The following is a 70,308-nucleotide window of genomic DNA, read 5'->3' on the forward strand; positions in this document are numbered from 1 at the left end:
TACTTCGATCTCGATCTATTTATAATAGCCCTGTGGGCCTGTGGCCACCTAACCCGACGTCAAATCATGCATATGCGTTTGCAATGAGTAGCATTAGCAAAATTTATTTGTCAAAAGCCAAAGCCAAAAGGTGCATGTAATTTTGTATTTTTGCAAAGAGTAGCATTATTAGCAAGTGACCGTACAATTAATGTAGTCGGCGGGCTTCTAGAATTTAGAAACCCATCAGCATCGATCTTTAACCATTCGCACAACAATCGGACTTACGGACAGATTGTAAAGCAGTAGACCTTTTTCTTTTTATTTTCCAATTAAGCACTTAATGTTAAAGTATTAATTATTAAATTAATATACTAAATTCATGCTGTCGATCTGCTATCAATCATACAAGCATATTTTCTAATTTACAAGGAAAATAAAATTCAAAAACTAAATTCGATCACGCTGACGTACATGACTTACGTACAATTAAGTGACAAAAAAAAATAATGAAGCGCACGTGTGGTTGGATATATAAAACCAAACCAAAGGATTGGGTCTTTGTCATCAACTCCAAAAAGTTGAACATGCACATCCATTACAAGTTACTAGTACTCCAACCATGATTGATGGCTTTTTGGTCGGTTCTTTAATTTGTGGGACTTGAGAGCATCTTTAATGATTTCTTTTAATTTTAGCTCAAAAATCTATTTTTTTTTATTTTATTTATTACTTTTAAAAAGGTTCTTACGTACGTTAAACTCTCTTTATATTTCTCTATTTCAGCTAAATATTAAAATTTTATTAATTTTAAACAACTCCTAACAAATGAGGAGAGATTCTGACAAGATCCAAAACTAAAGAATTTATAAAGAACTTCTTGGAGTGGAGCTTTTTGAATTTTTTATCAAATTTTAGTGAAAAATTTGAAATGAAAAGCTCACTAAAGATGTTGTGAGTTCATAAGATTACTTGGGTTTATTGACCGGCTCTATGAGACTATGACTTTCTTTTGAAACACCTGTGGACACCTTTGACTTTGGTGGTAGCAGAGTACCCGGCTATGGCTATGGCTACTACGGAACTCTACTGGATTCGGATGCTACTTCGAGACCTTCACCTCCCTCTCCTTGTCCCTCCCTCCACTCGGTGTGACAATCTTGGGGCCATGGCTCTTGCATCTAACCCCGTCTACCATGCTCGGACCATACATATAGAGGTCGATTACCACTTTATTCTGGAAAAAGTCTTGAACAAAGACATCACCCTCGACTTCATCTCAACCTGTGATCAACCGACTGATATCTTTATTAAGGGTCTTACTTCCTCCACGTTTCAACTCCTACGTGACAAGCTCATGGTATGTCCCCCTCCCATTCGCTTGAAGGGGGATGTTAACCATTGTACCACAAATCATGAGATACCATCTAAGGATACCGATAATCAAGCATGCACCAACACCATCACAAATCATGGAAAACCTTCCATGCATGGAGAGACATCGTCAATCAAGCACCAATCATGCAACCGAACCATATTGAGCAAGATCTCATGACTGACATACAAACACACAAGGAAAGAATATGCAGACATCAATCATGCAGTGTCAGCAGTGAAGGCAATTCATATTGAAGATATTTGTTCGATCATCTAGATTAGGAAACCTTTCAATTACTGATATTTTCCATGTAAACCTACTGTGTATATCAAGACTTGTATACGGCTATGTAAATCATCGAGTAATTCAATCACATTGTGAAACATTCTTTCAGTTTCTTCTTTTTGTTCTTATTTGCAGTTCTAATTTTTATATTATTTTTAATTTTTGTTCTAAAAGTAGTTTCTTTTATGTTATATATATACATATATACATATATATATATATATATATAAAACTCTATTTCAAAGGACTTCTTCCTATACCTATCAATTTCTTTGGAATAGGGAAAACTATATAGAAAAGATATTTATTTTATGTTATATTAATATTTTCCATTTTTCATTTTTATTTTTTGTGATTTTCTTCTTCCTTTCTTTTTATTTTCCCCCCCCCTTATTTTTTCCTTCTAATTTACATATTATTTTTCCTTTTGGAAATTTTACATTGAATTCAGTAAAATTATGGTGAGAGAGAAGATTCTAATCAGATTTTTTTGTATGAGGTATGACGATTTTTTAATTTACACTGTTATTTATTATTATTTTTTTAGAATGTAATACACAATGTTTACGTACTTAATTGATCGACGACATTGCTTTCAAGGTTTCATTGGAATAAGAAAAATTATACATAAAATACAATTATTTTCTCTTATATTAGTATGTTTTATTTTTTCATTTTTTGTCTTTATTTTCCATTGAAATAAATAATGCTCTTACTTTCTTCTTCTCTCATATAAGTGGTTTTCGTTTGCTTTCTTGGAATAGGGAAAATATATAGCAATTAGTTCATTTCCATTATTTGAGTAATTTCTCTCTTCTTTTCTTTTCTTTTTTTTCTTTTTTTTTTTTGTCTTTATTTTTTATGGTCAATTGGTCATGTTAGTCTGTTATCATTTTTTGTTCTTTTTTTTTTGTGTATAATTTATATATTATTTTTATTTCTATTCTAAAAGTTGTATATATATATATATATATTATTTTAACATTATATATGCAAAGAATGATCGTAAAAAAAATAAAAAAAAATAAAAAAATCTATTTGACATAACTTATTGCTATACCTAGAACCAAAGAAAGTATACCAAAAAAGTATATATATATTATTTTTCTATTATATGAGTATTTTTTTTGTTGGTCGTCCGTTTTCTTTTTCCTTAATTTTATTTCTTAATTTATATAAAAAAAAATATCATTCTTTTTTATTATAAGAGTATTTTCCAGTTTCTGTTTGTTGTCTGATTTCATATTTTGTCCTTATTTTATGTTCAAATTTATATATTATTTTTGTTCTAAAAGTAGGGTGTTTTTTTTTTTTTTTTAAACGTTATATAGGCAAAGGATGGTCGGGGAAACATTGAAGTCAGTTTTTGGCAAAGAACAAAATAACTGTTTGTAGACTTCCTTTTGTAATTTTGCATATGTATATTGAGAAATAACCTAAACACCAGCCACTCAAAAATTTTGTTTGACTCATAGCCGATGCCACCATTTTGGGGCGAAAGGAATCCCTCTCAAACTCCATTAAAAACTAAAGTATTGTATTATTATTAATACAATACCTAATTTTATTTCAATTTTAAGATGATGCATTGGATTCAAAAAAAAATAAAATAAAATTAAGATGATGCATGAAACAATGAATCGCCAATTGATCTGCAACTCTCATAAATATATAGTGGTTTTTGTTTGTGCCGAACAATAGCAAAAATTGTGGTACCCATACACTCATATGTGATGTTTTTTGTTTGCTTTCGTTCGCATTGCCTTGGATTATGTATCCAACAGGCAATGCCCACAATATAATCCTATCTCCAAAATCTTATGAATTTTATTGACATGGAGGAAAGTATACAAAAAGACAATTTTTTCTATTGTATTAGTATTTTTTTCATTTTCAATTTGTTTTTATTAACTGTGGTTCTGTTCCTCTGTTTCTGTTAACCACTGTACCACAGATCATGAGATACCATCTAAGGATACCGATAATCAAGCATGCACCAACACCATCGCAGATCATAGAAAACCTTCCATGCATGGAGAGACATCGTCAATCAAGCACCAATCATGCAACCGAACCATATTGAGCAAGATCTCATGACTGGCACACAAACACACAAGGAAAGAATATGCAGACATCAATCATGCAATGAAGGCAATTCATATTGAAAATATTTGGTCGATCATCTAGATTAGGAAACCTTTCAATTATTGATATTTTCCATGTAAACCTACTATGTATATAAAGACATGTATACGGCTATGTAAATCATCGAGTAATTTAATCACATTGTGCAACATTCTTTCATGGTATCAGAGCTCTAAACCAAGCTCACGCTTGTTTTCGATCCTTTAGCAACCTTTCTTTTTTCTTCTGCCCACTTCACATGGCCTCCTCCACCAATACCGATTCCACCAACTCTGCTACTCCCCCACCACCAAACCCTATTACACCACCACCCACCTTTACCTTTCCTAATGTTACCACCTTCGTCTATGTCAAGCTGGAAGGGCCTAACTACCACTTATGGCTCAGCCAGTTCCTCTCGGTTTCTGCGCCTCCATGATCTCATGGGCATTGTCGATGGCACCGAACCTTGCCCACCTCAGTTTCTCCTTGATGCTCAAGGCAATGTGACGCTCTCTGTTAGTCCTGATTTTTCCATTTGGACAAAGAAGGATCAGAGTATCTTGAGTTGGATAAATGTCACTCTCACCGAGAAGGTTCTCTCCATGGTTTATGGATTGAATGCCTCTCGCCAGGTCTGGGCCTACCTGGCTACCAAGTTTGCCTCGCAATCTCGCTCTCGGATTGCTCACCTGAAGCGCAATTCCAGCACCTTCACCAAGGATCCAAGTCGTGCTCCGACTACCTTCAATCCACGAAGCTGCTGGCCGACCAACTTGCCATTGTGGGCAAGCCCATTGATGAAGATGACCTGATCTCTTATGTGATCAGTGGTCTTAATGCGTCTTATGGACCATTTATTACCTCCATATCCGTTGCAACCCGCAACCTCTCCATGTCCTTTGAAGACTTTCAGGCCGAACTACTCTCTAATGAATTGTTTCTGGAAAATCATAACAACTCCATACCCCCGGGTAATACCTCATTTGCACTGTTCTCTAATAAGAAGCCTTCCTCTTCTCATTTTCATAGGAAATCTCGTGGCTACTTTTCTAATACCCAACGAAGAGATGCACGTCCTCCACACCAGCAGACCCGTCCCTTTGCTCCTCCTCGAGGTTCCTCTGTTGTACCTTCCCAATCAGGTCCCTCTGCTCCACGGGCTTCCTGCCAGATCTATGGTAAATCAAGCCACCAAGCATTGGACTGCTATCACCGCATGGACTACACCTTTCAGGGCCGCCATCCCCCACCACAGTTGGCTGCAATGATTGCTCAGAATAACACCCTCGTGGAAGATGAATGGTATGTCGACAGTGGGGCTAATGCCCATATCACTGCCGACTTGTACAAGCTTTCTCTCCAGTAGCCTTTCAATGGTCAAGACACAGTTGCAGTAGGTAATGGGTAAAGTCTCCAGATTCAGAACACAGGTTCTACTTTTCTTCAAACTCCTCACTCGTGTTCTTCACTGTCCTCATGTTGCTGCAAATTTACTGTCCATTAATCGTTTTTGCCTTGACAACGATTGTTTCTTTATACTAACCGGCACTTATTTCCTTATCAAGGAAAATTTGACGGGCGAAACCATCCTTGAAGGACCCAGCGTTCAGTGGCCTCTATTAAATAAATCTACAAAGCTGCTCCTTCAACAAAGCCAATTCACGCATTGCCCTGCTTGGTGTGTCTGCCTCATTTGATACATGGCATGCTCGGCTGGGCCGTGCCTCGTCTGCTGTTGTTTCCCGTGTTCTCTGGACAACTCATCTCCCAGTCTCTTCTCGTCCAAATAAAAATTCAGTGTGTGAATTCTGTCAATATGGAAAATCCAAGCAGCTGCCATTTGCTCAATCCTCTCGGGTTACAACCTCACCCTTGGAGCTAGTACATTCAGATGTTTGGATGTCTCCATCCGTGTCTCTTGGTGGCTGCCGATACTATGTTGTTTTTATAGACTATTTTAGTCGTTTTTGTTGGGTCTATCCTCTCGTTCAGAAATTTGATGTCTTTCTTTCTTTTGTTAAATTTAAGGCAATTGTTGAGAATCAGCTTTGTACTCGAATAAAACAGTTTCAATCTGATAATGGAGGTGAATTTGTTTCCAAAGCTTTCTCTGATTTCTTTGCACTCCATGGCATTTTGCACCGTCGATCTTGTCCCCATATTGCACAACAAAACGGCTTAGCCGAACGTAAACATAGACACTTAATGGGAATGGGACTGTCTCTCCTTGCTCAGTCCCATCTCCCTCATCAGTTCTGGGTTGATGCCTTCTTACACTCTGCATACATTATCAATCGGCTGCCTACACCATTGCTGTCCAATGACTCCCCCTACTCCAAACTATTTCAGCGTCCTCCCAATTATTCACTGTTTCGTATCTTTGGATGTGCTGCCTATCCTCTTATGCGGTCTTATCTTCCACATAAACTCTCCTTTCGCAGCAAACAATGTATCTTCCTTGGTTTCAGCCCTCATCACAAGGCTATCGGTGTCTTGACCCAGTTACTCATCGCGTGTACCTGTCCCGTAATGTCGTCTTTGATGAAACGCTATTTCCAGCCCAGCACCGATCACTTCTTCCTCCTTCCTCAGGGGTTCTAGCCCCTGCGGCCACTCCAGTTGTCATCCAGCTACCCGACGCCTTCTAGCAAGTTTCGGTCCCTACTTCTCCAGCCCCTTCCCACCCTTTTCCTGGCCCAGCTTCTCCTCATGTTTTCACCTCTGCACCTGGTGGTTCTGATCTTGGAGTTCCTAACACATTATCTTCTGTTACAGTTTCTTCCTTGCAGGTGGCTCCAGCACATACATCAGCACCACCGGCCTCCTCCCCGGAGGCTATTGCACCTGTCCCGGCCCCACAGGCCTCCACCTTGCCTGTTTCTCATCAGATGGTCACCAGTTCCAAGACAGGCTCCCTCAGGCCCAAGAGCTATACTGATTTCCAGCTCTTCTACTCAACTCGGCATCCTCTGTACGTGAGCCTTACATAGCCCTCTCATGCCTGAACCCACTTGCTTCTCTGAAGCCTCCAAGTCCCCAGCTTGGCGTGTTGCCATGAACCAAGAATTTGATGCTCTCCTTACTCAAAACGCATGGTCTTCATGCCCACTCCCTGCTGGTCACCATGTCGTTCGCAACAAATGGGTCTACAAGCTTAAACAAAATCCGGATGGATCCATTGAGCGATATAAAGCACGTTTGGTCGCCAAAGGTTTTGATCAGCGTTCTGGGCTTGACTATACTGAGACCTTCAGCCCTGTGATCAAGCCAGCTACGGTTTGGGTTGTTCTTGCCATTGCTGTCCACTTCAACTGGTCCATCCGCCAACTAGACATATCAAATGCATTTCTTCATGGCCAGCTGCAAGAGGACGTTTATATGACCCAGCCACAAGGCTTTGTCCACCCTGACTTTCCCCATCATCATGTGTGCAAGCTCCACAAAGCCATTTATGGCTTGAAGCAAGCACCCTGTGCGTGGTTCAACCGCTTGTCCGACTCCCTGTTGGATTTTGGATTCACTCAGTCACTAGTTGACACCTCTCTGTTTTTGTTTCATCAAGGTGCTGTTCAGTTGTTTCTCCTAATTTACGTTGATGACATTTTGATTACAGGAACACATAGCACAGTTATCCAATCTTTACTTGTGAAGCTACGGTCTGACTTTGCACTCAAAGACCTGGGTGAAATGAGCTATTTCTTAGGCATCCAAGTACACCGGACAACGACCTCTCTTCATCTCCGGCAGTCTAAATACATCTTAGACTTATTGAACAAAGCCCGGATGGTGGGTGCTAAAGCCTCTCGGTCCCCTTGTCCCACTGGCTCCAAACTCTCCTCCATGGATGGCACCCCTCTTGAGAATGCCACAAAATTCCGCCAACTTGTAAGGGGTCTGCAATACTGCACTCTAACTCACCCAGAGATCGCCTACTCGGTCAATCAACTCTGTCAACATCTCCACTCGCCTACCACAACTCATTGGACAGCCCTCAAACGTGTTCTCCGCTATCTCAAAGGCTCGGTTGATTTTGGCCTTTTCTATTCACAGGGTCCTCTCACTCTGCAAGCTTATTGTGACTCTGATTGGGCCGGTGATCTTGATGATCGCCGGTCCACAACAGGATATGGTATTTTCCTTGGTCCGTGTCTCATCTCCTGGTGTGCTAAAAAGCAGCCTGTGATGGCTCGTTCAAGTACGGAAGCAGAGTACCCGGCTATGGCTATGGCTACTACGGAACTCTACTGGATTCGGATGCTACTTCGAGACCTTCACCTCCCTCTCCCTGTCCCTCCCTCCATTCGGTGTGACAATCTTGGGGGCCATGGCTCTTGCATCTAACCCTGTCTACCATGCTTAGACCAAACATATAGAGGTCGATTACCACTTTATTCGGGAAAAAGTCTTGAGCAAAGACATCACCCTCGGCTTCATCTCAACCTGTGATCAACCGACTGATATCTTTATTAAGGGTCTTACTTCCTCCAGGTTTCAACTTCTACGTGACAAGCTCATGGTCTGTCCCCCTCCCATTCGCTTGAAGGGGGATGTTAACCATTGTACCACAAATCATGAGATACCATCTAAGGATACCGATAATCAAGCATGCACCAACACCATCACAGATCATGGAAAACCTTCCACACATGGAGAGACATCGTCAATCAAGCACCAATCATGCAACCGAACCATATTGAGCAAGATCTCATGACTGGCATACAAACACACAAGGAAAGAATATGCAGACATCAATCATGCAGTGAAGGCAATTCATAATGAAGATATTTGGTCGATCATCTAGATTAGTAAATCTTTCAATTACTGATATTTTCCATGTAAACCTACTGTGTATATCAAGACTTGTATACGGCTATGTAAATCATCGAGTAATTCAATCACATTGTGCAACATTCTTTCAGTTTCTTCTTTTTGTTCTTATTTGCAGTTCTAATTTATATATCATTTTTAATTTTTGTTCTAAAAGTAGTTTCTTTTATGTTATATATATATATATGCAATGATGCTAAAAAAAAAAAAAAAAAGTCTATTTCAAAGGACTTCTTCCTATACCTATCAATTTCTTTGGAATAGGGAAAACTATATAGAAAAGATATTTATTTTATGTTATATTAATATTTTCCATTTTTAATTTTTATTTTTTGTGATTTTCTTCATCCTTTCTTTTCATTTTTTTCCCCCCTTATTTTTTTCCTTCTAATTTACATATTATTTTTCCATTTGGAAATTTTACATTGAATTCAGTAAAATTATGGTGAGAGAGAAGATTCTAATTAGAGTTTTTTGTATGAGGTATGACGATTTTTTTAATTTACACTGTTATTTATTATTATTATTTTAGAATGTAATACACATTGTTTACGTACTTAATTGATCGACGACATTGCTTTCAAGGTTTCATTGGAACAAGAAAAATTATACATGAAATACATTTATTTTTTATTATATTAGTATGTTTCATTTTTCATTTTTTGTCTTTATTTTCTATTGAAATAAATAATGCTCTTACTTTCTTCTTCTCTCATATAAGTGGTTTTCGTTTGCTTTCTTGGAACAGGGAAAATATATAACAATTAGTTAATTTCCATTATTTGAGTAATTTCTCTCTCTTTTTTTTTTTTTTTTTTGTCTTTATTTTTTATAGTCAATTGGTCATGTTAGTTTGTTATCATCTTTTGTTCTTTTTTTTTTTTGGTATAATTTATATATTATTTTTATTTCTATTCTAAAATTAGTATATATATATATAATTTTAACATTATATATGCAAAGAATGATCGTAAAAAAAAAAAAAAAAAAAAAAAAAACTATTTGACATAACTTATTGCTATACCTAGAACCAAAGAAAGTATATATATATATATATATATATATATATATATATATATTCTTTTTCTATTATATGAGTATTTTTTTGTTGGTCGTCCGTTTTCTTTTTCCTTAATTTTATGTCTTAATTTATATAAAAAAAAATACAATTCTTTTTTATTATAAGAGTATTTTCCAGTTTCTGTTTGTTGTCTGATTTCATATTTTGTCCTTATTTTATGTTCAAATTTATATATTATTTTTGTTCTTAAAGTAGGGTTTTTTTTTTTTTTTTTTTTTTTTTTTTTTTTTTTTTTTAACGTTATATATGCAAAGGATGGTCGGGGAAAAAAAATCTCTGTTAAACATAACTTTTTCCTATACCTATGAGGTTATGAATTCATTGGAATCAGATAAAATATACAAAAAGAAGAAGACAATTATTTTTATACCATATGAGGATTTTTCTTTTATCGCTTGTCATTTGTTTTCACTTTTTGTCCTTATTTTACGTTCTAATTTATATATTATTGTTTCTTTTTGTGCTAAAAGTATTTTCTTTTATGATATATATGTGAAGGACGGTGAAAAAAAAAAAATCTCATTTTGACGGGACTTCTTCCTATACCTATCAATTTCATTGAAACCGAAAAAGTATATAAAAAATACAATTCTTACGTTAATTTGAAATGGCCCTCAATTTTAAAGGTGACATGTATATAATAATAAGAAAAAAAATATTTATAATATTGACAATATAATATTTCGCTTCATGTTTGGTGGTTTATAAATTGTTAATTATTCATTAGTTTGATTACAATGAGTGTGCGACGAACCACTGCCTATATGATTAAATAGATTGTAAATATGAAACTAGTTCTTCAGGAACTATGTATGATTCTTCTCTATAATTGTGTGTCTTTACATACAACTCAACACTCCCTTTTATAGATATGAAATCATAATGGAAGGTTAAGGAATATGAAAGGATAATACATGAATTAAAATGGTACATCAATGTATTACATGAATGTTATGGAATTCTAGAAGATGACATGAATGTGTAGAATTCCAAGAGATAAAACTAAATGGTCATCCACCAAATGCATGAATGCATTCATAACACTCCCCATTGGATGACCATACACTAAGAATATGCCTCGTTAAAAAACCTTGCCAAGGAAAACCCAGTGGGAAAAAACTTGTGGCGAAGGAAAAAGAGTACATTATTCTTGTGTGTTGTCATATGCTTTAAGATTGCCTCATCAAAACCTTGTAAAGGAAAACTCAGTGGGAAAAACCTTAGCGAAGGAAAAAGAGTACAATCAGCATAATCATTTTACTCCCCCTCATTAGGATAAAGAGCTTCAATTGTTTATGATGAAAGATCCTTAAGTCGGCGCATTCCGATGTTATTCACCAACTTCTTAAATGTTGCAGTCGGTAATGTTTTGGTAAATTGTCACTTGATCGTATCTGTTTCACATCAATATCACCACTCTTCTGGAGCTCATGTCTATAAAAGAATTTTGGTGAAATGTGTTTTGTTCTATCACCTTTAATTTATCATCCTCTGATTTGTGTGATACAAGCAACATTATCTTCATATAATATTGTCGGGCTATCTTTGACTGTGGATAAACCACACTTTTCTCGAATGTGTTGTATTAGTGATCTTAGCCATATGCATTCCCAACTTTCTTCATGAATTGCAATAATTTCTGAGTGATTTGAAGAAGTAGCAACAAGTGTTTGCCTGACGGATCTCCATGAAATAGCAGTACTTCCACATGTAAATAGATATCCTGTTTGAGATCTACCTTTATGCGGATCAGAAAGAAAACCCGCATCTGCATATCCAACTAACTGTGAATTTGAACCTCTTGGATAAAATAATCTCATGTCAGTTGTTCCACGAAGATAACGTAAAACATGTTTGACCCCATTCCAATGCCTTCGAGTTGGTGCAGAACTGTATCTTGATAGTAAATTAACTGAAAATGCTATATCAGGTCGTGTGCAATTTGCAAGATACATGAGTGCGCCAATTGCATTAAGATATGGTACTTCAGGACTAAGAATTTCTTCGTCATCTTCTCGAGGGTGAAAATAGTCTTTTCTCACATCAAGTGAACGAACAACCATTGGAGTGCTCAAACGATGAGCTTTCTCCATGTAAAAGTGCTTGAGGACTTTTTATGTGTATGTTGATTGATGAACAAGAATTCTATTTTGAAAATATTCAATCTGTAAGCCAAGACAAAATTTTGTCTATCCAAGATCTTTCATCTCAAACTCATTTTTTAGATAAGTGACAGTCTTTGTGAGCTCTTCTGGAGTCCTGACAAGATTTAAATCATCTACATAAACTGCAATGATAGCAAATACAAATTCTGATTTCTTAATGAAAACGCATGGATAAATTGGATTATTCTCAAATCCTTCTTTCAATAGATATTCAGTAAGACGATTGTACCACATGCGTCCGGATTGCTTTAACCCGTATAAAGTTCTTTCTAGCTTGATAGAATAAATACTTTCGGATTTGGAATTATATGCTTCAGGCATTTTGTATCCTTCAGGGATTTTCATGTATATATATCATTATCAAGTGATCCATTTAAATATGTTGTAACCACATCCATTAAACGCATATCCAAACTTTCTGTAACTACCAAGCTAATCAAAAATTTAAATGTAATTGCATCCACTACAGGGGAATGTAATCTAAACCTAGGACAGACCATGCAGATCACAATATTACTTGGTCATGCCTTCTTTAGCCTGTCAGTCCTCATTAAATGTTAGAGAGAGAAATATAGTTATAAGAGAAGGCTTACTGTTGCTGAGCAGCCAAGTCGATTTGCACTTCTGGGGGAGCCAGGGCAGGAGATTCAACAAAATGAAGATTAGGGGTCCCTATAACAACAAGCACATTGCACAGTAAATACTTGAAACTGCATTCTGCAGAATTATCGGGAGCACTGGAAGTAAAAGGGGGAAAAGCTTCTCTATCAGAAATTAATGGGTCTTTACCCTGCAAGCTTCCTAGCAAGGTATAAGAAAGGCTTCTCAAAGTTATAATTGCTCTTAGCCGATATCTCGTAGTACTGCAAATTCTTCTTTCGGTGGAAAGTAACCTGCTTTGCCTTCACCTGCCTGTTCTTCACATCAACCTTGTTTCCACAAAGAACAATTGGGATGTTTTCACAAACCTTGGAAAATGTGTATTATGTGCCGACAAAGTTAACTGATGTCAAGCCCAATAGTATCCAATTTTATTGGGACACCTACACGAAAAAAGTATAGGTCTTTTGTGAACCCAAATAAAAGTATAACTAAATGAAATGCTTATAAAAAATAATAATAATAATAATAATGAAGAATATGTATACGGCTAAATCGGAAGTAAGTTTGCTACCTTTTGTCGTGTCGATCTGTCTTTATCACAGTAGGTAATCATGTGTCGACAGCAGGTGTTGTTACATGTACAACTAATCATTAGATATTCAAATATATATAGCTTTAGGTCAATGATTAGAACACTCAATGCCTCAACGACGGAAATATTCCAAAAAAAAAAAAAAAACGCCTCAACAGAAATTCTGTTATTTTATTATAAAAGTTAAACTTGTTTGTGTAGTACTTGTTGCGTACTCCGAATACGGCCAGGGTTGGTGAAAAACATCAGACAAACCCCACCATGGTCGACTGGATAAGATCGATCACATGATGAACTAATTAACTAGTGTATACATATTTGTTCTAGAAGCTGGAGGGGTTTTCTTTTCGAACATCTAACTCATTTTTCTTTTATATCGATCTCACCAATCACTTCTTAATTATTACTATTTAAACAAAAAATCAACAAAACTCATTACTAAAAAAACCCTGTCTGGCTTTAATGAAGCAACAAGTAATTAGGTGGAGAACTTAGTAAGGGCTTGGATTAATTTAAGTAAAGCATTAACTAAAAAAGACACTTCTTTTTAAGTAAATCAATAACTCAGAAAGTAATAGACACTTCTTTTTAAGTTAATAACATTAACTAAAAAAGTAAAAACTTTTTCTTTATTGTTGAATAGACAATTCTTTTTAAGTAAAGCAAAAGTTAATTTTTTTTCTCAAAATTTTTCTACGACATAAAACATAAGAGCTTTATGAAAATATTTAAATTCTCATTCGTAACATGTATGTAGCATTTTTATTAGATAGCATTTTTTTACGTTGTTTTATTTTTAAAAAAAAATGCATAAATTCACATGATTTAAGAATTTATGATTTATTTAAAATTATAAAAATCCTTATCTGTAAATAATTATATGGGGACTGATTTGGCAACCCGTTCTATTTTTTCTTTTCTTTTCAATTTACATAAAATCATGGTTGGTGAAAAGAGGCAACGTACGTGGGGCGCGCGTGGAGCACAAAACATCAGACAAACCCACGTGGAGGGGTTTTCTGTTGGAAGATCTAACTGCATGCTGTCATGCAAGTGGACGTAGAAATTAAGCAGAGCATTTTTTTTTTTAACGTAATTATTGCGTCTTTCTTGGTCGTTTTAATATCATGCATCTTTAGCATGTAGCTAGAACGTATCCACGAAAGTGACAAAACAAAACTTTTTGACCTGATCAACATGACGCACACTTAAAATTTTGCGCTGAATTTGAAGTCCGAGCCGTGTGTAAACAACGATCGACGAGAGATTTTTTTTTAGATGAATGAAATCTTTTATAGATCGAACACCAAACCAGTACACACTCCAAAAAAATAGAATGTTGTTCCAAAGGAATTACACAAACTCAGAAACTCCTGAAGGCCAAACAAGCTAGTCAACTCAAACAAGACCAATTGCATCCACGCAGGGAGCATAACCCTAACTCCCAAACCAATTACATAGCTCGGTTGCTATGTAACCTTCTGCAATGCACCTCTCAGGAGACGCTTTGTTGCGCATATATATATATATATATATATATATATATACTGCGAAATTTTACCTCTCTGCCGGGTACATCCACCTATATTGAACGGGTCTGCCGAGTCTACAATCGCGCACAAGATGCACGACCAAGTGGACCATGCTAGTAAAAAACCCAGGAGGAAATACCTGTTCCAGCTTGCATAGTGTGATACAGACGTCACCCTGCAGTCGGTCCATCTCAGCTTGAGTTTGGTTGGTCAAGCATATGCCTCTAAAAAATGCTGACATCTCAACGATAGGTCTGACCACTTTGTCTGGCAGTGACTGACGCAATGCAATTGGTAGAAGCTGCTGGATCAGTATGTGGCTGTCATGACTTTTTAACCCTGAAATTGTACGGTCCTTCATCCGAACACACCGTGAAATGTTCGAGGCATATCCGTCTAGAACTCTCACATTTCGAAGAACCTTTAAAAAGCTTTCTTTATCCTCCCTGGACATCGTGTGACAAGTCGCGGGTATATATGTTTTACCATTTGCGGCGGTGAACGGATGCAATTTAGGTCTCAACCCCATCTCCTGCAAATCCAGCCGAGCTGCCAAGTTGTCCTTCGTTTTCCCTTTGATGTCCAAAATAGTGCCAAGTATATTGTCCATGACATTTTTCTCTATGTGCATGACATCAAGATTGTGCCGAAGCAAATTGTCCTTCCAATATGGTAATCTGAAGAAAATACTTTTCTTCTTCCACACAACATCATCAGCACCCCGTGCACTCGTCTTCCACTTCTTCCGTCTCGTCTTACCCGCGTTCTCATCCCCAAACGCAACTCCGTCCAACTGTTGGAGGATCTCATCCCCGCAAGGCACATCAAGAGCACATTCTAACTCCTCAGTCCCATCAAACGTTCTTCTGTTCAGCCGCCACAGATGTTCAGTTGGCAAGTACCTCCTGTGTCCCATGTAACAAAATTTACAACTGTTCTTCAAATGTTTAGAACGTGTCGAATACATGCAACAAGGACATGCCTTCACACCTTTGTTAGGCCAACCGGATAAATCTGCATACGCCGAAAAGTCATTTATTGTCCACATCAACTGAGCTCGCATATTGAAATTCTTCATCTTTGTAGCATCTAGTGTTCGTACCCCTACATCCCACAGCTCCAACAGCTCATCAATCAGTGGCTGAAGGTAGACATCGATATCCATACCAGGTGAGCTCGGTCCGGGGATAACCAGTGACAGGATGAACGATGTCTGTTTCATGCACATCCAAGGGGGCAAATTGTACGGTACAAGCAATACGGGCCATGTGCTGTGGGATGTACTCATGTTCCCAAATGGATTGAATCCATCTGCTGTCAGTCCAAGCCTCACGTTCCTACTGTCTGCCACAAAATTCGGATGTAGAGTGTCGAACGATCTCCATGCCTCACCGTCCGCGGGGTGCCTCAATACGCCGTCCCTAGTGCGGCCTTCTGCATGCCATCTCATATTGTGCGCAGTGTGCTCTGACATGAATAACCTCTGTAGCCGTGGGATGAGTGGAAACCATCTCAACACCTTCACTGGACGTTTTTTCCTCGACAATATTACCTCACCATCCTGATCTAAATGTATATCAGCCATCCACTTAGATTCTCCACATACGGTGCAGGTATCTAGGTCTTTATTGTCTTTCCAGAATAACATACAATCATTACGGCACGCCGGAATCTTCTCATACCCGAGACCTATAGAACTGAGGAATTTCTTCGCCTCGTACGTATTAACCGGCAAGGCCTCATCGCAAGGAGGCAATAACTGACTGACAAGCTCAAGAATATCAGAAAAAATCTTGTTACTAATACCTCCAATGCACTTCAAGTTGTAGAAATGTACAGTTGCACTCAATTTACTGTACTTTGTACCGGGTTGAAGTGGCTTGTCGGCAGTCTTCAACAACTCAATGTACTTCAATGTGTCCCTTGCAGAGGTTCCTTCATTTACTTCTCCGGGCTGGCCAACATGATCGGTTTCACCTACTTCGTGCACGCCGAAGGCGTCACGCAACATGGCGTGCATGTCACCACCTTGTTCCAGGTCTCTGCCTTGTTCTGTGACTTCTACATGTTCAATGCCACGGGCAGCCGTATTTGTGACACTGGGATGGTCGTGACCCCGAACAGGAGCAGTAGGGTTTCGGGTAGTCTCACCGTGCATATACCAGAAACCGTATCCCGTGGACATTCCCTTCCCCCCTGTCAGGTGGGCAAGAACGTAATCTGGGGGGTGTCGCTGGTTATTCCGGCAGTACTTACATGGGCAGTAAATTTTGCCATCAGCAGCCCTACAATTACGAACGGCGAATGCCACGAACGCTCTACACCCGTCGTTATACTGTGTCATACCCCTAGGTGCTGACATCCACGACTTGTCCATATTCCTCTGTACGTGAGTTAACAGTTTGAAACGAAATATGTTATTTGATTACAACAAATAAAGTACTTGTTTGTTTAATGTTTGTTTTAAACAGTTAACTCAAAGTATGGTTTAGGGTTTAGGGTTTAGGGTTTAGGGTTTAGGTTGTTAGGGTTTAGTTTTTAGGGTTAGGGTTTAGGTTTTGAAGGTTTAGTTTTTAGGGTTAGGGTTAAAAAGGTTAGGGTTTAGGTTTTTAGGGTTAGGGTTTTAAGGTTAGGGTTTAGGGTTTAGGGTTTAGTTTTTAGGGTTAGGGTTTTAAGGTTAGGGTTTAGTTTTTAAGGTTAGGGTTTAGGGTTTACCTCACCATAAAAAAGTTATAAAAAAAAAAAAAAAAAAGATCTGTCTTTTTTTTCTTTTATGTTTTTTAATATTCTTCTTTCTATTTTTAGGGTTTAGGTTTTTAGGGTTTAGTTTAGGTTTTAGGGTTTTAAGGTTAGGGTTTAGGTTTTAAGGGTTTAGTTTTTAGGGTTAGGGTTTAGGTTTTAAGGGTTTAGTTTTTAGGGTTTAGGTTGTTACGGTTTAGTTTTTAGGGTTAGGGTTTTAAGGTTAGGGTTTAGGTTGATAGGGTTTAGTTTTTAAGGTTAGGGTTTTAAGGTTGGGGTTTAGGTTGATAGGGTTTAGTTTTTAAGGTTAGGGTTTTAAGGTTAGGATTTAGGGTTTACCGCACCATAAAAAAGTTATAAAAAAAAAGAAAAAATATCTGTCTCTTTTTTCTTTTATGTTTTTTAATATTATTCTTTCTATTTTTAGGGTTTAGGGTTTTAAGGTTAGGGTTTAGGTTTTTAGGGTTTAGTTTTTAGGGTTAGGGTTTTAAGGTTAGGGTTTAGGTTGTTAGGGTTTAGTTTTTAGGGTTAGGGTTAAAAAGGTTAGGGTTTAGGTTTTGAAGGTTTAGTTTTTAGGGTTAGGGTTAAAAAGGTTAGGGTTTAGGTTTTTAGGGTTAGAGTTTTAAGGTTAGGGTTTAGGGTTTAGGGTTTAGGTTAGAGAGAGAGAGAGAGAGCATGCACTTATAGGTTGGTGCACGCGTGGTGCAGTGACGGCCGGAGAGGGAACTGGCCGGAGAATACAGCGGAGGGCGGTGGTCGGTGCGGACGTCCGTGATCGAAGGAGAGAGAGAGAGAGAGAGAGAGCTGAGTGAGAGAGATGAGTGGATCGAGAAGAGTAGCTTCCTCTGGAAGCTACCCTTTTTTTTATTATTAAATTTTTTTTATTTAAAAAATAGGCCAGGTGGCGCGCGGGAATTGTCCCGCGCAGGTCACCTGGCCAAAAATTGGCCGCGTGGCGTAATGCCACGCGGCCAATTAGAGACGTGTATACTAACACACGTCTCTATCTGTTTTTTTTTTTTTTTTGAAAAACGAAAAATTATATATATATATATATATATATATATATATATATATATATATATATATATATTTATATTTGTAAACACAAACACAAACACAAACCCTAATCCGACCCTAAGTGTATGTAATATATATAGTGTTAAGGTTTACGTAAACTCTAACCCATAAAACTAAACCCTAAACGATAACCTTAAAACTAATTCTTAAACCCTAAGTCTGTGTTAAGGTTCATATATATATGTATATATATAGGTCCTATATATATATATATAGGGTTAGGGTTTTATGAGATTAGTATTCCATTAACGCAAATCCTAATTAGAGTTAGGGTTTACTTATAAGTATACCATATATATGTAAAGTACTCAACACGTAAAACGTAAATATACTATAAACATATTGCACGTAGCCCATAACCCGTAACCCTATGTCTATATACTATATATAGCCATAAACCATAACCCTAAGTGTATGTACGTTGTTATGTTGCATTTTTTTTTTTTTGTTCCTCGCCGTATAATTATGCATATATATATATAGCACAAATTTGGTTTAATTATGCATTTAGTACTCTATATAAACATTAACCTTAACACTAAGTGTATATACCTATTATATATATCTATAAACCCTAACCCTAAGTGTATATACTATATATAGTTATACTGTATATAGCTATATATATAGCCATAAACCCCAATGTTAGGGTATATACAAGTAACTATAAATGTATATAGTTTCGGCACGCCGTTTACATGCATGCATGCATGCATATATTATATATATGTACATACAAATATGACAAGATAGTTTTGAAATACAAATACAAATACAAATACAAATACAAATACAAACACAAACACATGCAACCCTAAGTGTATGTACTATACAAATTGCTAAACCCTAAGCCATCAAACTAAATCGTAAACTATAAATTAAAACTAAATCATAACCCTAAGTATATATATATATATACTATACTAAACCCTGACCATAAAATTGAACCCTAAAACCCATAATCTTAACCCTAATCTTAAGTGTATGTACTATATGTAAGCCATAAACCCTAACCTTAACCCTAATCTTAAGTGTATGTACTATATATAGCTATAAACCCTAACCCTAAATATATATACTATATATATAGTTATAAACCCTAACTCTAGGATCAAATGATAGTTCGACCAAGTTTTGAACATTGAACTGGATCAATTGATAGAGGCATGCAATTTTATACTTGTGTAAGGTATGCTATAATGATCGGGACCACAAGGCCAACACATTCAAATGGATGTTCTACGAACCCTAACCCTGAGAGTATGTACTACACATACAATAAATTAAGTCCAAAAATATTTTTTCAAAAAACACTAGTTGGCCACGTGTATTTTTATACACGTGTCCAACAGAATGCCACGTGTATAAGTACACGCGGCCAATTGTTTCTACGCTGCATATGGCCACGTGGCCAGGAAAACACGCTGCCATCTGGCCGCGTGTCTACAGTAACCGGTACTGTAGACACGCGGCGATTTTCAATGTTTTTTGTAGTGTAAGGACTCGTCTGCTAAGATCTTTTTACAGGAAAAATAATATATAACATTTACAAACAACTCAACAGCCTAAATAAAACACTCACAAAACCACATTCACGTTTGTCACATCACAACCAAGCCTCTTAATAGTGTGAAGAAAATTTTTGTTTAATTACAATGGCAAGTTACGGGCCACCTTAAAAAAAAAAAAAAAACACTTTTTCTTTACCGTTGAATATTAGACCCTTCTTTTTAAGTAAAGTAAAAGGCAATTTTTTGCACAAAGTTTTTTTTTAATTTCGACATAAAATGTAAAAATTTGATAAAAATATTTTAAATTCTCATTCGTAACATATTACATTTTTATTAGGTAGTATTTTTTACACTGTTTTATTTATTAAAAAAAAAAAAAAGAAGCAAAAATTCACATGATTTAAGAATTTATAATTTATTTTTATAAAAATCCTTATCTGTAATTAATTATACGGGGACTGATTTGGCAGCCCATTCCATTTTTTCTGTTCTTTTAAATTTAAATAAAATCATGGTTGGTGAAAAGAGGCAGCGTGAGTGGAGTACAAAATATCGGACAAACCCACGTGGAGGGGTTTTCGATCTGTTGGAAGATCTACCACGTCCACATGGGCAGCGCACAGACTCGATCATCACGTGTCCGCCTGGGGTTACTTGTTTTCTTCTAGACATAATTAGCTAGAATCCTTAGAATTTGGAGGCCACAAAACAAAACTTAATATATTAATTGTGAACGTGCGTGGCATCCACAACAAAAACATATTTGTCGCACCGACCAACTGCATGCTGTCATGCAAGTGGACGTAGAAATTAAGCAGATCGAGCATTTTTTTTTTAACGTAATTATTGCGTCTTTCTTGGTCGTTTTAATATCATGCATGCATCTTCGGCGGCATGTAGAAACGAAAACATATCCACAAAACAAAACCTTTTGACCTCAACTTGACACTCAAAATTTTGTCGTTGAATTTGAAGACCATTATAGTAAGATCTAGACAACCCATATATATATATAGTCTGCATGCAAGCCATAAACATACAAATATTATTCGTTTTAAAGAAGCCACATTACATACCCCAATTAAGGAAGCGACAAAGCAGACAAGAAACTCAACCACAGTCCACAGCCCTAGCTATTATCAATTTATCATAGACTAGGAAACGAAAATAGCACAAACGTACACAATGCACACACCAAATTAAAACATACATAATAAAACCCCAAACCATCCAATCAATGTCGGTCTTTGACGTAAAATCTACCCAATCAATCGTCGTCCGAAAAGTCGAGTAGAACGACCAATCATGAAGAATCTCTGTCCAGTTCCACTTTTGTGCGTGTACTCATGAATTGTGATAGTATCTCCTTGCCTTAAGTCCTTCGCCATAACAAAATCACTCCACCCTTCGCCGTGAGATAACATTTGCTACCTCTTCTATGGAAGACTATTGGGAAGGGATTCAAGCTAGGCAGCATCAACAAAGGAAACTACATATTGTTCACTTTCTCATTTGAAGGAGAACCAAAAGCTTGGGGACAGATTCTGCGAGCAGCTCGCTTCTTTGTGTAGAATCTAGAGGATTCTCTCATGTCATTTTTTGTGAACTTCCTGACGTACACCTCTTCAAGGCCAGAATAATCACTTACGACTATTGCAGCCATGGTCGAATTCGCTTTCTGCCGATGCTACAATTAATTTTCAAATCAGAAGAGCAAGACAGATTAGTGACAGAGTAATAAATGAAGTGATTTTAATTGAATAACAACGTTTTCTTAATTTCTATTTTTAACTTTTCAACCGTACGTTGCAATCAATTACATGCATTTTCTTCCTTAAAATCTATACAGAAATAGAAAGCCAAACTACGAAGCATAAGCTACCAAGATATCCATGTAGCTAGCAAAGCAATCATATCAAAATATGAAATAATGTAAAACATCTAGAAAAGATGGAGAGACTCTCGTTCTCTCATACCAATTGATAAACGAATTAAGTGGCCTCTAATCTAGCTGTAAGTTGTCCAATGTTTTGCCTATTTATAATTTTTTTTGGATGAAGCCAATCTTTTTAGGCAAAAGCATCGATCAATCGAACCTTTTATTTAAATTTCTCTTCGGTCCCACAAGATCATCTTCTCGATTTTATCGAGACCGTAAAATTGTAGTCGGCGGGCTTCTAGAATTTAGAAACTCATCGATCTTTAACCATTCGCACAACAATCGGACGGACAGATTGTAAAGTAGTAGACCTTTTTCTTTTATTTTCTAAGTAATTGTTAAAGTATTAATTAATAAATTAATATACTAAATTCACGCTGTATGCCATCTTTTTTATAGGGAAAATGTTTGATTTATAACAATAATACAACAATTGCACAACAACCCTTCACATGATGGTGAATCACATACATTGAGATCCACCCTCATATGAGGGGTTGTTGTGCAATTATTGTGATGATGTAGTACAAGAATCAAATCATTTTTATAGATATATAGATAGCTATCTTTTTACAAGGAAAATAAAATACAAAAACGAAATTCAGGCTGACCTGACTTTCAAGTGATAAAATAATGAAGCGTGTGGTCGTTGGATATATAAAACCAAACCAAATTGAACACTCAGGATTGGGTCTTTGTCAACTCCAAAAAGTTGAACATGCACGTCCATTACAAGTTACTAGTACTCCTGTTAAGAGTCCCACATTGCCAAGGTATACTTGGGTTGTGGGCTTTATAAGCCTTGAGCAAACCTCTTCTCTTAAGGTGCCTTTTGTGGAAGAGTAAGACTCAATGGACTTTATCATGGTATCAAAGCTTCAGGGCCTTGGACAATGTTGGGCCTTCCCTCCCGTTGTACACGTGTTTGGACAATAGTGCCACACGTGAGAGGGCGTGTTAAGAGTCCCACATTGCCAAGGTATACTTGGGTTGTGGGCTTTATAAGCCTTGAGCAAACCTCTTCTCTTAAGGTGCCTTTTGTGGAAGAGTAAGGCTCAATGGACTTTATCAACTCCAACGTACGTACCATGATTAATGGCTTTTTGATCGGCTCATCTGCGAGACTTGAGAGCGTCCTCGGTGAACTCTTTAATTTTTTTTTAAATTTTAGTTTAAAATTCTACTTTTTTATTTTATTTTATCTATCACTTTTAAAAGACTTCTTACATTAAACTCTCTTTATATTTTTCTATTTCAATTAAATATTAATATTTTATTGATTTTAAGCAACCACTCTTAACAAATAAGGAGAAAGAAAAAGTTAAAAGTAAAGTTAAAAGAGACAAATAATAAAATATTGAATAGCTCATAAAATTTGTGAGTTAAATCTGAAATAAAATTTTGACGAGAGTCAAAAATAAAAAATTTATAAAGAACTTGTTAGAGTAAAATTTTTGAATTTTTTACTAAATTTTAGTAAATAAATTGAAATAAAGAGCTCACTAGCTAGAGATGTTCTGAGTTTATAAAATGACTTGGGTATATTGACCGACTCTATGAGACTATGACTTTCTTTTGAAACGCTTGTGGACACCTTTGACTTTTGCCGAATTCGATCTCATCTTTCTTCCGGTTCTAGCCTATGACAAAAGAATAAATCAAGTGCTTTTCAGTACCAAACACTTTCTTTCTTTTTAATTTTTCGATTTTCGCAATTACGCCATTAAAGCCATATATATTTGACTGTCTAATGATTAGTTGTGTAACAGTACCTGCTGTAGACACTTGTTTACCTACTGTGATAAATACAGATCGACACGTGTTTACCATTAAATTTATGTGACCCAATATGAATCCCTAAAATTCAAAAAAAATATTTAAAAATAAAATGTACAAAAAAAATGTATGAGAGATGTGAAAATATCATTTATCTAATTAATAATGTTTAGTAGGGGCCTGTGAGGGCTATATAGGGACAATGGATGTGAACAAGCCTAGCTCGGGCGAGTAGTGTATATGCAAGCTTGTCTCATTTAAATTTATCACGAGCTCGAGCCGAGTTTAAGCCGCTCTCGAACTCATTTATCACGAGCTCAAGTCAAGTTTGAGCTCATATAACGAGTTTTACAAATTAAAAATTAAGTTCAACTCAGCTCGAAAAAAGAAATACCGATCTTTTGTAGTAAAGTGATCCAGTTACCACTAATTCATAATCTTTATAGTTTACATTACTATGAATTATATACTTTTGAGTTATAATTTAGAAATTATGTGACATTATATGACTTAATTATATCACATATGAATTTCTATATCATAATCATATGAATTGTTAGATCATATTATATAATTTGCATGATTAGATCATACTTAGTCACTAGTCATACAAAATAAATGTTGTTGTCTTGTTGATATAAATGATGAATCATATGTTCATTAAAAATTGACTAGAAATTATTTCAACAAGAGTTCAGATTAAAAAAAATAACTGCCTTGTTTTTTCTCGGTTTCTCCAACACGCGCAGCTCTCTCAATGCTTTTCATCTTCCTGAAAAAACTGTCTATCTTCTTGCTTCATCTTCATTTTCATTTTCCTGACTAACATGCTACATTCAGAATGAACGTAAACCAACATGCTACAGTTCAATCCCTCTCTCTCTAAAAGATTTAGAAAAAAAAAATTGTTTCTTCTGTCCGTAGTCTTCTCTCTCCAAAAAAATTTCTTCTTCTCTCCAAAAGATTTTTTTTTTTTTTAATAAAGAAAAAAAAACAGAGAGATAAAAGAGCATGAAGTTTTGTTGAACAATATATTTTTTCTCCTGTCCGTGGTTTGTTATCCTGTCAGACACTGGGGGTATTGAAATCAAACGGCCTTCCATTAATCTCGTTAATGCAACTATGGATTCTGTTGATTCATAAAGTTGAATAAGTATATATTACATTGTTCCCGCCCTGCTTTGAACCCGTTCTAATATCATCAGGGTGCCATGGAAACCGAAACAATAACGTTGAATATGCCCTCAAAATAGAAGACTGGCATAATCAAAGTAACTTTTAGTCCATTCTCCATCCAACGTATGAAGTATGCTCCTAGCAATTATAACAATCCCACAACAAAAGCAAATTGGTATATTAACTACTAAGGAATCTCCTGTAAAAGTTTTAGTGAAAGCAAATTGCTAGACAAAAAATGTAATACACCATACTACAAATGAAACTGCATTTCATAGAAAAAAAAAATGCAAACCCATGCAATCTATTCAAACAATTAGTGACAATACATTACATCAGTAAGAAGTAGGGACAAACTCCAACGTTCATTACAAGAAATAGCCAAATATCTGTTGTTATTATTCGGCAAATAGCACACGTACAATAAACATCAATTCCAAAATTAAAGTACAACCACTACAGCAAGCCATCACTATCCGTTTTTTTCGTGTTATATCTCGATCTCTTGTGAAGTTGTTCTAAAACTACTACTATTGGTTCTACATCTTATACGTTATATTCGTCAACCCCATGAAGCTTCTTGGGTAGTCCCGTTAAATTCCAACCAAATACCAACCGCAAAATGCCTCCTTCAAGTTGGATCAGCATCTGCAACATCAAACAAGTAGAAAACCTAATTTAGAAATTATTGTGTGAAATCTATCATAGAACACAATAGTGCACAACGTAAATCCTGCACTATAAAGGGAATGTGGTCGATCACTTACATCTTTGCAGCCTCATGTATTCAGTTTCTCTTCTCTCCAAACATCTGAGTAGCAAGCATGACTAGATATTATAAAGCAAGCATGACAAAAATGATCCAGCAAAAGATTTTTTTTTTTTTTGATGAATTAAAGCTTCATTAACCAAACAAAGTCAATACAACACTCTACTAAACACTGGAATCTCGGTTCCAACAGGAAACCAAAACTACAACCTCAACAAAACAGAGGCAAAACTGTTAAGCTATACACTCAAAACAACACAACAGATGAAAAACTAATAGTGCTCTCACAATCAAGTAATGAAAAACTCTGAGTTCAGAATCATGTTTCAAAAAAAAAAAATGATACTACAACCTCAACAAAACAGAGACAAAACAACCCAAAAGAGCAAGAACCTTTGCTGTCATAATTAAAGTTGGATTTACTCTTCAACAACTATAGAGTATTTTTAGATGTCTATCTTTTTTTGGCTAGCCCCTGAAAGTAATGTTGGCATATATATATATATAGCAGAAAAAATTTTCTCAACTAATGATAATTGATGAATCAATAAAGGTACACCCAAGTTCATAAAGGTACATTCAATTCATTGTTACAAGGAAAGGCATTATAGTCTTGACACAACCGTAAGGAAATCAACCACATAAAGTTACCATAATAGGTAAAAATGTTAAAGCAATGCAACTAACTATGTATTATGTACTTTTCTTTTATACTTTTCGTGACTTTCTAAGTGACCCTGGTAGATAAAATCAGCAAGCTTGCAGCCAATCCAAATTAGTCTGCAAAGTGCACAAAATAGAACCACAACAATTAGTCAACAAAAAAACCAAATATTGCAATTGTAGACTAAAGCATACATACATATATATATGTGTGTGTGTGTGTGTGTGTGTGTGTGTGTGTGTGTGTGTGTGTGTGTGTGTGTGTGTGTGTGTGTGTGTGTGTGTGTGTGTGTGTGTGTGTGTCATCTAGGCCATCACACATGGTTGGTCTCAAATCTAAATGGCTTCACCAAGACTTCACAAGATCATAGATGCTTACTATCTGGGTCATTGGCCTGAGCATTTGCTTGAGTAGCACTCTAGTTTGGCTCAGATGCAATTATAGCAAATACTTAAAAGTTTCACCTTATAACACACTTAAGAACATCTAATAAATTTAAATTCCATTCATAAAATATATTCGTATGCACCAACACTGCGCAATCAACACCTAGAACATTGCAATATTAAATACTTGAAACTGCATTTTGCAGAATTATCGGGAGCGCTGGAAGTAAAAGGGGGAAAAGCTTCTCTATCAGAAATTAATGGGTTTTTACCCTGCAAGCTTCCTAGCAAGGTATAAGAAAGGCTTCTCAAAGTTATAATTGCTCTTAGTCGATATCTCGTAGTACTACAAATTCTTCTTCCGGTGGAAAGTAACCTGCTTTGCCTTCACCTGCATGTTCTTCACATCAACCTTGTTTCCACAAAGAACAATTGGGATGTTTTCACAAACCCTGGAAAATGTGTATTATGTGCCGACAAAGTTAACTGATGTCAAGCCCAATAGTATCCAATTTTATTGGGACACCCCTGCACGAAAAAAGTATAGGTCTTTTGTGAACCCAAATAAAAGTATAAGTAAATGAAATGCTTATAAAAAAAAAATAAAAAATAATGAAGAATATGTATACGACTAAATCGGAAGTAAGTTTGCTACCTTTTGTCGTGTCGATCTGTCTTTATCACAGTAGGTAATCATGTGTCGACAGCAGGTGTCGTTATATGTACAACTAATCATTAGATAGTCAAATATATATGGCTTTGGGTCAATGATTAGAACACTCAACGCCTCAACGGAACTCTCTATCAGTCCTGATTTTTCCATCTGGACAAAGAAGGATCAGAGTATCTTGAGTTGGATAAATGCCACTCTCATCGAGAAGGTTCACTCCATGGTTTATGGATTGAATGCCTCTCGCCAGGTCTGGGCCTACCTGGCTACCATGTTTGCCTCGCAATCTCGCTCTCGGATTGCTCACCTAAAGCGCAATTCCAGCACCTTCAGCAAGGATCCAAGTCGTGCTCCGACTACCTTCAATCCACGAAGCTGTTGGCCGACCAACTTGCCATTGTGGGCAAGCCCATTGATGAAGATGACCTGATCTCTTATGTGATCAGTGGTCTTAATGCGTCTTATGGACCATTTATTACCTCCATATCCGTTGCAACCCGCAACCTCTCCATGTCCTTTGAAGACTTTCAGGCCGAACTACTCTCTCATGAATTGTTTCTGGAAAATCATAACAACTCCATACCCCCGGGTAATACCTCATTTGCACTGTTCTCTAATAAGAAGCCTTCCTCTTCTCATTTTCACAGGAAATCTCGTGGCTACTTTTCTAATACCCAACGAAGAGATGCACGTCCTCCACACTAGCAGACCCGTCCCTTTGCTCCTCCTCGAGGTTCCTCTGTTGTACCTTCCCAATCAGGTCCCTCTGCTCCACGGGCTTCCTTCCAGATCTATGGTAAATCAAGCCACCAAGCGTTGGACTGCTATCACCGCATGGACTACACCTTTCAGGGCCGCCATCCACCACCACAGTTGGCTGCAATGATTGCTCAGAATAACACCCTCGTGGAAGATGAATGGTATGCCGACAGTGGGGCTAATGCCCATATCACTGCCGACTTGGACAAGCTTTCTCTCCAGCAGCCTTTCAATGGTCAAGACACGGTTGCAATAGGTAATGGGTCAAGTCTCCAGATTCAGAACACAGGTTCTACTTTTCTTCAAACTCCTCACTCGTGTTCTTCACTGTCCTCATGTTGCTGCAAATTTACTGTCCATTAATCGTTTTTGCCTTGACAACGATTGTTTCTTTATACTAACCGGCACTCATTTCCTTATCAAGGCAAATTTGACGGGCAAAACCATCCTTGAAGGACCCAGCGTCAATGGCCTCTATTCAATAAATCTACAAAGCTGTTCCTTCAACAAAGCCAATTCACGCATTGCCCTGCTTGGTGTGTCTGCCTCATTTGATACATGGCATGCTCGGCTGGGCCATGCCTGGTCTGCTGTTGTTTCCCATGTTCTCTGGACAACTCATCTCCCAGTCTCTTCTCGTCCAAATAAAAATTCAGTGTGTGAATTCTGTCAATATGGAAAATCCAAGCAGCTGCCATTTGCTCACTCCTCTCGGGTTACAACCTCACCCTTGGAGCTAGTACATTCAGATGTTTGGATGTCTCCATTCGTGTCTCTTGGTGGCTGCAGCTACTATGTTGTTTTTATAGACGATTTTAGTCGTTTTTGTTGGGTCTATCCTCTCGTTCAGAAATCTGATGTCTTTCTTTCTTTTGTTAAATTTAAGGCTCTTGTTGAGAATCAGCTTTGTACTCGAATAAAACAGTTTCAATTTGATAATGGAGGTGAATTTGTTTCCAAAGCTTTCTCTGATTTCTTTGCACTCCATGGCATTTTGCACCGTCGATCTTGTCCCCATACTGCACAACAAAACGGCTTAGCCGAACGTAAACATAGACACTTAATGGAAATAGGACTGTCTCTCCTTGCTCAGTCCCATCTCCCCCATCAGTTCTGGGTTGATGCCTTCTTACACACTGCATACATTATTAATCGGCTGCCTCCACTATTGCTGTCCATTGACTCCCCCTACTCCAAACTATTTCAGCGTCCTCCCAATTATTCACTGTTTCGTATCTTTAGGTGTGCTGCCTATCCTCTTCTGCGGCCTTATCTTCCACATAAACTCTCCTTTCGCAGCAAACAATATATCTTCCTTGGTTTCAGCCCTCATCACAAGGGCTATCGGTGTCTTGACCCAGTTACTCATCGCGTGTACCTGTACCGGTCCCTGCTTCTCCAGCCCCTTCCCACCCTTCTCCTGACCCAGCTTCTACTCATGTTTTCACCCCTGCACCTGGTGGTTAAGATCCTGGAGTTCCTAACACATTATCTTCTGTTACAGTTTCTTCCTTGCAGGTGGCTCCAGCACATACATCAGCACCACCGGCCTCCTCCCCGGAGGCTACTGCACCTGTCCCGGCCCCACAGGCCTCCACCTTGCCTGTTTCTCATCAGATGGTCACCAGCTCCAAGACAGGCTCCCTCAGGCCCAAGAGCTATACTGATTTCCAGCTCTTCTACTCAACACGGCATCCTCTGTGAGCCTTACATAGCCCTCTCATGCCTGAACCCACCTGCTTCTCTGAAGCCTCCAAGTCCCCAGCTTGGTGTGCTGCCATGAACCAAGAATTTGATGCTCTCCTTACTCAAAACACATGGTCTTTATGCCCACTCCCTGCTGGTCGCCATGCCGTTCGCAACAAATGGGTCTACAAGCTTAAACAAAAGCCGGATGGATCCATTGAGCGATATAAAGCACGTTTGGTCGCCAAAGGTTTTGATCAGCGTTCTTGGCTTGACTATACTGAGACCTTCAGGCCTGTGATCAAGCCAGCTACGGTTCGGGTTGTTCTTGCCATTGCTGTCCACTTCAACTGGTCCATCCGCCAACTAGACAATATCAAATGCATTTCTTCATGGCCAGCTGCAAGAGGACGTTTATATGACCCAGCCACAAGGCTTTGTCCACCCTGACTTTCCCCATCATGTGTGCAAGCTCCACAAAGCCATTTATGGCTTGAAGCAAGCACCCTGTGCGTGGTTCAACCGCTTGTCCGACTCCCTGTTGGATTTTGGATTCACTCAGTCACTAGTTGACACCTCTTTGTTTTTGTTTCATCAAGGTGCTGCTCACCTTTTTCTCCTAATTTACGTTGATGACATTTTGATTACAGGAACACATAGCACAGTTATCCAATCTTTACTTGTGAAGCTACGGTCTGACTTTGCACTCAAAGACCTGGGTGAATTGAGCTATTTCTTGGGCATCCAAGTACACCGGACAGCGACCTCTCTTCATCTCCGGCAGTCTAAATACATCTTAGACTTATTGAACAAAGCCCGGATGGTGGGTGCTAAAGCCTCTCGGTCCCCTTGTCCCACTAGCTCCAAACTCTCCTCCATGGATGGCACCCCTCTTGAGAATGCCACAGAATTCCGCCAACTTGTAAGGGGTCTGCAATACTGCACTCTAACTCGCCCAGAGATCGCCTACTCGGTCAATCAACTCTGTCAACATCTCCACTCGCCTACCTCAACTCATTGGACAGCCCTTAAACGTGTTCTATGCTATCTCAAAGGCTCGGTTGATTTTGGACTTTTCTATTCACAGGGTCCTCTCACTCTGCAAGCTTATTGTGACTCCGATTGGGCCGGTGATCCTGATGATCGCCGGTCCACAACAGGATATGGTATTTTCCTTGGTCCGTGTCTCATCTCCTGGTGTGCTAAAAAGCAGCCTGTGATGGCTCGTTCAAGTACGGAAGCAGAGTACCCGGCTATGGCTATGGCTACTACGGAACTCTACTGGATTCGGATGCTACTTCGAGACCTTCACCTCTCTCTCCCTGTCCCTCCCTCCATTCGGTGTGACAATCTTGGGGCCATGGCTCTTGCATCTAACCCCGTCTACCATGCTCGGACCAAACATATAGAGGTCGATTACCACTTTATTCGGTAAAAAGTCTTGAACAAAGACATCACCCTCGGCTTCATCTCAACCTGTGATCAACCGACTGATATCTTTATTAAGGGTCTTACTTCCTCCAGGTTTCAACTCCTACATGACAAGCTCATGGTCTGTCCCCCTCCCATTCGCTTGAAGGGGAATGTTAACCATTGTACCACAAATCATGAGATACCATCTAAGGATACCGATAATCAAGCATGCACCAACACCATCACAGATCATGGAAAACCTTCCATGCATGGAGAGACATCGTCAATCAAGCACCAATCATGCAACCGAACCATTCTCGTGACTGGCATACAAACACACAAGGAAAGAATATGCAGACATCAATCATGCAGTGAAAGCAATTCATATTGAAGATATTTGGTCGATCATCTAGATTAGGAAACCTTTCAATTACTGATATTTTCCATGTAAACCTACTGTGTATATCAAGACTTGTATACGGCTATGTAAATCATCGAGTAATTCAATCACATTGTGCAACATTCTTTCAGTTTCTTCTTTTTGTTCTTATTTGCAGTTCTAATTTATACATCATTTATAATATTTTTTCTAAAAGTATTTTCTTATATGTTTTATATATATATATATATATATATATATATATGCAATGATGGTAAAAAAAAAAAAATAATAATAATAAAAAAAAAAACTCAATTTCAAAGGACTTCTTCCTATACCTATCAATTTCTTTGGAATAGGGAAAACTATATAGAAAAGATATTTATTTTATGTTATATTAATATTTTCCATTTTCATTTCCCATTTTTTGTGATTTTCTTCTTCCTTTCTTTTTATTTTTTTCCCCCCTTATTTTTCCCTTTTAATTTACATATTATTTTTCCTTTTGGAAATTTTACATTGAATTCAGTAAAATTATGGTCAGAGAGAAGATTCTAATCAAAGTTTTTTGTATGAGGTATGACGATTTTTTAATTTACACTGTTATTTATTATTATTTTTTTAGAATGTAATACACATTGTTTACGTACTTAATTGATCGACGATATTGCTTTCAAGGTTTCATTGGAATAAGAAAAATTATACATAAAATACAGTTATTTTCTATTATATTAGTATGTTTCATTTTTTATTTTTTGTCTTTATTTTCCATTGAAATAAATAATGCTCTTACTTTCTTCTTCTCTCATATAAGTGGTTTTCGTTTGCTTTCTTGGAACATGGAAAATATATAGCAATTAGTTAATTTCCATTATTTGAGTAATTTCTCTCTTATTTTCTTTCCTTTTTTTTTTTTTTTTTTTTTGTCTTTATTTTTTATAGTCAATTGGTCATGTTAGTTTGTTGTCATCTTTTGTTCTTTTTTTTTTTGGAATAAGTTATATATTATTTTTATTTCTATTCTAAAAGTAGTATATATATATATATATATATATATATATTATTTTAACATTATATATGCAAAGAATGATCGTAAAAAAATAATAAAAAAAAACTATTTGACATAACTTATTGCTATACCTAGAACCAAAGAAAGTATACCAAAAATATATATATATATATATATATATATATATATATATATTCTTTTTCTATTATCTGAGTATTTTTTTGTTGGTCGTCCGTTTTCTTTTTCCTTAATTTTATGTCTTAATTTATATAAAAAAAAAAATACAATTCTTTTTTATTAAAAGAGTATTTTTCCAGTTTCTGTTTGTTGTCTGATTTCATATTTTGTCCTTATTTTATGTTCAAATTTATATATTATTTTTGTTCTTAAAGTAGGGTTTTTTTTTTTTTTTTTTTTTTTTTAAAAAAAAAAAAAAAAAACGTTATATAGGCAAAGGATGGTCGGGGAAAAAAAATCTCTGTTAAACATAACTTTTTCCTATACCTATGAGGTTATGAATTCATTGGAATCAGATAAAATATACAAAAAGAAGAAGACAATTATTTTTATACCATTTGAGGATTTTTCTTTTTTCGCTTGTCATTTGTTTTCATTTTTTGTCCTTATTTTACGTTCTAATTTATATATTATTGTTTCTTTTTGTGCTAAAAGTATTTTCTTTTATGATATATATGTGAAGGACGGTGAAAAAAAAAATCTCATTTTGATGGGACTTCTTTCTATACCTATCAATTTTATTGAAACCGAAAAAGTATATAAAAAATGCAATTCTTACGTTAATTTGAAATGGCCCTCAATTTTAAAGGTGACATGTATATAATAATAAGAAAAATAATATTTATAATATTGAAAATATAATATTTCGCTTCATGTTTGGTGGTTTATAAATTGTTAATTATTCATTAGTTGATTACAATGAGTGTGCGACGTACCACTGCCTGAGTCCTCCGACATTGAGGACGATCATGCTTGACAGATTTTAGTTTCTGTTGTAAAATCAAAGAAAATAACAAGACAAGATAAATAGATTGTAAATATGAAACTAGTTCTTCAGGAACTATGTATGATTCTTCTCTATAATTGTGTGTCTTTACATACAACTCAACACTCCCTTTTATAGATATGAAATCATAATGGGAGGTTAAGGAATATGAAAGGATAATACATGAATTAAAATGGTACATCAATGTATTACATGAATGTTATGGAATTCTAGAAGATGACATGAATGTGTAGGAATTCCAAGAGATAAAACTAAATGGTCATCCACCAAATGCATGAATGCATTCATAACACTCCCCATTGGATGATCATACACTAAGAATATGCCTCGTTAAAAAACCTTACCAAGGAAAACCCAGTGGGAAAAAAACTGTGGCGAAGGAAAAAGAGTACATTATTCTTGTGTGTCGTCATATGCTTTAGGATTGCCTCATCAAAACCTTGTAAAGGAAAACCCAGTGGGAAAAACCTTAGCGAAGGAAAAAGAGTACAATCAGCATAATCATTTTACTCCCCCTCATTAGGATAAAGAGCTTCAATTGTTTATGATGAAAGATCCTTAAGTCGGCGCATTTCAATGTTATTCACCAACTTCTTAAATGTTGCAGTCGGTAATGTTTTGGTAAATAAATCTGCTAAATTGTCACTTGATCGTATCTGTTTCACATCAATATCACCATTCTTCTGGAGCTCATGTGTATAAAAGAATTTTGGTGAAATGTGTTTTGTTCTATCACCTTTAATTTATCATCCTCTGATTTGTGTGATACAAGCAACATTATCTTCATATAATATTGTCGGGCTATCTTTGACTGTGGATAAACCACACTTTTCTCGAATGTGTTGAATTAGTTGTAACGCCCCAGATTTTAAAACATATTAATATTTTGAGTAAAGATGGAAAATAATTATTTTCTATCTTTTTATAATATTTGCAATTGATTTAATGAACTGTATTATAATAAAACTATTATTTTGTAGTTGTGCAAAATATTATTTTGACACTTTATTATTTAGTATAATAAATACTATGTCTATTAAACTTCGTAATAAAATGTTTTCATTTATGAAACGAACTAGACTCAAAACGGGTTTAAAATGTTACTCTAATGATTTATTAAATTGATAAAGACCTAGTGTAAAAGAATTACCTACTAAATAATTTAATCTACACCGAATGCTTTATTTTTCATAAACTAATCAAATCTATTCACATCCCCATCTTTGAAATACAACTCATTCATACACTACCGTAGTAATGATTCCATTCACTCATCACCCTCACATTTTTAAAATCCAACTTATTCTCCACTTTGATTTTAATATGCCTCCCTCATCATTTTGTCTCTTATTCTAAATATTTTATTACCCTCTTTTCTTCAACATCATCCTTATTCTTGACTTCTTTCCATTCTTCCACCGGCGCACTATTTCAACATTTCCTTATTGTTAATAATTTATAATAAGTATAGCCTTCTTTTTCTTCTTATTCTCTCCCATTATTCTCTATTATTAGTTATATATATATATATATATGGGTAATGGCCGGCTGTTTAACATTGGATGTGTATTATTATATTATCTCTTCCTTCCTCCTTCCATTATTCTATTACTTTCTTCCCTCTATTCCTTCTTCTTCTTTCCAGCTCTTCACTAATAATACATGTATATAATTGCAATTGGTGTATTGGCAATTATGAAGGACAGCTTGTGCGTGAATGTAGGTGTGCTAGCTTATTGAGTCAGGAGAAATATATATTAGTTACTAACATGATTGTGGGAAACACAATGATCACAAGGAATAACATCATGATGATAGAATATAACTTTTCTTCCTTATATTCTTTCTTCTTCTTTCTCTCTTCTTGGAGTTCTTCGTTTCTCCTTACCGAACACAGTGAGATAAGCTGAGAGTGAGAGAGATTGAGTGACTGAGAGAAGGAGAATTGCAGAGGGAGAAACCGGTTCTGCCGTAGCCGTGCGTGACCCAGCCGACCCGGCGTCGACCCAGGGGCAACTCCGACGGGTTCTGGCCGTGACCGGCGAACCCAGCAACCCGGATTGCCAAGCATCTCATTCCTTCCGAACAACCGAAGCGTGACCAAACCCAGAACCGGATTCTAGCCAATTCCCCAAATGCGAGACGCCAGTGGACACCAAGAAGACCTGATTTGGGCCATGTTTCCAGTAGGCCAGAAGAACCTACAGATTTATCCAACCCAATCTAATCTGACCTGCAAGCCCAACCCAACAGCAATCCACAAACCGATTTCAGCCCAGACCCGCAAGCCCATCAACCCAGTTTCAGCAGCCCAAAACCCATAAGCCCCACAAACTAGTTCTAAACCAGCAACCCACAAGCCCAAAGCCCAGACCGAAGCCATTAAACCCAGCAGTAACCCAGACCCACTGAGCTTGACCCAAACCCGGAACCCCGACCCGCCGGCGACCCGCCTCCGGCGACTTTTCCGGCATAGCCTCCGGTGACTTTTCCGGCAGTGTCTCCGACCACTTTTCCGGCGACTTTCCGATGACTTTTTCGGCTATTTTTCTCGGCGACCAAACTCACCGTTTCGCTGGATTTTCGAGTGAAAATCCTTAATGTGAGTTTCTAAGTTTTTAATTAGCCTAAAAGTATATATTTTCATAAAATCAAGTAACTAGTATATTAGAATATAACTTTAATAATTATAGAATTGAATATTCTTATTATAACTTATTTATGTATATTATATTTTGAAAAATATATATATACTCTAAAGTATTGATTATGTTTGATTATTGATAATTAATGAGTGATGTTGTTTAAACTAAGGGCTTGATTAATTATAAAACTCTAGAATTAAAGAACGATTTCATGAGTTTAATCATGTAATGCATTGTTTTAGAAATTGAGTATTATGGAAATTGAGCATGCTGTATTATTATGATTTCTCAAATATATTGGTTGAAATAATTGTTAATATGTTTTGTTAATTGGTTTGGTAATTGGATTGATGTTCCCTAAAAGTGATTAGGTTTTGTTAGAAAAATACATAGGTTTCTTGTTGGTTGATCTCTCTATGCTATAGAGAATGATATTAAGAATTTTAGATTGTACTCGAGTGATTACTTGAGACCTAGATTAGATGTTATTCCAAAGTATTGATTTGCTAATTGATTAAGTAAATATTAAGTTTTAACCATGTTGAGTGTTCATAAATGTAAGTGATTTTCCAATTAATAGATGATCGCTTCTATGTATGTGTCTATGTATAAAAATAGAATTCATGTTGAGGCATGAGTTTCTAGAAAGTAATGATATTGACCTTGTATGCACATGTATATGTGTTTGATGCAGATGATGAATTGAGACAGCACAAAAAGGGCTGTAAGTATTTTTATACTTACTGAGGGTAGCACTGGATTTCAGTAATGTTGTGTTTATGTTTTATTTTAATTGGATGCGTGTGACTGATTATTGCATACTGTTAATAATCAACCTATTAATATTGGGCGCGACGTCTCCCAAAGGTTCATGATAGAGTTGAACCGGAAACAATAATAATCATATTGATTGGAACGGCTTTCAAAGTACTAGAGGAGGGAGGTCTCCGATAGTGCGAAAACAAGTTAATTAAAATGTAATGTAGAGGGGACGGCCTCGAGAAACACGATTAAACGGGGGGACGTGCCCTTACAAGAGAGGAGTGTAATCACTATATAAACTGTTAAACTTTGCATGAAAAACTATCACCACATCATTATGTCATATCTGTTCCTTAAAATAACGCATAAATCATGATGTTGTTGAAAGACAGTTAGCTCACTTATGGGACTATGGGATTGTGGCGGTAACCACCTTCTCATAGATGTTTGCGCAGGTACTGAAGATTATGGATTGGATTAACTGCTAGCTTAAGAGATTTAAAGCTGTGTAGTTAGGATTTTAGTACTTTGTACTCGTAGATATTTGTACCATTTGCTTGTAATATGACTAGACATTTACTTGTAAGTAATAAGTTCCATGCATGCTTTAGTGTCATATGTGACATATGTTTCTTTATAAATAGTGTAAAGACTTTTAATGTATTTTCTAGAAGATGTCAGTTAAAGCTCTGAATATATCGTAAGGGAATTGTCCCTATCAGTGATGTTTAAAAAAAAAGATATTCGTATTTTTCCGCTGCCAGATTTATCAACTCTGAATGGTTAATGACACGTAATTATCCAGATATAATTACTTACGTTTTTTTGTAAAAAGCGGGTCGTTACATTAGTGATCTTAGCCATATGCATTCCCGACTTGCTTCATGAATTGCAATCATTTCTGAGTGATTTGAAGAAGTAGCAACAAGTGTTTGCCTGACAGATCTCCATGAAATAGCAGTACTTCCACATGTAAATAGATATCCTGTTTGAGATCTACATTTATGCGGATAAGAAAGAAAACCCGCATCTGCATATTCAACTAACTGTGAATTTGAACCTCTTGGATAAAATAATCTCATGTCAGTTGTTCCACGAAGATAACGTAAAACATGTTTGACCCCATTCCAATGCCTTCGAGTTGGTGCAGAACTGTATCTTGATAGTAAATTAACTGAAAATGCTATATCAGGTCGTGTGCAATTTGCAAGATACATGAGTGCGCCAATTGCATTAAGATATGGTACTTCAGGACCAAGAATTTCTTCGTCATCTTCTCGAGGGCGAAAATGGTCTTTTCTCACATCAAGTGAACGAACAACCATTGGAGTGCTCAAACGATAAGCTTTCTCCATGTAAAAGTGCTTCAAGACTTTTTCTGTGTATGTTGATTGATGAACAATAATTCCATTTTGAAAATGTTCAATCTGTAAGCCAAGACAAAATTTTGTCTTTCCAAGATCTTTCATCTCAAACTCATTTTTTAGATAAGTGGCAGTTTTTGTGAGCTCTTCTGGAGTCTTGACAAGATTTAAATCATCTACATAAACTGCAATGATAGCAAATACAGATTATGATTTCTTAATGAAAACGCATGGATAAATTGAATTATTCTCAAATCCTTCTTTCAATAGATATTCACTAAGACGATTGTACCACATGCGTCCGGATTGCTTTAACCCGTATAAAGTTTTTTGTAGCTTGATAGAATAAATACTTCCGGATTTGGAATTATATGCTTCAGGCATTTTGTATCCTTCAGGGATTTTCATGTATATATATTATTATCAAGTGATCCATTTAAATATGTTGTAACCACATCCGTTAAACGCATATCCAAACTTTCTGTAACTACCAAGCTAATAAAAAATCTAAATGTAATTGCATCCACTACAGGGGAATATATTTTTTCATAATCAATACCTGGTTTATGCAGGAAACCTTGTGCAACAAGTCTTGCTTTGTATCTCACAATTTCATTTTTCTCATTACGTTTTCGTACAAATACCCACTTGTATCCAACAGGCGACATACCTTTAGGTGTTTGGACTACAGGTCCAAATACTTCACGTTTTGCAAGTGAGTTTTGTAGATGGTAGAAGTGGAGTAGGACAAAGATTGCCAGCTCTTCGTACACAGAGGTACAGCTGCCTGCTTTAAAGAATTTCATGAAAATCTTAAAAATGTCCACCATCTTGTTGGGAACACTTAAAATGTCCACCATCTCACAGAAAACATATATTGGAAGCGAACAAGATGAACACATCATTACATCATTAGAACAAAGTACAAAATATACAAGAAAAGTAAACCATCTTCAGCCTTTTCATGGCAACTCAAGACAAATAATTTCTTACAGATGTAAAACCACTAGACTAGACTATCTCATCTCAAAAACATATGTATAATCCCGTGATGTACATGTTCACGAAATGAAAGAGAAGTGTACAAATTTGTTGTCTTATTGGAGAAAACCAATATGGTTATGTCTACTGACAAAGACGATTGAACAAAAAAAATTGAATACAAAACAGTAGTGAAAAAAAACCACTTAAATTCAAAATCTTAATGATAGGGCCCTGTCGTGGACTTAGTTTGTAAAAAGGAAAAGGATTCTTATTGAAAAATGACTCGACTTTGGATAGGAGCTCACCAGCATACAAAGTGTTTGACGAAATCACCCCTCTGTTGCTTCCCATATAGAAACACCACCCGACCCTTGCATCAACTTACAATTCTTACCACAACCAACGATAGATAACAATCATAACAAACAATAATGACATCAACAGTTGACCTTATCACTGACACTAAACAACTAACAACTTGTATAAATATTCTTCTGATCCTTCTATTCCTATCATCTAATATTTTCAAGCATGCACAAAAGAGAGCTCTTATAATAGAGAAGTTTCTGTTCCCTTTTCTCTTCTAGCTGTGTGGAGCAAATTCACAAAAAAAAAAAGAAGAAGAAGAGAGAATTGCTATGGCTACCTAAATATCTTATTACACGGCTAGGAAATGGAGGCATTGGTTGCCTCCACTGTGTGAAGCAGTCTTTGATTAGACACTACTACTAAAGACGGAATAGACAACCACTTAAAATATATATATATATATATATATATTACACGTTTGCAAACCATTTCTCGTGAATGGATTTTTTTTTTTTTTTAGATACATGAGAAACAGATTACGACAAGAAATAAAAAACATAATAAGACCTGGGCAACCCAAAACAAACCTAAGAATGAAATTAAGCAGGGACAATGCTTCCAAATATGCGGGTCCTTTAACTCGAGGCACGAATGCTAGAAAGCCGGGGTCACCATTGAAGGTGATTTGAAAAGTTTACTGAGTTATAAGGACTCAAACACCATAACAGGGGTGAACATGGAGAGAGGAAAACAACAATTAAGCTCAAAAATACAATCACACAAATACAAAAACAGCATCAGCAGATTGGATTGGATGGGAACCATCCCTAGAGGTGCGTGAGAACCACGCACCGCCCAGGGACAGCCTCTCAACAGCAGGAACGACTGAGTCATTTGGGACCATTGGAGGTTGAAGCGGAAAAAGGCGGAGAAAGTAGGTGGTAGCTCCACGCGCCGGTTGAGTAGAAGAGCAGTCTGGCACATGGAAAGCACGCACCAACATTCAAGTGGCGGCGAAGGCAGAAAAGACCACCGGCGAACTCCAGAGACGCCGAAGAACCCGTTGCTGAGGAGCATGTCTTGTAATAGGGGATGGAGGTAAGTAGATCTAAAACCAAAGAACCACAAAACACTAAACTTGAAAAACACCAAAACACGGTGGATGAAGGGGGATAGGCCGACGATCTGCTGGTTGAAGGAAAGCGAAAAATCCGTACAAAGCTGGCTCGGTGGAGATGGATCCAGTGTAGAGCTAGCTCTGGTTTTTGAGAGGGAACTCTCAGTTTTATTGGGTTATAGTGTAGTAGTTCCCTCCCATGGAGGACACACAGCAGAAGGGGAAGGGAGTCGGTGAGCAAAAATCTAATTCTAGAGAGAAGGGAGAGCTTCTCTCTTTACAGTCTTACTGAAAGAAAAAGTCATTGCGCATGGATTTTGAGCTCTACCTTTTCTCTCTCGAGCTCCTTGGATTTTGAGTTGTGGCCATAGCTCTCAAATTCCGATGGTCAATTGAGAGAAAAGAAAGAAAGAAGAGAAAAATTAGAATGATAAAAACTTTCTATTTATAAATTGACAAGATTACTAACAAAATTCTTAGAGAAAAAACAAACTACGGTCTCGTTTAGTTTGTAGAATAGACCATTATTATAGAATGATATAAACAATTATTCTACCATTTAAAAACCCAACTCCCTATAAAAAATCACAGCCCTCATAGCAGCAGAAACTTTAACAACATGGCCTATGATATACATTTTTGAAGCCAATAAAGTTGCTAACACGACTTCGAGTCTATTTCTAACTATCACACCGATAGTTTTCTTTTTTACACAACTACTTCCTAGTTAACTGAACCCAAATAAAAGTATAAGTAAATGAAATGCTTATAAAAAAAAATAAATAAATAAAAGAATGAAGAATATGTATACGACTAAATCGGAAGTAAGTTTGCTACCTTTTGTCGTGTCCATCTGTCTTTAGCACAGTAGGTAATCATGTGTCGACAGCAGGTGTCGTTATATGTACAACTAATCATTAGATAGTCAAATATATATGGCTTTGGGTCAATGATTAGAACACTCAACACCTCAACGGAAATATTCAAAAAAAAAAAAAAAAAAAAACGCCTCAACGGAAAATCTGGTATTTTATTATAAAAGTTAAACTTGATTATGTAGTACTTGTTGCGTACTCCGAATAAGGCCAGGGTTGGTGAAAAACATCAGACAAACCCCACCATGGTCAACTGGATAAGATCGATCACATGATGAACTAATTAACTAGTGTATACAAATTTGTTCTAGAAGCTGGAGGGGTTTTCTTTTGGAACATCTAACTCATTTTTCTTTTATATCGATCTCACCAATCACTTCTTAATTATTACTATTTAAACAAAAAATCAACAAAACTCATTACTAACTGCATGCTGTCATGCAAGTGGATGTAGAAATTAAGCAGAACATTTTTTTTTTTTTTTAACGTAATTATTGCGTCTATCTAGCTTGGTCATTTTAATATCATGCATGCATCTTCGGCGGCATGTAGAAACTAGAACGTATCCACAAAACAAAACCTTTTGACCTCAACTTAATTGACACTTAAAATTTTGTCGTTGAATTTGAAGACCATTATAGTAAGATCTAGACAACCCATATATATATATATATATATATATATATATATATATAGTCTGCATGCGAGCCATAAACATACAAATATTATTCTTTTTAAAGAAGCCACATGCATTACATACCCCAATTAAGGAAGCGACAAATTAAGCAGACGAGAAACTTAACCATACCCCTAGCTAGCTATGATCATAGACTAGGAAACGAAAATAGCACAAATTAAACGTACACATTGCCCGCACCAAATTAAAACATACATAATAAAACCCCAAACCATCCAATCAATGTCGGTCTTTGACGTAAAATCTACACAATTATCCGTTGTCCGAAAAGTACCGTAGAACGACAAATCATGAAGAATCTCTGTCCAGTTCCACTTTTGCACGTGTACTCAAGGATTTTGATAGTATGATCTCCTTGCCTTAACTTATTAGCTTTAAAAAAATCACGCCACCCTCGGCCGGTGAGATAAGGTTTGCCATCTCTTATAAGGAAGACCATTGTCAAGGGATTCAAGCCAGCATCACGGAAAGAAATATCATATTCCTTTTTACAATTAGCCTGTTCACTTTCATTTGAAGGAGAACCAAAAGCTTGGGGACAGATTCTGTGAGCAGCTGAGCCCGTTACGTAGAGTCTAGAGGATTCTTTCTTGTCATTTTCTGTCAACTCCCTGACGTACACCTCTTCAGGGTCAAAATAATCACTTAGTACTACTACTGGAGCCATGGTCGAATTCGCTTTCTGCCGATACTACAATTAATTTTCAAATCAGAAGAACAAGACAGATTAGTGACAAAGTAATATGTGAAGTGATTTTAATTGAATAACAACGTTTTCTTTCTATTTTTAACTTTTCAACCGTACGTACATTGCAATCAATTACGTTGTGTTCCTTAAAATCTATACAGATATAGAAAGTCAAGCTATGAACTGAAGCATAAGCTACCAAGATATCCATGTATATATAGTAGCAAAGCAATCATATATATCAAAATATGAAATAATGTAAAGCATCGATCTAGAAAAGATGGATGGAGAGACACTCTCGTTCTCGTACCAATTGATAAACGAATTAAGTGGCCTCTAATCCGTAAGTAGTCGAATGTACGTTTTGCAACCTTACTTCGATCTCTATTTATAATAGCCCTGTGGGCCTGTGGCCACCTAACCCGACGTCAAATCATGCATATGCGTTTGCAATGAGTAGCAATAGGAAAATTTATTTGTCAAAAGCCAAAGCCAAAAGGTGCATGTAATTTTGTATTTTTGCAATGAGTAGCATTAGCAAGTGACCGTACAATTAATTTTGTCGGCGGGCCGGGCTTCTAGAATTTAGAAACCCATCAGCATCGATCTTTAACCATTCGCACAACAATCGGACTTACGGACAGATTGTAAAGCAGTAGACCTTTTTCCTTTTATTTTCCAATTAAGCACTTAATGTTAAAGTATTAATTATTAAATTAATATACTAAATTCATGCTGTCGATCTGCTATCAATCATACAAGCATATTTTCTAATGTACAAGGAAAATAAAATACAAAAACTAAATTCGATCACGCTGACGTACATGACTTACAAGTGACAAAATAATGAAGCGCACGTGTGGTTGGATATATAAAACCAAACCAAAGGATTGGGTCTTTGTCATCAACTCCAAAAAAAGTTGAACATGCACGTCCATTACAAGTTACTAGTACTCCAACCATGATTGATGGCTTTTTGGTCGGTTCTTTTGTGGGACTTGAGAGCATTTTTAATGATTTCTTTAAATTTTAGCTCAAAAATTTATTTTTTTCTATTTTATTTATTATTTTTAAAAGGGTTCTTACGTACGTTAAACTCTCTTTATATTTTTCTATTTCAACTAAATATTAATATTTTATTGATTTTAAGCAACAACTCTTAACAAATGAGGAGAGATTCTGACAAGAGCCAAAATTAGAGAATTTATAGAGAACTTCTTGGAGTGAAATTTTTTGAATTTTTCACCAAAGTTTAGTGAAAAATTTGAAATAAAATGCTCACTAAAGATGTTGTGAGTTCATAAGATTACTTGGGTTTATTGACCGGCTCTATGAGACTATGACTTTCTTTTGAAACACCTGTGGACACCATTGACTTTGGTGGAATTCGATCTCTTTCTTTCTTCCGGTCGTAGCCTATGACAAAAGAATAAATCAAGTGCTTTTCAATACCAAACACTTTCTTTCTTTATAATTTTTCGATTTTTGCAATTACGCCATTAAAGCCATATATTTGACTATCTAATGATTAGTTGTGTAACAGTACCTGCTGTCGACACAAGTTCGGCTGAATAGGACAAAGAACTTTACACCCAAAAGAAAAAAAAGAAAAAAAAAAGAAAAAGAAAAAGAAAAGAAGTAGCAATGTGGAAGATCTAACTGGTACTCCACGTGTGCAGCGCACAGACCTAATTAAATATTACTTTTTAAAGTTTTTTAATTATTATTTTCATAAAAAATAATAATAATATTTTATTAATGTACGTCGTGTGCTGGCTATGTTTGGCAACGCCATGAACGTGGTTGTACTTTTTTTTTTATTTTTTTTTTCAATAACAATCGCCATCAAAATATTTTAATTTTTTTTTTTTTTATATTACATCAATAATTTTTTTGTTACTATTTAAATAAAAAAAAAATCACTACAATACAAACTTTTTTCACTTTTCTATATAAATTCATTTTACTTTATATCACACCTATCATTTTTTACTAATTCAAAATTAATAACTCCATACTCTGATTTGTTCCGTCACTTGCCAAACAAGGCCAAAGATATTAGTGCAAAAGTCAATGCTGCAAATAATTTACTTTAAAGCACTAGTTAAAATTGCTCTAATCATATATATAATAGGGGAATCAGTAGGAGGAGAGCCTATAATCGTGACAAGTGGCTTCTCATACAATTGACAAGTGTTCTTATTTTTGTGTAAAAACAATTTTTTACTCTAGAAAAAAATTGTATCCTATTTATTTTTATTTTTTTTTGTAAAAACAGTTTTATCCCTACAAAATAATTGTCATTTGTACTTGCCAAACAAGGCCAAAGATATTAGTGTGAAAGTCAATGCTGCAAATAATTTACTTTAAATCACCAATTAAAATTGCTCTAATCATATATATATATAGTAGGGGAATCAGTAAGAGGAGAGCCTATAATCGTGACAAGTGGCTTCTCATACAATTGACAAGTGTTCTTATTTTTGTGTAAAAACAATTTTTTACTCTAGAAAAAAAATTGTATCCTATTTATTTTTATTTTTTTTTTATGTAAAAACAGTTTTATCCCTACTAAATAATTGTCATTTGTACGTGATATTTTCTCCTCCTCCCATGTGGCATTCTTTAGTGAAACGTTGAAGTCAGATTTTGGCAAAGAACAAAATAATTGTTTGTAGACTTCGTTTTGTAATTTTGCATATGTATATTGAAAAATAACCTAAACACCGGCCACTCAAGAATTTTGTTTGACTCATAACCGATGCCACCATTTTGGGGCGAAAGGAATCCCTCTCAAACTCCACGAAAAACTCAAGTATTGTATTATTATTAATACAATACCTAATCTTATTTCAATTTTAAGATGATGCATTGGATTAAAAAAAAAAATTAAGATGATGCATGAAACAATGAATCGCCAATTGATCTGCAACCAATGATGGAGAGAGGGGGGGGGGGGGGGGGGGGGGGGCAGTGGGGGCCATGCCCCCCCCCCCCCCCCCCCCCCCCCAACTCTTGAGAAAAAAAATAATAAGGTAAAATAATAAAATAAAATAAAATAAAATAAAAAGGTTTTTTTTGGCCTATAATAAGAAATTTTTGTGGCTCGATCCTTGGTCTCTTCCCTTTTATATCTCTTTAACTAGTTTCATCTCATTTGGAACGATAGTTTCATTGTCAAAAAATTTTCTTTTAATATTTCACGGGTAGCAACGGACATGCATGTCTGAGAATGCTAACAATGGAAGGAATTTTACAAAGTTGTAGAGATTTTGTTCAAAGTAAATGAAAATGGTTTAGTAAATCAGTGTATTGGAAGAAGACAAATGTGGATTTGAGGAATCGCACGCCTGACAAAGTTCAATTTTCTAAGGATGTGTGGCCAAAGATAACATGAAATGGAAATTCATTTCAATATAGCTAGATGGCATTAGAAAAGTCTAGAAGATATGTATTTCATTTGTTGTGTTGCGTTTAGCATAATTTGTTTTGTGTATAATATAGTGTGTTTTGTATAACAGTTAGTGGGCTATTGTGTTAGTTAGAGTGGGTTGTTCTAATAAAAGAAGTAAGAAAATGTTAGTTTTAAGAGCCATGTCATTCAAGTAAAGTCTTGCGAGAACGTCGAGAAACACATAATTCATCTAACTCAAATTTCTCAATTTTAGTACAGAAACTGAGATTTTTTATTTTTATTTTTTTTCTTTCAAAAAACTCTTTTCAATTTTGCTTATTAATTTTTAATTTAAAGGGAATAATAAAAATATCAAAACTGGGTCATGTTTAATTTACTTAAAATTTGCCTAAATATATATTCATACTTTAACCCTTACTTAAGAAAAAAATTTATTTGGCCCCCTCCCATTAAAATGTCTGGCTCCGTCCCTGCCTGCAACTCTCATAAATATATAGTGGTTTTTGTTTGTGTCGAACAATAGCAAAAATTGTGGTACCCATACACTCATACGTGATGTTTTTTTGTTTGCTTTCGTTCGCATTGCCTTGGATTATGTATCCAACAGGCAATGCCCACAATATAATCCTATCTCCAAAATCTTATGAATTTTATTGAAATAGAGGAAAGTATACAAAAAGACAATTTTTTCTATTGTATTAGTATTTTTTTCATTTTCAATTTGTTTTTATTAACTGTGGTTCTGTTCCTCTGTTTCTTCTTTTTGTTCTTATTTGCAGTTCTAATTTATATATCATTTTTAATTTTTGTTCTAAAAGTAGTTTCTTTTATGTTATATATATATATATATATATATATATATATATATATATATATATATATATATATATATGCAAAGACGGTAAAAAAAAAAAAAAAAAAACTCTATTTCAAAGGACTTCTTCCTATACCTATCAATTTCTTTGGAATAGGGAAAACTATATAGAAAAGATATTTATTTTATGTTATATTAATATTTTCCATTTTTCATTTTCCATTTTTTTTTATGATTTTCTTCTTCCTTTCTTGTTATTTTTTTCCCCCTTATTTTTTCCTTCTAATTTACATATTATTTTTCCTTTTGGAAATTTTACATTGAATTCATTAAAATTATGGTGAGAGAGAAGATTCTAATCAGAGTTTTTTGTATGAGGTATAACGATTTTTTAATTTACACTGTTATTTATTATTATTTTTTTAGAATGTAATACACATTGTTTACGTACTTAATTGATCGACGACATTGCTTTCAAGGTTTCATTGGAACGAGAAAAATTATACATAAAATACAGTTATTTTCTATTATATTAGTATGTTTCATTTTTCGTTTTTTGTCTTTATTTTCCATTGAAATAAATAATGTTCTCACTTTCTTCTTCTCTCATATAAGTGGTTTTCGTTTGCTTTCTTGGAACAGGGAAAATATATAGCAATTAGTTAATTTCCATTATTTGAGTAATTTCTCTCTTCTTTTTTTTTTTTTTTTTTTTGTCTTTATTTTTTGTGGTCAATTGGTCATGTTAGTTTTGTTATCATTTTTTGTTCTTTTTTTTTTTGGTATAATTTATATATTATTTTTATTTCTATTCTAAAAGTAGTGTGTGTGTGTGTCTATATATATATATTATTTTAACATTATATATGCAAAGAATGATCGTAAAAAAAAAAAATCTATTTGACATAACTTATTGCTATACCTAGAACCAAAGAAAGTAAACCAATATATATATATATATATTCTTTTTCTATTATATGAGTATTTTTTCGTTGGTCGTCCGTTTTCTTTTTCCTTAATTTTATGTCTTAATTTATATAAAAAAGAATAATATTCTTTTTTATTATAAGAGTATTCTCTGGTTTCTGTTTGTTGTCTGATTTCATATTTTGTCCTTATTTTATGTTCAAATTTATATATTATTTTTGTTCTAAAAGTAGGGTTTTTTTTTTTGGTTTTTTTTTTGTTTTTTTTTGTTTTTTTTTTTGTTTTTAACGTTATATAGGCAAAGGATGGTCGGGGAAAAAAAATCTATGTTAAACATAACTTTTTCCTATACCTATGAGGCTATGAATTCATTGGAATCAGATAAAATATCAAAAATGTCTCTTGCACAACAATTGTGTAACTGTTGTGCAAGAAACAAGAGACATGGGTTGGATCCTTCGTGGAACCTATGTGGTAGGACCCATATCGTGAAACCCACCCATGTCTCTTGATTCCTGCACAACAATTGCACAACTGTTGTGTAGGAATCATGTCCCACAAAATATACAAAAAGAAGAAGACGATTATTTTTATACCATATGAGGATTTTTCTTTTTTCGTTTGTCATTTGTTTTCATTTTTTGTCCTTATTTTACGTTCTAATTTATATATTATTGTTTCTTTTTGTGCTAAAAGTATTTTCTTTTATAATATATATGTGAAGGATGGTGAAAAAAAAAATCTCATTTTGACGGGACTTCTTCCTATACCTATCAATTTCATTGAAACCGGAAAAGTATATAAAAAATACAATTCTTACGTTAATTTGAAATTGCCCTCAATTTTAAAGGTGCCATGTATATAATAATAAGAAAACAATATTTATAATATTGACAATATAATATTTCGCTTCATGTTTGGTGATTTATAAATTGTTAATTATTCATTAGTTGATTACAATGAGTGTGCGACGTACCACTGCCTGAGTCTTTAGACATTGAGGATGATCATGCTTGACAGATTTTAGTTTCTCTATTAGCTCTTAAATTCCATGCTTATAGACTTGATAAATTTTAAGTAACATTTTAATACAAGTTTTTTTTTTTTTTTTTATGAATAAGAAAATTTATTATAGACAAAAGAATGAGTCTGTACAACCAAAACCACCTAAACCCACATTACAGACAGAGAATATCTATGAAAAAACACCCAACACACTCAAACAGCCAAAACAAAACACACCATCAACAAAGAAGAACTCAAATAGAGCATGAACATCAATATTCCAGCTTTGGCAAAGCCAAATGTTCTCCATATTCTTCTGAAACTTCCCTTTCCCAGAAACTCGATATCGAATCTCCCAAAAAATAATCTTCGAAATCTGCTATTCAGTTTTAGGCTGGCCCCCAAACTTTAGCTCATTTCTCTCCCTCCATTTACTATAAACCGTAGAGCTGAGGATTAGGCGACAAATAGTCCCTAACAAAGTTTTCTCCTTCCAATCAGTACAACCTACTGAAATCATATCATCCCAACTAGTAGGGGAATTCAAAATATTACACATTTGCATGCAACTCTTCCAGATTCTGGAGCTAAAACCACATGAGAAGAGTAAATGGTCTCTACTTTCAATACTTTCAATACTTCCATGGCAGAAAACACAAAGAGTATCACCCCTAAAACCCCATGTCAACATACGGTCACCAGTGATAAGTCTATTATGCATTGCTAACGAAAAAATAAAAGCTTGTTTTGGAATAGCATATTTATGCCAAACAAGAGGCCACCAGATCACATTGTTTTTCTTTCTCCTCAAGTGATTCCAAGATTCTGCACTAGAATAAACACCTGTTTTAGAAATAGTCCACACCGGTTTATCTATAGCACCAATAGGAATTTCAGGCAACCTACTTTGGATGATAACAAGTTCCTCCAAGTTATAGCAATATTATGTAAACATTATCTTGTTTGTAAATATTGAATACAAGTTATAGCAATGTTGTGAGTACACTATTTTGTTTGTTTTTGTGAATTCCTATATTATGTAAAAGGTCTCTTGAATTAACGACTATAAAAATTGAATACATGTGATTTATTTTGCTTCCTTACGAAATAATTTACAATATACGTTACATATTTTGTTTTTTAAATTAAATGTAGCATTCTAATAGAATAACTTAAAACTTTTTATTAACCTACGTATCGAATTCGTAGTTTAACTTTTTATTAAACTATGGGTTTATGACCTGCACCTATTTACATTAAACTCAAACTATATAACTTTGTATTGTGTTCGTACCGAATTTGTAGGTCTTGTCAAAAATTGCAACCTTATTAATAATATAGTTCAAATGAATTCAAGACCAAAAAAACTTGTTCAAATAAAAATCTTACTGCTACTATGCCCAAGATAGGCTAAGGCCCAGCAGGGGGACCTAGTCTCCTAGAAGGCCTATAAACGTCTCGTGACTCTCATCTTCTCCTTGTAACTCTGGTATGCAGTCCTACACACACGACTTCCCTCTTGAAGGGGTCTCTCTTAATTTTCTCCCTCACGTCAAATATACTGGGTTGACGCACGATGGAGCAGACCTCGAGAGTGGGTGAAGCACGGTGGAGCAGAACTGGTGCGTTTCAACTATGAGGCTCTAAGGTGGTGGGCTCACGGCTGGGAGAGACCAAAGCTAGGTGAGATTCCGTTTTCTTTCTTCTTTATGATTTTGGAGTATACCCAATTGATTTACAGTTAGTAAAGTTGTTTTTGGAGTTTTATTGTTATTTGGCCAATTGGGTTGATGTGGATTTCGGTTCCTCCTCAAGATATGGATTTTGGTTTGGTTTCCCTTTGAGATTTAGGTTTGATTGGTTGGTTGAAGAAGCTCTCTAACCGAATGGTGTTTAAAGGAAAATATTGTCGGTTGTCTATTGATTTGATTTTTCCCCTGTTTTGGTTGGAGAGGACCGAATTGAATTAAGGTTTTTGATTTGGGGATTTTTGGGTCTTGATCGATTGGTGTTTTATTGTTTGAGATTTTGGTTTCTTGGTTGGTTATGTAGCCTGAAGTAGTGAGGATTGATGAGCTTCATGTTGGCTTGATTTCGGCTATCGAAGAAGGGATTTTGTTTTGGTTGTCTATTGTCTATTGAGCTTCATGTGCTTGCATTGTTTTTTTTTCAATGAAAAAAGCTGGCAATTTTTTAATTGTGATGGCCATGTTAATTTGCGTTTTTCATGTCATGAATACACGTAGATGCAGAACTGTCAAACAAAATTATGTTAAAATCTTGTTGATGCACTTGAAGCTTGTGATCACCCCCTTCTCTTGACAGCCTAAGCTTGTTTCTTGAGGAGCTCTTTGTATTTGCAAATGAGTATAACTAGATGAGTGTAACTTGTTTGCCATAGTTTTGGTACTCAGCAGAGATTCTTGGAAATATTCTACCTCAGTTGTTGCATATTTTGTTGGGTTTGAAATTGGGTGAACTCAATGGTAACATTATCATTAGACATATTTATTCTTGACTTTGTTTCCCTGAACCATCTCTTGGTGCATCTGTGAAATATTTGTGGATTTTACTTGATTCAACTTTCCTTCTTAAAGTGCTGTAGTATCTCATCCACTCTTATGTTTATTGCAACCTGTGCATCTGCTGGCATCATAGTCCTTATTGACAATGACCTTGGTGTCTGTGTTCAAAACCACTATATGAAATTTCAAACTGCTACGGGCATGGCTTAGTTGGTTCTCTGCCTTATCATATTTTCTACTGAGCTAAAAGAAAGAGAAAGAATATAGAAGCATTTGGACCGTGAATCAAGACCTTGTTTAATAACAATTTTTAAGAAAGAAAACGTGTAGCATTTATCTGCCTATACGTGGATGAATAAGAAAACCAAACGACCAACACATAAAAGTACAGCCTATCAATCTTTGATTAGACACCACTACTAAAGATGGAATAGACAACCGCTTAAAATAAAAAATTAAAAAAAAAAATGTCACACGTTTGCAAACCATTTCTCGCGCATGGATTGGATTTTGAGTCGTGGCCATAGCTCTCAAATTCTGATGGTCGATTGAGAGAAAAGAAAGAAAGAAAGAAGAGAAAAATTAGAATGATAAAAACTTTCTATTTATAAATTGACATGAATACTAACAAAATTCTTAGGTCAAAAACAAATCACGGCCTCGTTTAGTTTGCATAATAAACCACTAATATAGAATGATATAAACAATTATTCCACCCTTTAAAAACCCAACTCTCTATCTAAATCCATAGCCTTCATAGCAGCAGAAACTTTAACAACATAGCCTATGATATACATTTTTGGAGCTGATAAAGTTGCTAACATCACTCTCAAGTCACTACAAAAAACTTGTAATTTCGCTACGTAGCTACAGTACCCGGTACTGTAGCAACGTGGCTATTTCGCCACGTGGTGTATTACACACGTCGCTATTTCACCACATGGATAATCCAACACGTGGCTAAATGTTTTGCGTGGTAATTTGCCACATGAATTATTGCCACATCGTCAATTAGCCACATGGCAAATACACCACGTTGCCAATTAGCCACGTGGCTAATTTATTAATTTTTTTTTTTCATTTTTTAAAAATTTTGAAAATTTAGCCACATGCTCTATTTTCCACGTTGCCAATTAGTGACGTGGCAAATTAGCCATGTGGCTATTTTTTATTTTTTATTTTTTTTAACGATTTGAAATTTTAGCCACTTGCTTTATTTTCCACATTGCCAATTAGTCACGTGGAAAAAACCAAGTGGTTAATTTATTACAATTTTTTTAATTTTTTAATTTTTTTTTTAAAATGTAAAATTTTAGCCATATACTTTGTTTGCCATGTCGCCAATTGGCCACGTGTGGCCAAGTAACCCAAGTTGCTATTTGCGCATATATATATATATATATATATATATTAATTAAAAACCCCAAAAGGCCTTTTTGGGGGAAGGGAGGTTCGTGTCCCGCGCACGTCCCCTCAACAAGCTTTTTGAAACTTAAGTTTAAAATTCTCTAACTCTCTCTCTCAACGTGGACGTAGATAAGCCTTACTATTTTTTTTTTTTAGATCTCAACTCTCTCTCTCTCTCTCTCTCAACTTTGAATAAAAACAAACTCTCTCTACTCTCAGGTCTCTCTCGTTATTTCCCAGGAACATTTTTTTTGCTCTCTCGTCTCTCTATCTCACTCTCTTACATTTTTTTTTAGTGTTTTTTTTTTCGGTTACTGTAGACGACGACTAACCCCCGCTCGGTCGCCACCACCTGTGTAACGACCCACCCCCAATGACACAATATTGTCCGCTTTTGGCTTTCCAAACCAGACTTCCCATGAGGTCACCCATCCTGGGATTACTCTCGCAAAAGCATGCTTAACTGCGGAGTTCTGATAGGTTCATAATCATCACGGCTTTAAAACGCGTTGTGCTATAAATGGTGCATTTATACATATAAGCACATCCTCATTCACAGGCGATGTGGGACGTCACAGTCACCCCCTCTTGGGACCTAGCGTCCCCGCTGGCGACCCTCTTTGGGCTTGTGCACGCTCCCACCATCTCAGGCTGAGCAATGGCTCTGATACCATTTGTAACGACCCACCCCCAATGACACAATATTGTCCGCTTTTGGCTCCCCAAACCAGACGTCCCAGGAGGTCACCCATCCTAGGATTGCTCTGACAGAAACACACTTAACTGTGGAGTTCTGATAGGTTCATAATCATCACGGCTTTAAAACGCGTTGTGTCATAAATGATGCATTTATACATATAAGCACATCCTCATTCCCAGGCGATGTGGGACGTCACAACCTGGAGAAGCTCGTTTTCGTCGTCGGTGACGAAAAAACTCGCCGAATACGCTGGCCCTCGCCAGAGATCCAATGAGTAGTCTCTCTCTATCTCTCTCACTCTCTCTCTCTCTTGTGTGGATCTCTCTCTCTTTTATCCCTTGATGTTTCAATGATGCAGTGATTGAAGGATTTTGGTGTTTTGTTGGTAATTTTTTGGTAATGCTGTCGACGGAAGATTTTTGGTGGATTTTTTGGATTGGATTTCATGGGGAAGGAAGGGGAAGATTTCGCCGGCCTTAAAAAAGTTTCCGGCGAGGAAAAAAAAAAGTAGTTTCCGGCAAAAGAAAATACCGGTGAAAAAAAAATGAAGTAGTTAGCGACGTGGGTTAGTTCCACGTGGCTAAAAGTGCTTATTTTTCTTTTTCTTTTCTTTTTTTAAAAAAATAAAAAATAAAATGCATTTAGTCACTTGTAAATGACACGTGGCTAAGTAACCACGTGTATAAAATACACATTACAAAGTGACATTTAATAACAACCGGATTAACCACGCAGGACCCACGTGGCTAATAGTTAGCAACGTGGATGTCCCTCATCCACGTGATTAACGGCATGTGGCTAAATATCAAATTTTTTGTAATGAGTCTATTTCTAACTATCACACCGATCTCTTCTTTTTCGAAAACTTATCCACAACAACATCCTAGTTAACTTGACAAAACCCGAAATAGGAGCTTTTCAGCAAATGACCACCTTGATTAATCATAATCATTTCCGGTTCGAACAAAGATTAAAGTCTGCAATTTCAAAAATCCAAATGCTTTCATTAATGAATGACCTGAATTCGGTCATGTGAGCTTTTTTTTCTTTTCTTTTTTTTTTTTTCATTTTTGAAAGACTCAATGTTGCTCGATGGCTCACTTAGATCGATCTTTGAAATGGCCGGAATCTTAATCCTCAATCTAAAGACGGAAAAGAGGCTCACTGAAAAGAAAAAAAAACAATTTAGCAAACCGGCCATTTGCCGACGTGGCTCCCTAAAAATACCTACCCCTCATGGTCATTGGTCATGCCATGAACAAATCAGGACTGGGATTTCATACAGATAGATCACACCATGAATTGTGACGACCCCCAACCCCTCCTCTCCCCACCATAATCACCAGGGAAATAGAAAATATGAACCAGGGACACGTGGGCCATAAACTGAATTAATCCAAAACTCAAAAATATCACATTGCTGTGCAGACATATGTAGTGCCTAAAGGCATAAAATCCAAAGCAAAGGAAAACACTGGACCAACTCCGCATCCACAAATTGATACAACCAAAGATATAAGTTTGTTAACATTCACAAAGCCAGCAATTTAGGGGAAAAAATGGCTCAAGGGACTCGCATATCTTGATGAGAAACTCTGAAAAAAACCAGAACAGCCCAAAATCTACTCGAATGCGTCATCATCATCATCAGGAAGGGGCTGACTAGCAGCAGCAAGAAGCTCAGTTTCATGCCTGTGGAAATTAATCACCAACAGAGAAAACAAAGGTTACAAGGAAAAAAAAAACACCAAACAAATCAAGAGCAAGGAAGAGCACAAAATTCCACCAAGTTAGAAATATTGAGAAATGCGTTTGCAAAGAAGGATTTAAGAAAACACGGCTGTAACTTTTAGTTTCTCCCATCAATTTGGATTGATCAATCAAAATTAAGAACTCTTTTGATCAGACTTGAAAAGTGATTCATAACTCGAAAAGGATTAAAAAAAAAAAAAAAAAAAAAAAAAAAAAAAAAAAAAAAAAAAAAAAAAACTGACATCAATTTTAATGCACTAGACCTGATGGTTGAGGTAAAGGAATCTAACATATGTTACGCAACAATTAATATTTACGGTAACAAACACAAGGATATAACAGAACCACTCAAGTACAGCATGCAAAGAGAATAGCAGTTAAGTTTAATACACAATTCTGGCAGTACCTATATCAAACTGATACAAGAAAATACAGGAACAGAGGATTAAGTAGCATCTATATAACATTTATAAATATAGAGAAGTTTCTTGCAGAGGAAACGGTTATTAACACCATTAAAAGTATTTCTTGCTGAAAGCCACCTCAAAAAGGCATGGTTTTCACATGAGAAAACCTAGGACAGACCATGCAGATCACAGTATTACTTGGTCATGCCTTCTTTAGCCTGGCAGTCCTCATTAACTGTTAGAGAGAGAAATATAGTTATAAGAGAAGGCTTACAGTTGCTGAGCAGCCAAGTCGATTTGCACTTCTGGGGGAGCCAGGGCAGGAGATTCAACAAAATGAAGATTAGGGTCCCTATAACAAGAAGCACATTACACAGTAAATACTTGAAATTGCATTCTGCAGAATTATCGTGAGCACGGAAAGTAAAAGGGGGAAAAGCTTCTCTATCAGAAATTAATGGGTCTTTACCCTGCAAGCTTCCTAGCAAGGTATAAGAAAGGCTTCTCAAAGTTATAATTGCTCTTAGCCGATATCTCATAGTACTGCAAATTATTCTTCCGGTGGAAAGTAACCTGCTTTGCCTTCACCTGCCTGTTCTTCGATCATAACAAAGAACAATTGGGATGTTTTCACACACCCTGGAAAATGACAACAAAGGAAGTGGCCATGAGACCCAATAATGCAAAGGAACTAAAATCTAACAAGAGATTAGTTAAGGGTTTCTGAACAGACCTGCAAAGATCCCGGTGCCATGTGGGAACGTTCTTGTATGTCAGCCGAGCGGTAACATCAGACATAATAATTGCACATTGCCCATGGATGCTGCCCGATGAACATGCTTTTTAAAACATTATCCGAAGAAGCTAAGCATGCATATTTGATTTCTGAGAGTTTATGGACCGAAGTGAAATTATCGAGTCGAGCACCAAAAAAAAAAAAAAGAGGAAAATTAGTTCAGAACATATTGAGGATACTATCATAATATGTTTATAAAAAAAATAAATAAATAAATAAATAAACTTTACAACAAACACAGACCTTTAAATTTTCCTTCCCTCAAGAAGTAGAAAATATTTATTAAGGAAAAAGAATTGTGGTTTGGAGTTGGTGGTGGTGGTGGTTGTTTGGGGCATACAAACTGGGTGGATGAGTTCACAAACTACACATAAGAAGCATAAGCAAACCATGTTTGCCTTTATTCATCTGCTTACTATTTTCCACGAAGTTTGAGAATTTCTTGTAAATATAAAAAGCTCATAAAATCACATCAATTCCTCAATTCCTAGAGTTACTTAATTTTTGATTCAAAAACAAAACACAACAGCTTGCCATATATAAATCTCAAAAAGGCAAAACGATTCTAAATACTATTACATGTGAATCGCTGCATATAAGCAATTAAATACAAACACTAAACAGGGACAGCTACGAGGTAATGGTGCGCTGAATATGGCTACAATTAATTTGAATAATAAGTTAGATATAAAGAATTGCCCAAAATTATTCTACAGATCACTCACTAATATCCATCTCGAAGACCACCAAACTTCTCTTGCCCGGCGCGCGGCCGTGTCCCAGCAGTAGAAACGAATTTTCCCAGAGTTGGTGAAAAAGTCCAAAGGATGGACGGGTCAACTGGCCCACACACGGTGGTAGTATCCATGTGCAGAGGTCCATGAACATCCCCAGACTAATTCCCGGCCGCTCAGAATCAAGACGTTGAATCGCAGGCTTTTCACCTGGGTGGCTGGCCCCAAGAGGCAAGTAGCACCATGAGGACTCGATCAAGGGACCTCATGAGAATTATCCCCTAGAAGCCCCCAGTCTAACCACTTGGCTAACCCCTTCGGGTTGGTTTTACTACTTCCTTAATGCCAAGGAAACGGTAACTACAAGATATCAAAGATCAAAAGCCAACAGATAAAACCTAAATTCATCAAACTTACGTTCGTATTTTTTCTCAAACTCCCCAGTCAGATGCCTTTTCACAAATGTTGTTTTTCCTGCATTGTTCAAACGATTGAAATCCAAATAAGCAAAACGTACAATACTAGAAGCCAACCGCTTCAACAATCAAATATGAGTACCCAAATAATAACAAATTTTAGAGCAATAATAACTACCGACGGAGTTTGACCTATTTTCATAAATTAATACAAATTTTAAAAATATATGTGAAAATGAATAGGCTTTCACACCGTCCTATCATAATTTATTTTTCATAAAAATAGTAATTACACTAATTAATATAAACAAATTATCATAGGACAATTTCTCATCGAAATTGACTAATTAACCTTTCTTTAACCGTTTTGTTCGACATAATTCTTTTTTACTCATATTCATTTATTAAGGATATAATTCTTTTTTACTCACTTAACCTTTCTTTTCTCGTTTTATTACACATTTTATTCTTGAATTAAGGTGATTTTTCTCATGACCAAGCACTAGACCAGTATCAAGGAAAAAATTAACAAAAACATTAACAAAACATGACCGAACATCATATTGACTCCACAAAAAAGTGACTAAGCACCGGGCCGATGCCACATTGGGAGATCAATCACAACATGATCTAACACTATAAAACAACGCAAGTGTGATTTCCACATGACTAAACACCTGATCGACACCATGGGAAAATAGACAACAACATGATCGAGCACCAGATCGACACCACGTGTGATCCCACAAACTCCAACCTAAATATTTTATCTTGAATCCACTTGAAGATTTTTCGTCTCAAAACTTGCCTTGCTTTCTATTTATGTGAAACAATTCTTTAAAAATTCCCTTGGCCAAAATGGGGGTAGTCGGCCATCCCCATAGTGGCCAAGGGGTGGCTCAACCACCCCTCCTCTTCTTCTTCTTCTTTTTTTTGTTAAAAAAAAAAATTAATTATTTTATTATTTTTATATAATGTCACGTGTCAATCTCAACGATTAACAGGTAGCAGACCGTTAATTTTAGAACAAAAAATCTAAGAGAGGTACCAAATTGATTTTTACCCTTAACTCAAATACCACCTATGATACAAATAAAAATTCATGTGCTAAATTTAAAAAATGCTTAAAACTCAAGTACCAATGAAGTATTTGACCCTTCTTTTTATTGTTCTTTGCTCTGTAAGAAGAAGTAGGAGTTGCAGTGGGTAAGAGAATTTGGCTGCAAATGACTAGGTTCAGATCGGAGTGGCCAAAACCTGCACTACCCGACCCAACACCCCTGACTTGCCCCGCAAAAGCCGGATTTTAGGCTTAAAATTACGGATTCGGGTACGAAATCGGATTATTCGTCCCTGCGCCACTCAGTGAGCTTACCCCTTCATATCATTTTCATTTACCTCTCACAGTCTCATGGTCTCACCTTTCTCATTTCTGTGCTTTAGCCTAACCCCGCTCGGCACTCAATGCACTCACTAAGAGATTGAGAGGTTACCCCACCAACTGAGCTCCTTCTCGCTTTTCTTGACTTGCCAATCCTGTCATATAGGAAGTTCTTCCATCTTCTCAGGTTGAGCTTAGCGCTTGAGCTTCGCATTTATAGAGAGGCAAGCTTTTTCATGGTTTGGTTTTTGGGGGTCTGGCTTGCATACGGTAGTTGGTACCATTTTTCAACTAAACGGTACCATTTTCCACTTAAAAAAAATTTCTTTAAAAACTTAATAATAAAAAATTTATTAAAACTTCAAAATTATAAAATAATAATAATAATAATTAAAAAGCAAAAAATATTAAAAACTAGAAAAAAAAAAATTAAAAACTTAATAACAAAAAATTTATTAAAACTTAAAATTAAAAAAAAAATTATAATTAAAAAGCAAAAAAGATTAAAAACTTAAAAATAAAAAGGGGTGGCCGGTTGGACTAGGGGTGGCCGGCCAGACACCTCCTTGGTCGATCTGGGGTGGACGAACCATCCCAATGTTCTTTGGGCCACCCCCTTTTGGGTGATTTTGCCCACCCCAGATCGGCCATTGGTGTGGTTCGTCCATCCAAGGGCCAAACCCCCTTAATTTTTTTTTCTTGCTCATTTTCTTTTTCTTTTTTTTAAAAAAAAAAAAAAAAAAAAAAAAAAATTAATGCTTTTTATTTTTTAAAAAAAGTTTTATTATTTTCAGTTTTTTATTTTTTATTGATCTTTAAAGCTTATTATTTTGGGATAATTGCACCATTGGTCCCTGTGGTTGCCTAAATTACAAATCACTCCATGTGGAATCAATATGAATTCAGAGATCCCTGTAGTTGGCTTAATCTACAAATCGATCCCTAGAGTCAAATTCCATTAAAAAATTTGATAGATTCTGTTAAGCGCCACATAAGCTAATAAGATAGTGACACGTGTCCATCTTAATTAAAAAAATAAATAAAACTTATTTTTTTAAAAATAAATAAATAAATTTAAATTAGAAAGAAAAAAAAAAAAAAAAAAAAAAAAAAAAAAAAGAGTAAAAAGCAAAGGTGGCAGCCACCCCCAAGGAGGTCGGGGCGCCAACCTTTGGTTTTTTCTCTTTTTTTTTCATTTTAATTTTTTTAAAAAAAATAAGTTTTATTTATTTATTTTTAATATATTTATATATTTTTTTTTATTAAGATGAACACGTGTCGCCACTTTATTAGCGTTAATGTGGCGATTCACAAAATCTATTAAAAATTTTAACGAAATTTGACACCAGGGATCGATTTGTAAATTAAGACAACTATAGGGATCTTTGAATTCATGTTGATACCACATTGAATGATTTGTATTTTAAACTAATCACAGGGACCAATAGTGCAATTGTCCCTTTTGTTTTTAGTTTTTAGTTTTTTTAATGCATAGGACACATGTCAACACTTGAGAGTAGACACGTGAACAACTATTAGATTTTGGACGGAGGTACCATCTTCGTCGTTTCTCATAGTCCAGGTATCATCTGTAATACAAATTGAAATACAGATAACAAAAAATAGAAACTTTAAACTACAAGTATCATCTGTGTCACATGGAGTCATGGACTGTTGTATAAATTTGTAAGAGATCACTACAAAAAAAAAAAAAACTAGTTTTTAGTGGACTACATTTAGTGACATTTTTGGCAGTTTGACACGTCACTAACTGTTAGTGGCGTGTAATTTGTGGTGTTTTTAACACGCCACTAATCCAGTTGTTACTAATTGACATTTAGTGGCGTATCCAGGTTGCCAGGCCACTAATTAGTGGCGTACGTGCTAACTTAAACATGCCACTAACTTCAATGTCATGTCAATTTTTAACATCTCACTAAATTCCAATATAATTTTTAATTTTAGTGACTGCTTTTTTTTTTTTTAAGTTTTAGTTTTAGTATCAACACGTCACTAAAATTGTATATTCAAAAAAAAAAAAAAAAAAAAAAAAAAAAAAAAAATCGGAACAGATGAGATGGTTGGCTCTGTTTTTGGGATTACCAGCACTTATTTGCATATTACCGGCAACTAAAAGGCTTGTCTTCACTGCCACCAATGAAGCACCATTGTGAGATATACAATCAATCAAAGAAATCAAATTTCAGCTTTACTCATCAGAAGACCATAAATTCACCAATACCTGCTTCGCTCGAAAATTGAAAGAAACCAAAAGATGCAATAGCAGCAGGTCAGTCTGGAGCAAAGAAATTTTATTAAACAAATGTATTCTTACATGCTATCAACCAAAATATGCAATGAATCCAAGCAGATTAAACAGAGATAAACTAGAACAAGCACAATTCTAGTGGACTTTGAAGGCCATTATAGTAAGATCTAGACAACCCATATACATATATATATATATATATATATAGTCTGCATGCGAGCCATAAACATACAAATATTATTCTTTTTAAAGAAGCCACATTACATACCCCAATTAAGGAAGCGACAAATTAAGCAGACGAGAAACTTAACCACAGCCCTAGCTAGCTATGATCATAGACTAGGAAACGAAAATAGCACAAACGTACACATTGCCCGCACCAAATTAAAACATACATAATAAAACCCCAAACCATCCAATCAATGTCGGTCTTTGACGTAAAATCTACCCAATTAATCGTTTTCAGAAAACTAGCGTAGAACGACCAATCATGAAGAATCTCTGTCCAGTTCCACTTTTGCACGTGTACTCCTGGATAGTGATAGTATCTCCTTGGCTTAAGTTCTTCGCCTTAACAAAATCACGCCACCCTCGGCCGGTGAGATAAGGTTTGCCATCTCTTATAAGGAAGACCATTGGCAAGGGACTCAAGCCAGCTGGATCAACGAAAGAAATATCATAATAAGAAGCCTGTTCACTTTCATTTGAAGGAGAACCAAAAGCTTGGGGATGGATTAATCTGCGAGCAGCTGACTTCTTTATGTAGAGTCTAGAGGATTCACTCATGTCATTTGCTGTCAACTCCCTGACGTACACCTCTTCACAGTCAAAACGATCACTTAGTGCTACTGAAGCCATGGTCGAATTCGCTTTCTGCCGATACTCACTACAATTAATTTTCAAATCAGAAGAACAAGACAGATTAGTGACAGAGTAATAATTAAATGAAGTGATTTTTAATTGAATAACAACGTTTTCTTAATTTCTATTTTTAACTTTTCAACCGTACGTACGTTGCAATCAATTACATGCATTTTCTTCCTTAAAATCTATACAGAAATAGAAAGTCAAACTACGAAGCATAAGCTACCAAGATATATATATATCAAAATATGAAATAATGTAAAACATCGATCTAGAAAAGATGGATGGAGAGACTCTCGTTCTCGTACCAATTGATAAACGAATTAATTAAGTGGCCTCTAATCTGTAAGTAGTTGAATGTTTTGCAACCTTACTTCAATTCTCTATTTATAGTAGCCCTGTCGGCCTGTTAGAGCCGTTTTGCAATGAGTAGCATTAGCAAATTTATTGCCAAAAGCCGAAAAGGTGTAATTTTTTTTTTTTTTTTTTTTTTTGGATGAAGCCGGCCAATCTTTTTAGGCAAAAGCATCGATCAAGCGAACCTTTTATTTATAATTTTTTTTTTGGATGAAGCCGGCAAAAGCATCGATCAAGCGAACCTTTTATTTAAATTTCTCTTCGGTCCCACAAGATCATCTTCTCGATTTTAGCGAGACCGTACAATTGTAGTCGGCGGGCTTCTAGATCTTTAACCATTCGCACAACAATCGGACGTACGAACAGATTGTAAAGTAGTAGACCTTTTTCTTTTTATTTTTCCAAGCACTTAATGTTAAAGTATTAATTATTAAATTAATATACTAAATTCACGCTGTCTGCTATCAATCATACAGCATATTTTCTAATGTACGAGGAAAATAATATACAAAAACTAAATTGACGCTCACATGCATGACTCACAAGTGATAAAATAATGAAGCGTACGTGTGGTTGGATATATAAAACCAAACCAAAGGATTGGGTCTTTGTCAACTCCAAAAAGTTGAACATGCACGTCCATTACAAGTTACTAGTACTCCAACCATGATTTGATGGCTTTTTGGTCGGTTCTTTTGTTAGGCCTTGTGAGCATCTTTAACTGAGATCTTTAAATTTTAGCTCAAATTTTTATTTTTATTTTTTTTTTTTTTTTTTTTTTTTTTTTTTTATTTTTTTTTTTTTTACTTTTAAAAGGGTTTCTAAATTAAACTCTTTATATATTTCTCTATTTCAACCAAATATTAATATTTTGAAAAAACTTCAATTTACACCATGAAATTGTCACCAATTTACAATTCTATCACCAATATTTTAATTTTGTTAATTGTACTTTATTAAATTTCAGAAATTTTTAATTTAGAGATTTCATCCAATTGATCCGTCTGAAGAGACGGCAGTAGAAACATGTACACGGCACATGCAATATTTTTGTCCCAATTTGACGAAAAAGCCCTCATTTGTTACGAAAACTCCACGTCGTCTCCAACTCTCTCGCACCAAGTGCTCCAACAAAACTCGATGTCGGAGCCGAGACCACTGCCATCCCAGCCCTCAATGCTTGCCAATTAAACTGCTCGTCGTCCTCGTTGCGCTTTTCTTCATGGGCTTCCTCGTCCGAACACCGACACTGTGGTTGTGGGTAAATTTTATAAAGTCAAACCAAGTCGTCGTCGTCTCTAAACATAGCCCGATAGTCACTCTCAGTGCAATCACTCGGCTCGTTCCCTTGCTCCTCCAGCTGCAGTATTCGTAAGAAAAAAAAAAAAAAAAGTAAATGCTACTGTCGGATGCTGCTTCAGTTGTTTCGGCTTCTGTTTCAGCTTTCTCTTTCTCTTCCGATTCAGCTTTAACTTCTTCTGTTTCTACCTCTGTTGATTCAATAGTTGATGATGCTACTTCCACTTTGACTGTCACTGACAAAAGCACCAAATTTATTAAGCTTGCAATATCAGCATTTGAAGACAGGCTCCTCTGTTCATCTCTTCTAAAACAAAGGTGAACAGAGCTTCACCTCTGGTGGCTTTTTTTTTTTTTAATTGGGTTTAATTACTGCACTAGCCATAGTACTGTCACCAATAAACTTACAAAGCAAAACAATGCAGGAAATAAGGCTCGTTCCCTCGCGGATCTGCACTGGGCTCAAAGACTGGTCACGTTAAGGGCAAGAACTACAGGTTCGTTCATCTTTGATCTAATCGGCAAGAACTACTGGTTGTCGAGTAGTCGTAGGTTGTGTGCATAAGAGCTGCCACGTTGATGGAATCGGAATCCTGGAGGAACGACTGTCACTTGTCCATTCCCTGCCATCATTGTCTTCGATCTATATATCTATCACCCCTAAACAACAAAGCAAATATGTTAATTAGTGTTGGGGGTGAATGTCAATAACAAAATCACAGCGGAAATTATCTACCCCTCTTTGTGCAAATTAAATAGTCAATCTAGCTAGCACCAAAATATCAACTCACACAAGAACAATGCAGGAAAATAAATCCAGCAACCACCACAAGCAAGACACCAAAATTTTTTACGTGGAAAACCCTCCGGTGTGAGGGAAAAACCACGGGACCTAGTCCAGTTAAAACTTCCACTATCAACAATAATGGGCTTACAAATTGTCTTCTCTAGAACAATATCTAGAGGTTATCACCACATCAAAAATACACGCATTCTTGGATTAAAATATAAATTCATCACTTCAAAAGTGGATTACAACAAAACAAAGAAAGGTCTCACCAAGTGGGGATGAACAACCGAGCAACTGGAGAGGAAGTCCAACGATCGACACCAGTCAATGCGTAGCCCTCGTCGTCAGGAACAACATACTAAAATTTCATCAAGATCGGACCATAGATGACCCTCCAATCTCTGACGGAAATAGCTATGTTAGAAGCTCTATTTTTCTCCTCCCCTCACTGTTTTCTCGAGAGGCTTTTTCAAAAAAACTCTCTTCCCCCTTCTCTGTAACTCAAGCTGAAAAATCAGCTTGCCTCATTTTCTTTTTCTTCTTCATTTGGGCGCAAGTCACGCATTGTGCGTGACTTGCCCTCTGCCAACAGAAACAGAGGCGACAGCCTCTGTTTCTTTGGCTTATGGGTTGGTCCCCCACGTAGGAGGGACCACCCAACAAATCTCCCCCTCCCGACTACGTGGGGGGCTCTACCAAGCCCGCTTTCCTTCTGCAAGTTTTGAGCTTTTGCATAGGCAAAGTTTTTGTCATCATATCTGAACCATTATCATCAGTATGGATTTTCTCAATGTGCAACAATTTCTCATCCAACGCATCACGAATCCAATGATACCTAACATCAATATGTTTGGATCTTGAGTGAAAGGTTGAATTCTTACTGAGGTGTATGGCACTCTGACTGTCACAGTAAAGCAAATACCTCTCTTGCTGTAGACCCAATTCTTGTAAGAACTTCTTCATCCATAACAATTCTTTAGCAGCTTCTGTGATAGCAATGTACTCAGCCTCTGTAGTAGACAAAGCAACACATTTCTGCAATCTGGATTGCCATGACACTGCTCCCCCCTGAATAAGTAATCAGGTACCCTGAAGTAGACTTTCTGGAGTCAATATCACCGGCCATATCTGCATCTGTAAACCCATCAAGCACCTGTTTACCGTTACCGAAGCACAAGCATACCCTCGAAGTACCTCTGAGATACCTGAGAATCCATTTCACAACTGCCCAATGTTCTTTGCCGGGATTAGAAAGGAACCGACTGACAACTCCAACAGCATGAGCGATATCAGGCCTCGTGCACACCATGGCATACATCAAGCTACCCACAGCTGAAGCATAAGGCACTTTCTTCATTTCTTCATTTTCTTTCTCACTTTTAGGACTTTGCTTCGAACTTAGCTTCAAATGACCTGCAAGTGGAGAGCTCACTGGTTTTGCCTTGCTCATGTTGAACCTGTCCAATACCTTCTCAATATAACTCTCTTGTGATAGCCACAATCTTTCATTTTTCCTGTCACGAGAGATCTTCATACCAAGAATCTGTCTTGCGGGTCCCAAGTCTTTCAAAGCAAAGGACTTGCTCAACTCCTCTTTCAATCTGTCAATTTTGCTAGTGTCACAACCAACTATCAACATGTCGTCCACGTATAGCAAGAGAATAATAAATTCTCCATCTGAGAACTTTTTCACAAATACACAGTGATCAGAAGTAGTTTTGTCATACCCGTGCTCAACCATGAAGGAGTCAAATTTCTTGTACCACTGTCTCGGTGCCTGCTTGAGTCCGTACAAGCTCTTTTTCAACTGACACACTAGATGTTCCTTGCCTCTAGTTGTAAACCCCTCTGGTTGCTCCACATATATTTCCTCCTCCAAGTCACCATGAAGGAAAGCAGTCTTCACATCAAGCTGTTCAATCTCCAAATTCATATTGGCAGCCAGGCCTAGAACAACTCTGATAGAAGACATCTTCACCACGGGTGAAAAAATTTCTTCAAAATCAATACCCTTCTTCTGACAAAACCCCTTCACAACCAGCCGTGCCTTGTACCTTGGTTGTGATCTGTTTGGTTCAATCTTGCATCTGAACACCCATTTATTCTTGAGTGCTCTCTTGCCCTTAGGCAGATCCACCAAATCATATGTGTGGTTCTCATGCAAGGATTTCATCTCTTCTTGTATGGCTTTTTGCCACTCATTTTTCTGGTCATGTAACATAGCTTCCTGATAACTTTCTGGCTCTCCCCCATCAGAAAATAACACATACTCATCAACTGAATATCTTCTGGAAGGTTGGCGCTCTCTGGTAGATCTCCTCAACTGAATCTCAGTGGATGGCTCTGAGGAAGCTTGCTCTAGGTGCTCTTCTGACTCCACATTATCAACTGCGGATTCACCATCTCTACCAACTGTGTCAACATGTTCTTCTTGTACATCTCTTATGTGTTCATCATGTGTCACACAAGGAGGAACAACTGGACCCAAATCAACACGTTCTTCACAGAGAGACTCTAGCTTTTTAGTCTGTTCCATGTCTTCAATGGTTTGATCTTCAAAGAAAACAACATCTCTGCTCCGTATGATTTTCTTAGAAATTGGATCCCAAAGTCTATAACCAAACTCCTCATGTCCATAACCCAGGAAGATACACTGTTTAGCCTTGCTATCAAGCTTGGACCTCTCATCTCTATGAACATGAACAAACGCCCTGCAGCCAAACACTCTCAAGTGCTCAAAAGAAACATCTTTCCCTGTCCACACCCTTTGAGGAAAGTCACAATTCAAAGGAACTGACGGAGAAAGATTGATCAAGTCAACCGCGGTCTTCATTGCCTCACCCCAAAATGATTTAGGCAATTTTGCATGAGAGAGCATACACCTGATTCTTTCACATGCTGTCTTTTACCATACCCATAGTCATTACACCGTTGGGAGCCGAATTGCTGAGTGACACTACCAAGGTTTCCCAACTGTCCGGCAAAGAACTCAACATAAGTAATGCTTGCACCTCATCATCTAGTACAAGTTTCATGGTAGACAACTCATTCAATAATCCTTGAAAATTACTCAAATGCTCCATAACACTTTGCCCATCTTTGTACTTCAAATTCACAAGCCTTCTTATCATAAAGGCTTTGTTTTTAGCAGTGTTTCGCTCATAAAGACTCTCTAACTTCAACCAAACTAAGTAAGCATCAACTTCTTTGGCTACATGATGGAAGACACTTTGATCAACCCATTGCCTAATATATCCGACGGCTTTCCTATTTAATTTCTTCCATTCATCATCGGTTTTGGCATCCGGTTTAATCCCATTTAGCTCAATAGGCTCAAACAATTCTTTACAGTACAAAATATCTTCCATCCTAGTCTTCCAAATTGAATAATTGGAAGCCGTGAGTTTAACCATGCTATTAGATGACTCCTCCATTTAATTTACACAGCAATTTCACAACCAAAGCTCTGATACCACTTTGTTGGGGGTGAATGTCAATAACAAAATCACAGCGGAAATTATCTACCCCTCTTTGTACAAATTAAATAGTCAATCTAGCTAGCACCAAAATATCAACTCACACAAGAACAATGCAGGAAAATAAATCCAGCAACCACCACAAGCAAGACACCAAAATTTTTTACGTGGAAAACCCTCCGGTGTGAAGGGAAAAACCACGGGACCTAGTCCAGTTAAAACTTCCACTATCAACAATAATGGGCTTACAAATTGTCTTCTCTAGAACAATATCTAGAGGTTATCACCACATCAAAAATACACGCATTCTTGGATTAAAACATAAATTCATCACTTCAAAAGTGGATTACAACAAAACAAAGAAAGGTCTCACCAAGTGGGGATGAACAACCGAGCAACTGGAGAGGAAGTCTAACGATCGACACCAGTCAATGCGTAGCCCTCGTCATCAGGAACAACATACTAAAATTTCATCAAGATCGGACCATAGATGACCCTCCAATCTCTGACGGAAATAGCTATGTTAGAAGCTCTATTTTTCTCCTCCCCTCACTGTTTTCTCGAGAGGCTTTTTCAAAAAAACTCTCTTCCCCCTTCTCTGTAACTCAAGCTGAAAAATCAGCTTGCCTCATTTTCTTTTTCTTCTTCATTTGGGCGCAAGTCACGCACTGTGCGTGACTTGCCCTCTGCCAACAGAAACAGAGGCGACAGCCTCTGTTTCTTTGGCTTATGGGTTGGTCCCCCACATAGGAGGGACCACCCAACAATTATCACATAAATACATGCATGCACACAACCTACGACTACTCGACAACCCATATATATATATATATGCTACGTTGATAATAATTAATCATGTCCATATCATGGAAATAACATGGAAACAAAAAGGAGCATAGAAGTCTAGCTTGTCCCTCCACATATATAATGAAAAGTACAAATTAAATAAGGAAAAAAGTTGGGCTCTTTTAAGTACGTAGCAAAGGATCGAGGGGAATTCAGGAATTATATATATAAAGCCAAATTTTAAAATGATGATATCATATGGAAAAAAAAAAAAAAAAACTATATATTGAACTTTTCTTTAATATATGGGAAGTGTCTTTTATAATACTTGAAACTTTTCATGCATTTATTTATGACATTTTCTTTGAGTACTCTCAACTGTAATGAACTGAAGAGACCCTGCAATATATATATATATGTAACGACCCGCTTTTTACAAAAAGCGTAAGTAATTATATCTGGATAATTACGTATCGTTAACCATTCAGAGTTGATAAAATCTAGCAGCGGAAAAATACGAATATCTTTTTTTTTTTAACATCACCGATAGGGACAACTCCCTTACGATATATTCAGAGCTTTAACTGACATCTTCTAGAAAATACATTAAAAATCTTTACACTATTTACAAAGAAACATGTGTCACATATGACACTAAAGCCTGCATGGAACTTATTAATTACAAGTAAATGTCTAGACATATTACAAGCAAATAGTACAAACATCTATGAGTACAAAGTACTAAAATCCTAACTACACAGCTATAAATCTCTTAAGCTAGCAGTTAATCCATTCCATAATCTTCAGTACCTGCGCAAACATCTATGAGAAGGTGGTTACCGCCACAATCCCATAGTTTCATAAGTGAGCTAACTGTCATTCAACAACATCATGATTTATGCGTTATTTTAAGGTACAGATATGACATAATGATGAGGTGATAGTTTTTCATGCAAAGTTTAACAGTTTATATAGTGATTACACTCCTCTCTTGTAAGGGCACGTCCCCCCGTTTAATCGTGTTTCTCGAGGCCGTCCCCTCTACATTACATTTTAATTAACTTGTTTTCGCACTATCGGAGACCTCCCTCCTCTAGTACTTTGAAAGCCGTTCCAATCAATATGATTATTATTGTTTCCGGTTCAACTCTATCATGAACCTTTGGGAGACGTCGCGCCCAATATTAATAGGTTGATT

The 70,308-nt window shown here is 36.0% G+C and overlaps 2 long non-coding RNA genes and 1 pseudogene across 2 annotated transcripts in view; 1 reads left to right on the forward strand and 2 right to left on the reverse strand.

Annotated features, from left to right (window-relative positions):
* The first annotated feature begins 35,098 nt into the window (after positions 1–35,098).
* LOC133870269 (uncharacterized) lies at positions 35,099–37,301 on the forward strand. Its single transcript, XR_009900668.1, has 2 exons — positions 35,099–36,151; positions 36,889–37,301. It is a non-coding gene; the product is annotated as an uncharacterized LOC133870269 (long non-coding RNA).
* Positions 37,302–56,191: 18,890 nt separating this feature from the next.
* On the reverse strand, positions 56,192–57,568 carry LOC133871436 (GTP-binding nuclear protein Ran1B-like; annotated as a pseudogene).
* Positions 57,569–69,671: 12,103 nt separating this feature from the next.
* Positions 69,672–70,308, reverse strand: part of LOC133871242 (uncharacterized) — a 2,850-nt gene continuing 2,213 nt past the window's right edge. Inside the window, exon 2 of the long non-coding RNA XR_009900839.1 lies at positions 69,672–70,308. This exon is cut by the window's right edge and continues 134 nt beyond it. This is a non-coding gene — a long non-coding RNA (uncharacterized LOC133871242).

This window comes from Alnus glutinosa, chromosome 6 (genome assembly GCF_958979055.1).
Source record: "Alnus glutinosa chromosome 6, dhAlnGlut1.1, whole genome shotgun sequence".
NCBI classification, from domain to species: domain Eukaryota; kingdom Viridiplantae; phylum Streptophyta; class Magnoliopsida; order Fagales; family Betulaceae; genus Alnus; species Alnus glutinosa.